Here is a 72,089-nt window from a genome sequence, read left to right on the forward strand (position 1 = left end):
TAAAGAAGCAGATTGGCTAAGGAATTTAGTCTATGAGATTCCTTTGTGGTCAAAGCCGATAACACCTATATCTATCCTTTGTGATAATGCAACCGTTTTGACTAAAGCTTACAACCATGTTTATAATGGCAAGTCTAGATACTTATGTGTTAGACATAGTATGATTAGAGAACTAATCACGAATGGTGTGATTTCGGTATAGTTTGTGAAATCGCAACAAAAATTGGCAGATCACTTGACTAAATGTCTAACAAGAGACTAAGTGCACAAGTGTGTTATAGGGATGGGATTAAAGTCTATTTAATTTTGTAATGATGAGACACCCAATTCCGTTCTAATATGACATTAGGCGTTGAATTCAATGAGGAAATCTCACACTTATAGCTTGGAACACATGAAGTATACATCCCATGTATGTGTTCAGTTCTGCAAGTTATCCACGTTGAAGTTTAACTTATTAATAATTCCTTTGATAACATATATATGCAGATACATGAAGTATAGGAATTACCTACATGATTGTGAAGTGTAGCCGCATTTCAATAGGTTGGGGACTTGGCCTTGATACAATCATGAGAGGATTAGGACACACGGCTTTATAATAGTGTCAAGTTGTATATCACTAGAAAGTTCAATAAACTAGCATGTATTTTACTCTCAGGTATTCAGTTGGGTTGAAGGGTTCAATTCTTAGAACACCCTGATTCTTGAGTATTTGAATTGTTTGATACTAAAATGGGAATTCAATCGTTTCGATATTTTCATTTATGTAATGGTTTGGTTTGTTTACATAATTTTATGTTAGTTCATGGGTTACACTAAAATGGGGGAGGATTGTTGGAGACACTAACATTTTATGTAAGTGGAACTAATATGTGAGTTAAGGGGCTTATCATTTGTACTATATATTATATGTTTGGAGAATCGGAGTGCATGCATATATAAGATCGAATAATAAGCCGGTATGACAGATAGGCAGGGGTCAAGGGGGTTGCGCCCCCATGTAGGGTCCTAGGGGCAGCACCCCTAGCAAGGTCGAGGGGTTACGCCCCCGTGGGGTTTGGGACAGCACCCCAAAAGGCCTTAAGAAATTTGAATTGGTTACATTCAAGGTTGCAAAAATCGCTCGACGTAGGCTAATCGGTGGACTGGGGTCAAGGGATTAATCGGCTAGGCGGGGATTAATCGGGGACCATTAATTATTAAAAAACTATTAAAAATTAATAAATATCACATTAATGCTAAGAATATATAAGTAAACAAGTTAACTAATAATAAATATGTAATACATAATTTATTTTTCTTTTCAATTTGTAACTTTCTTCTTTGAAGCATTTACTCAAACACTTGGCATGCTAGTTACAAGCTTGATTCTCAAGAATGTTACAAACACCATAAGAACCATATAATCCATATCGATCACACAGAACTATCCAATCTAAAAGACCTATCCAATCCAAAAGAACAACTTGTAAGCACCATCGGCATCAACAATCGATTTCAAATCGTAACAATCAGAAACCCATTTCAATTTCAATTCATAACCAAGATATTCGTAACCAATTTCAATTCGTAACCAAGATATCCCACAGTTTCTTCGTCGTCATCTGCCCAGGCTTCTTCACTTCGCCGATAACAAGTTGTGGGAAGTAGAGCATCAGAGTAGTCGTCATAGAGTATTGAAGTCGTCGTTGTCAATTGAGTAGTCGTCATCAACTGCCCGACACTGAAAGAGATGCCTTCTAAACTGACGAATTTCATCTCGACCGAATCTATTCCCAACAAACAAGTTTGAACACGAATATGTTCTCTGTAATTTCACATCTGTTTCTCAGAAATGAATCGTGATTGAAGAACTAACCTTCGTAGATTGAGAAGAACTATCCTCGTTAATGGTGGGTCGGCTCCGCTAGCTGAATCGTGATCGAAGCAACTGAATCGTGATGCCTTCCATCTTCGAGAAGAAGGGCGGGTCAGTGATGGAACTCAAATTCTCCTTCCGAAGAATGAGATGCAAAGTAGGGAAGAACGAGATGCAAAGGGAATCACAGATCGAGTGAGTTTGAATTGAAGGTGAATCGAAGACTTAGGAGACTTAGGTGTATTGGAGATGCAAACAGAATCACAGATGCAAACTGAACCATGTGTAAAGATGTATAAAACTGTTACAAGTTTGGCATCCCACATCGCTGGTGGGAAAATAAATGAGGGCACCCGTATCTTATAAAAAGGAGACTTAGGTTCCTTTAAAAAAATCAAACCTAATTACTCGGTGGGCTAGCTGGTTCTTTTGAGCCTGAGGTTAGCTTGACCGAATTGGCCCAATTTTGAGTCCGAGTTGGACCGATTTAGTCTGATTTGGACCGAGTTGGACCGGTTTTGACCGATATTGACCAAGGCCGATTATTTTACCCTCTAGCCCTTATTCGTAGGCGGTTGGAGGCCGCCAAGCGCCTAGGCGCCGATTAATCGGCCGCCTAGACCGATTTTTACAACCATGGTTACATTATAGAAAAAGCGAATTCTAATGGGTGATTATGGTAAAATTGATAAATCTTATCAGTTTTTGTAACCATTGATTATGCCATTAAATTTGTGATTCTCCTAACTAATATAGAAGACGGAAACCCTAATCTGTATAGCATAAATACGACTCCTTAATTGAGTCGTAATAGACCCTTTTCTCAGTTCTTCTTCTTCTATACGAATTCAGAACCCTCCGGCAATTTGGCTTGTGTTTCTGTGCCTAGATACACAAGTGTCCTTTTGGATTATCCTAGGATGGATTTCCTATAACCCAAGCATAGGGTGGAAATATCAGTTCGGAAAGTGAACTTACATGATCCAAGATATATCTGGTTCTCCACCATCACCCTACTCAAATATCATCTAACAACAATGAATCTTAAGTGTTTACAATCTAGTTTTATCAAAGCATTGGTAAGAATTACAAGTCTAAGTAGTTGAGTTGTTGGTTGTTCAAATGATTGGATCATCACACTTGCACCGTAAATTCTTATGTAAAGTATATTTTCAAATAATTTGAAACATCTTTGAATGTTATTTAATTCTATGAATCCATTTGGAAACAATGTGGATAATCTATTAAGTCGAATGAGGATCATTGCTTAACTTAGGGGGGGGGATGTTTGGAGTACAATAATTCAAACCTCTAAGCATTTCTTCAATTAAACCATTAAGATATGAATGGGTTAATATGAATAGAGTGATGAGTACAACTATCTATTTAGGTTGACATTGCACATTCAGACACTTCGGGTTAGAGTGAATAACTACTTCCATGATAAGGTGAGTAAATATAAAGAGTACATGTCCCTATTACTATATTGCTAAATATTTTGGTATAAAACTTTATAATAAGTATTTTTCTTTCTATGTGTCCATTATGGTATGTTTGTGCATTACGTGAAACCTAATTTGGAAATGTCTTCACTTGAAAATACAGTGTTGGATTGAAAACATATATAATCATCCTACTTGTGCATATCAATTAGGATGGGTTGGCTTAAGTGTTTTCTGGACACTTTTTGGGAATGATTCGTTTTTCAAATTTGTGACTATTATTTGTCTTCGTGACGATTATTCATCTTCGTGATGATTAAGCTAAAAGATTTAAGGATGGAATTTGCTAACCCATTCCATGGAATCATGTGTGATGGCCATATGTTACCTAAATGTTGATCTTCGTGATCCTGTTGTCTTCTGTTTTGGGTGTGATGCTACTACCCAATTTATGCCATTGGACCATCAGGATCCTAGAATGCAAGGGACTTTGTTTTAACGGTAGAGAACTTGGGTTGAAAATATAGAAGCATGTGCATTGCCATTGAATCGGTTTTGTATTTGAAGAAGTGTAAAATCAAGTATAAATCAAATCAGAGTTCAACGAATGTAGATTGAACACACGATGTAAATATGATCTGGTTTCAGCTCTATTATGCTTTCAAATGTTACAGAGAGAAAATAGACAAGTTCATACAAAGACTCTTATCTAACTCTAAGTAATGTCCCTATTTATAGGAAACATGAAAGCACACAAAAAATTACAAGGACTAAACATCTAAGCTTCGTTACAAAAATGCCTTGTAAAATAAACTTATGTCTTCGACATATTACAACAGGTCTTCGACCCTTACATTCTCCCCCTTTGTAATAATGTCGACCATCTTTAGTTCAAAAGAATCTGTATAGCATACAACATCACCCTTCGGATTTCAGAGTACCAATAAATAATCTTCTTTAACTCTTTCTTGTCTCCTTCGTTATTCTTCTTGCAGCTATTCATACGAACAATAAAGTTTGTATACTGGGACGTTGTGTATCTCTCCACTTCGCATGCTTGGAATAAGAATCTCTTGGCTTTTCCATTTTTATCCTTTCCTGCGAATACCAAACCGAATGGCTTCAAGCGAATCTCCCCATCAGCATACTTCTTTAATTCAGGTTGAGTCTTCGTTGGTTCCATGGGTACTTTCACTTCCAACCCCTTCGCAGTTGCTAACTCCACGTATGTTAGGGCCAAACACTCATAGTAGTTATCTATGAATATTTTGATGTGAGCAAGACCAAGACGAAAAACTTCTGGATCAGTCTCTCGAAGATAAGAAGCATTTTTATCTTTCAAAAGTAATGCAACTTGTATAAGATCATACAAGTTCATCAGTGGAAAATCTGCTACAGAAAAATCACATTCCTGACCATTCGCCCTTGCAACATAAAAACGAAGGTTCTGCATCATGTTCTCGAACAGAACATCCTTCTTAATACTGATCACCTGCTTTATCTTCACAAGTGACCAAATTTCCTCTAGAAGTTTCCCTAGAACAGCATGAAACCTAAGCTTCATGTATGTGTAATCATCATCATTATCAAATTTCTCAGCAATCTTGTACTGAGCCATGATGAACATCATTTCATTCACTGGGAAATCCAGTTGTTTCATATCAGAATTAACAACAGCATAACTTTTCTTTGGCTTCTTCTCAAAAGCATACATATGATTATATGAAACTTTTGCTTCAATTGTTTTGTAGTTGTAATGCTTCGCAGGATCACCCTTGTTCATCTCAGGTGGATCATTTGCACGAAGACTTAAAATGCTTTGAACTACTCTTAATTTCTCTAGCTCAGCTTCAGCTTCAGCCTTCTTCTCTTCTTTCGACTTTTCGATCAAAATTGTTTTCCCTTTGTCTTTGATCGAAGAACTATCAACAACTTCTTTGGGCTTCGAACTACTACCACCTTCCCCAATCATAATTCCTTTAGAAATTGGTATTGGAATTGGCTTTGTGGGAATTGGCATTGTTGTAACAACTGTTGAAGTAACAGGCCCAGCAGTTGACATAATTCGCTTTGATAATGGAATTGTTGTTTGAAAAATCTTCCCAACAGTTTTCCCAGCTTCATGCGAAACCTCACCAACTTTCGCATTACCAACTTTCTTTTCTCCCCCTTGCACCCTGTGACAACAGGTGGGGCATCTATTGGTAGAAGACTTGAAAACTTGGATAACGGAGCCAACTGTTTATACAACACAGTCTCGAATTGAGAAAACTTCTGAGATAAGAATTCTGGGGTTATGATCGAAGAGGAAACAAGTGTGGTAGATAAGTCTTTCAACTCCTTTAACAAAGAAGTAAGCTCCACAAAGCTTCGACTGTTATCCGTAGAAAGTTGAGTTACTTGAGGACTCAAGTTTTCATACAGCTTGACATACTTCGTGACAGCATCACAAATAATATCCACCTTTTGATTGAGAGATGCATAGTCTTGCTGAGCACTAGCAATCTCTTTGATCATATCTTCACGAAGTTTTTAAAGCTTGAGGTTGACATCTTTGCGTACTTGCTTCACATCTTTAACAAACAAGACATGTCGTTCTTTAGCCACCCTTCGTAAATATTGAACTTCACTCACAAAATTCGAAGATTGAGACTTCACTCATAATTCATTACATTTATCATTTTGATCCACCTTCTCCAAGATTTTAGATTCAAAATCTTGAATCATTCCAGAAACTTTACTAACCATCCTAGCTTCGAATGCTTTAAGCATAACATCAAGTTCCAAACTTGAAAGGGACTGACTTCCCCCCATGTCAGCTTGAGACTGAATAATCGAATTCATCTTCTTATTCAGAATCTTAAATTGCTTCATCGTCATTAACATATTGTCGGGGAAAGTTTCTTCTTCTTCATCAAATTCCATCTCTTCAAATGTTCCTCCAAAACCCCCTTCGTCAACATCAGTGTCCTCGGTAGAGTGAAGTGGATCGGTGGTTTGAGACGAGAACAAAGTAGTGATGGGTTGAGTGAGAATGGTTTCAAAAGCGGGTGAATTGGTAGTGTTCGAAACAGGAATAATGAATGGAGGTAAAGAAACACAAGTATCAGAAGATGCAGGAATACCTTGAGTGGAAACAACAATTTCTTTATTCAAATTTCCTTCACCCATAGTGACATGTACATCCGTATCAGATACGTGTGTATTGATGTCTAAAGTTCGAACCTCCTCACTAATTGACTCGGTCAACGAAACTTCGGGTGGTGTGACCTTAGTCTGCTCAGGAATAAATGTGGATTGAAGAATAGTAGCTTCAGGTGTTTCAGGAACTTTCTCCCCTTCGGATGACTCTGCTTGAAGAACCAACTTTCTTTTCTTTAACTTCTTCTTGGAAATATGTATAGCAACATCTTCAACTCTTTGTTTCTTTGAGGAAGGAGAAACAGGAGCTGGAACCTCACGAATAAGAATTCCTTGGTGATTCAGATATGGTTTACGAACCATAGTAGAAGAAGAATTAAACGAACCATCTGAATGCTTTCGTGAACCTCGAGACTTTTTCTTAATTCTTCGAAAAACACCTGATTTTGATGGGATTGTTTCCTTTGCTTGGTTATCATTAACAGGCTCAACTGGCTCAACCACAACAGTCGAAACTTATGCGTCTGGCTTCGTCTGTTTTGGTGGTGATTTCTTTTTCTTTGGCTCATGAACAAGTTTCTCAGGAGTAATTGTTGCATCCTTCTTTGATTTGTGTGACTTCTTCGAAGGACCAACTGTTTCTTTTGGCAACAACTTCCCAGACCCATCATCAAGATTGATTGTTTCTAAATACTCCATAAGAACCAAGTTTGTTGGATCAACACGCTGTAACATTGCATCTGGAATTCTTGCAATGTGTAAAGATTTCAGCATCATCAGTAACCTCCTTCGGAAATTGATACTTTATGAATTCAGCTGTCTCCTCATCAGTAGGCACCACAATTCCTTCTTTGGCATAGAAATATCAAAGAATTAAACTCCAATACCTTGCACACGAAATTCCTTGAACAACATTCGTTTTTTCTACACTCTTCTGAAATTCCTTCCACAGCTGTGTAGAATAATCCAAAGTGATATCATAGTACAAACCAACTACCATTGCATACACCTCCATTCGACCTTTATCCAAACCAACACTGCGACCAGTCAAGCGGGCGTAGAAAGATTCCGAAGAGAAAATTCCAAACAGTCGGAAGTCCAGACTTCTTGAAATCACTGATCTTGGTGAGTGGGGGTTGATAACCCATCTCATTAAACATGTGGATGATTTGTGCAGAAGAAAGATCAGTATAGATTGGAGAATTACGGATATCAAGAATCTGACAAAAATCTTCTTGGACAATCTGATCTTCTTGTCATTCACCAGTTGAAAAGTGATGATATCCATTGCTTTGCTGTAAGTAGCAGTGGATCCTGCTTGTGAAAGCCATGAAAGTGGAACTGCAAAGGAGTTGAACATGGCAGTTGAAAGAACAGAGTTTTTTAATGCAACTACCAACATCTTCAATTCATCTGGATAAAGAGAAACATCATCTTCCACTTGATAGTTGGTTCCTTGAATCTTCATTATCGGTTGAGAAGTAACATCTTCAGTGGTTTGTGATTGAACAACGACATCAACAGAATTGGCCATGATTAGGGTTTGTTGAAGCTTTGAAGAACAATCGGAAATTTTCAGAGAAAAGTTAGGAATTTTTCGATTGAAAGCGTAAACTGATATAACCCTTTGATTCCCCTTTTATATGTAACCCTTGTGTTTGAATTTGAAGCGGGACTGGCATTAAATGAGATCCGACGTGGCACCTTGAATCTCGCACCACTCTGCCGATAAAGTAGCCATGCGTCAAAAAGTAGCTGTCACATCACCTAGAAACCCGGACTGAATACAAAATGTCTTTTCAAACAGTCTGATCGTTTATCCCAATTCAATTGTAACCGTCACCAATCTTCGGAAGGAGGTAAGGCTCTTTCACTTTTGGGATAAAAAGCAAAGTCATGTGCCAGATGTTTGAAATCATCAGCCTGAGTTGGTATTACTCAGAACCTCAAGGATTTCGTGAGTGCAGTGTTCCAAAGATAAGATGAGAAACAAATTAACGAAAATTTGGACATGTGATGTCAAATAAAGAAATATTCGACACAAATGCAGATAAACCCCAGGCAAAGGTTACTTCATTAATTATCAAGAGAGATAATCAAATCCTTGTGTATGTTCCCGTGAATTACAATCGAATACTTATAGGGAAGTATCGAAGGGCTTCTTTTATAGGCTTCATGGGTAGTTTACAATTTCGTTACATATCAACCTAAACATAAGGTGAGTAATTGTAACCGAAATTACCTGTTTGACCAGTGTAGTCAGTGACAAGTATGCTTTGAATTATTTTGAAAGTGACTTCAAAAGTAAAGGAAACTCACACGGAAATCATATTCATGGAAAAAATTGATACTGAATCTTGTTGGGTAACAAACATCGTGGGCTTCGATAGTTTGATCAAGACTACTCATATGAAATGAATATGATTTCGAGTTTCGAAAAGTGGTACTGAAACAAATGTTTCGTCAAAACTGGAACATAGTTCCCCGTCAATTCCTTACGAAGATAGAATTTTGGGTTTCACGTTCATCACAGCCTCATGATGTCAGATCATTAACACAGAATTTTGACATGTCTAAATCTTGATGGGCTGAATCAAAGATCTCTTGGACATATGTCTTCGTGTGTGAAAGTGTAAGAAATTTGGTGATGAAAAAGATTGGTTCACGAAAACACTTGTACCTCTGTTATGATTGGACCAAACATACAACTCTTAACTCATTTGAGAAGAGTAAGGTAGCTCATTTGACTAATGTGAATATAAGCCTGACTTGGGAAGAAATTTTCGTATGAAAAATTTCATTAAGGCTTTCGTAAACACACATTGAGTCTATGGAGGCTTGGGTTGACATGCTGCAGCATGCTTCTAGGGACCGTCTAACTAATACAAAGTTGTCGAAATTGTACCTTCCCAAAGAAACATAAGCATGACCCTTGTATATCCTTCGTGAAATCTGTACATTCAAAAGATAAAGAACAAAAGAACAAAAATCTTTTTGATATTTTTGATTTTTCTAAAAGAAACAATTTAAAAAAATCTTTTTGCATTTTGTGATTTTTCGAAAATAAAATGACAAAACAGAAATAAAATCTTTTTGTAGTTTTTGATTTTTCGAAAATAAAATGACAAAACAGAAATAAAATCTTTTTGTCGTTTTTGATTTTTCGAAAATAAAACAAAGATACAAAAGAAATTTGGAAATCTAACGAAAAGTGTTACTCCAAACCAAAATGCTCAATGTAACGAAGACGAAGCATGTCGAAGCATGTCGAAGCGTTGACTATGAACAGTAACCTCTGAATGGTTAATACTATCAGCCTCTGAATGAATCATGATGACCTCTGAATCGTCATATTTATATAACACTTTGTTGTTATACATTCGAAATCATTCCTGGAACTGAACTTGCTTCAATCATTCCCAATCCTGTCAAAATTCGAACAAATGATTTTTCATCCAAAGCTTTTGTAAAAATATCAGCAAGCTAATCCGTTGTTTTTACAAAATGGACTTCTATATTGCCATCTTCCACATGATCTTTGATAAAATGATAATGAATAACTATATGTTTTGTTTTCGAATGTTGTACTGGATTATGACAAATGCGTATAGCACTTTGTGAATCACAATACAATAGAATCTTTTTCATATTAATGGCATAATCTCTCAATTGACTCTGGATCCAAATAATTTGTGAAGTACAAGCAGCAGCTGCAACATATTCAGCTTCAGCAGTAGAAATCGAAACACACGTCTGCTTCTTCGACTGCCAACTAACCAACTTTCCATCCAAAAATTGACAACCACCACTTGTGATTTTTCGATCCAAAGTACATCCTCCTAGATCTGCATCTGAAAATGCCTGAATGAAAAATCTTGTTTTCGAAGGATACCACAATCCTAACAAAATTGTTCCCTTGAGATAACGAAAGATATTCTTCACAGCAATTAAATGTGGTTCTCGTGGATTTGCTTGATACCTAGCACAATTACATACAGAAAACATAATATCAGGTCTACTTGCAGTAAGATAAAGCAATGAACCTATCATGCTCTTGTATAAGGTAAGATCAACCGCAGGCGTTTCTAACGAAGGGGATAGTCTTGTTCCAACTGCCATTGGTACTCTTGGCTTCGTGCTATTTGTCATTCCAAATTTTTCGAGCAAATTCCTTGTATACTTTTCCTGATTGATGAAAACGCCTTCTCTGCTTTGATGAATGTTTAAGCCAAGAAAATTATTGATTTTACCCATCATGCTCATTTCGAATTGGCTTTTCATTAAGTTTTCGAATTCACTAGACAAAGCAGGGTCAGTAGAGCCAAAAATAATATCGTCAACATAAATTTGAACAAGCATTAGATGATTCCCAACTTTCTTTCGAAATAATGTGGGGTCAACTGATGCTTGTTTAAATTTTGACAATTTTAAGAAATTGGTAAGAGTTGCATACCATGCTCTTGGTGCTTGTTTTAACCCATAAACCGTTTTATCTAAAATGTACACATGATCAGGATGCATTTCATTTACGAAACCTGGAGGTTGTTCAACGTAAACAGTTTCTTCAAGTTCACCATTGAGAAAAGCACATTTCACATCCATTTGATAGACATCGAAATCCTTATGAGCTGCATAAGCTAAAAATATTCGAACAGCCTCGAGTCTTGCGACAGGGGCAAAGGTTTCTTCATAATCAATCCCTTCTTGTTGTGAATATCCTTTTACAACTAGTCGTGCTTTATTTCGTACAATATTTCCATCCTTGTCGGTTTTGTTTTTGAAAATCCATTTTAACCCGACAATCGAAACATTTTCAGGTTTTGGAATTAATCTCCATACCTTGTTTCTATCGACTTCTGCCAGTTCAGATTGCATTGCAACAACCCAATTTGAGTGTTCCCTTGCAACCTTAACTGTTTTTGGTTCAATTTTCGAGATGAAAACATTGAACATGCAAAATTCTTGATGAGTATTTAATACCTCATTCTTTGCACGAATTTGAGCTCTTGTTAATACTCCATCTTGAGGATTCCCAATGACTTGATCTTTCGGATGAGTCCTTGTCCATTTCTCTAACGGTGGATATGCCGGATCAAATTCCAAAGGTGCATCTTCGTACATCTCTTCATTTTCAGATCCTACAACAGAAACATTATCATTTAGATCATGAAACTCATCATTTTGATTAATATTTATTGTATCAGTTTCTTCATGCTCCTCCTCAACACGATTATCATTTTGAAGCTCCCCCTCAACAACTTCATCCATTCTCCCATTCTCCCCCTCGAAAGAATGCTCCCCCTCAACCAGAGTATTCGAATCCAAGTGCTCTCCCTCCATTGGATTATTATGCATACTTTCGCCAACTCCTGGAGAATTCGTTGTTGAATTAACATCTACAATAGTTTGAGGAATTTCCAAGTCATCAGTATGCTTCGAAGATTTAGAGTGATGATTATCATTCGCATGAAATTTAGCATCCACTGCCCTGTCAGGAATAACAAAAATTAAATCATAATCAAAGTCAGATGAATTTGATTCATCAGTTTCATCAGATGATTCATTAATAATTGGTTTTTGTTCAAATTGCTTTTCAACTTGTTTGACATAATAATCATCAAAAGTAAGATTGAATGTCTCTTCGACTTTGCGTGTGCGCTTATTTAACACTCTGTATGCAACCGAATTGTGCGAATATCCCAAAAATATGCCTTCGTCAGCCTTAGCTTGAAATTTTGAAAGACTATCTTTAAGATTCATTATAAAGCACCTGCAACCAAAAACATGAAAGAATTTGACATTAGGTGTTCGGTTATTGATGATTTCATACGAAGTGATATTGAATCGATGATGAATGAAAGATCGATTTTGAGTGAAACATGCTGTTGAAACTGCTTCAGCCCATAGATATTGAGGAAGATTCGTATATGTCAACATAGTTCTTGCTGCTTCGCAAAGTGACCTATTTCGTCTTTCAACAACACCATTTTGCTGAGGTGTATAGGGCGAAGAGAAGTTATGCGAAATTCCTTTTTCCGTTAAGTACGAATCCAACACTTTGTTCTTAAACTCAGACCCATTATCACTTTTGATCTTGCGAACATTTTTCTTCAGACTTATCTCTATTTTCTTTATAAACTCGATCATTGTTTGAGCAACCTCAGATTTTAACCTGAGAAAATATACCCAAGTAAATCGTGAAAAATCATCAATAATAACCAGAATGTACCGTTTCTTGTTGAGAGTTTCAACCGTCGATGGTCCACAAAGGTCAATGTGAAGAAGTTCCAACGGTTCCACAATTTTCGAATCTATCACAATTGGATGTCCTTTCCTGTGCTGTTTCCCTTGTTCACAAGCTGCACACAAGGTATCATTGTCAAATGTGATAAAAGTCGATGCCATAGCCAGTTGATGTCTGAGGAAGCTTTCGAAAGTAAGCACACTGAGGGTTTGTCGATGATCGGTTTGATATCAAGAGTAAACATGTCACCATGTCGTTTAGACTTGAGCAAAACTTCATTAGTTTCAACATTCGAAATAATGTTGCCTTCTTCGTTAAACACCACTTGATTGCCAGTGCCCACAACAAGTTGTGAAACACTTATCAAGTTATGTTGAAGACCTTCTACATAAGCAACACGATTAACAGTGACTTTGCCATATCCTTTCACTTGGCACTTGTGATTGTTGCCGAACTTCACAACTCCTGCATTTTCCAAGCTTCGAAAATCTCTCAAATTTTCCTTTCGTCCAGTCATGTGATGTGAGCAACCACTATCGATATACCATTTCTCATCGTATTGCTCGTCACATAATACCTGCGATCAATGAAAGAATTTAGGTACCCAAGGCTGTTTGGGTCCTTGGAAATTAGTTTTGAAAATAGAACGAAATGAAGAACTTTTAACCCAATCACAAACTTTAGTTTTGAGACTATCAATTAAGTCCATATCACTAGGTAAAGGAACAGAAACATAAGTTTTTGTTAGGTTGGGATTGTCACTGACACATGCCTTCGTCTTTTTAGATTGTGTATGATCATGCTTTTCTTTCGAAACTGGTTTCCAAGTTTTTACCGAAACATTCGAATCTTTTGAAGATGAGCTTTCAGTTGACGAAATATTCACATAATGCTCATAAGCTTCTTGAATTTGTTGTTGAGAATATTTCCTTGATTGATATTTTCGTCCTTTTCCTTTAAGCCAATGATCGATGTTTTTGTCACTAGACAATCCTTTTGTGTACGAAACTTTTAAGGTTAGTTTCCCTGTAGGATTTGGAAAATTCGGTTTTTGTAGGAAGAAATCAACATTTGATTTAGGTCGAAATGCCATTGCATATCGACGTCCATCATTGTTTCCAACACTTATATTTTGAGAAAATCGATTTTGGAATTTTTGTTTTTGAGAATACCTTGTTTGTTGATTAGAAGAAAATCGTTGTGTTGATGGTTGATTTTGAACACTTTTTGAGGTATTTTTGTTATCTTTAGAAAATGATGAGTTTGGAACTTTCGAAGACTTTATTTTTGGATAAAATTCAGATTTAGTTTTATTTGTTTGAGCGGGATTTATCTTTTGATCTGAATGAATTGCTGAATGTGAAGACTTGTTCTTAACAGATTTAGTCTTTGTGTTTTCAGTTGTTTTCAATGTCAAACCATTTTGTTGCTTTTGAAACTCTATGGTTTGCCAAAAAATCTTCTTTCGAGCTTGTCTTTTTGAAATTGCATTTTCTTTTGAAAACTTGTCAATTTGTTCTTTAAATTCTTTGGAATTTAATTTGACACCAGTTTCATTTTCCACAACAACCTCTTTTGTAACTTGTTTAACAATCTTCGATTTTTCAACCCATTTGTGTTGTGGTTTTTGTCTTTGAAAAACATATGAATTCTTTGTTAGATTATTTTCGACAGTGCTTTGATTTGAAAAGAATCTTTCGTCTATTGTTTTCTTGTTGTCATCTTCGACCATTTTGTTGAATTCTGGTTTAATGTTCTCAACATTTCCAGTTGTAATAAACACTTGATTTGGAAATACAAATTATCAGTACACTTGAAATTTGGATACCCCACTTGATTTGTTTCCAAATAATGGGCTCCTTTTTCAGACAACACTTTATCGAAGTTTTCAGTGTTTCCAAACACTTGATCAACAACAAAACGCGGAATTTCAGTTTCTTTCAAATCTTTGTTTGATGAGACCTTTTTGTGCGAATCGTCTTCATCATTTTCATCATCACTGCTATCTGTTTGACTGTCTCGGATATCCACAAACTCGGGATCACAAACTTTCGAAGTTGAAGGTTTGTCAGTATCAATCTTAACCATCAAGTCCTTAAGTTTTTCTTTTCTTTTAGATTTTGATGCAACATTAATGACAGACAACTGAGAATAATCAACATCCTCAATATCACTAATTTCGCTAATATTGTCAGAGTTATCTTCAATATCGGCAAAATTAGATTGAGAATCAGATGTTGAATTCTCAGTCTTTTTCAAAATTTTGATTTGTTCTGATTTTGTCAAAGTATCATTCACAATGTTAACTAATTCACTTGAATCAAGATATTCGTCAATTTTGACAATTCCATAAGCATATCTATCATCAGGAATTTTGTCGAACTCAGCAATATTTTTCTCACAATCATACGAAATATTATCAACCTTCGCTCTCTCATATGCTAGAAAATGTAATAATTTCCTATGTTGTTCCTTGCTAATTTCACACGAATGATGCAATGCAGTTAACTTGCCATATAGACGTTTAGCAGAATTGCAGTAGATATTTCGTTGAGCTAATAAGAGTTTTACTTCACTAGACAACGAATCTCGATCACACATAATGTTTGTTATTTGCAATTCTAAACATTCTATCTTGACAACTTTCGAATCTAACTTCTTCTGAGTCTCTAACAATTGATTGCTTAATTTCTTAGCTTCATTGCTAGCAGAAACAACCAAATTATCAAAATAAGCAACAGTATCATCAAAAGCAACAATTTCAGAATCATATGCACTCAAAGGAATATTGAAAGATTGAAGAATATTACATACCTTAGTTGTCATTGGAGACTTATCAGCAGACTTTGACATAAAGCATCGGCCCGTTACCTCTTCGTCCGAATCTTCCTCCAGCTTCGCATACATGGCTCCATGCGTAGGATTACGCATTTCTTCATCATCGGAGCCCGAAGACCAAATTTGATATGTGCCATCATTCTCCTGTTCACCTTGAGCTACCAAAGACAAATTGTTCGCCTTCGTACGCACCTCTTCCAATCTCTCCACATAATACGCTTCATCCTTTACTCTATTCTTTTTCTCATCCTTCTTTCGAAGCATGCAATCATTTGCTAGATGATTTGCTCCATTGCAATAATGACAATCCATACCAGAATCTCCTTTCAGTTTCTTCTCTTTCTTCTCCTCAGCACCCTTCCCATCATTCTTCTCATACTTCTTCTTCTCTTCTCCTGCAGCCTTGTTCATGAAACTTCCTTTTCCTTCACTTTGTTTGACCTTTAGATTAAACGGTTTCTTGAAAAACTTTTTGACTCGGTTGTTTGAGTAAAAAGTTATTGCCTCATCATCCGAATTCATGATAAACCCCTCTTCATCATCAGAATCGCCTTTTTCGACTGCTTCCTTTTCAGACACTTTAGAGACAAGTGCTAATGGACCTCCCAGACTAAGCTTCGACTCTTCTACCATTTCATTCACTTCACTTTCGTGAGTTTTCAGTTGATTGTACAAATTATTCAAAGAAGATGTGTCGAAACTCTGTTGATTTTTCACCATCATGCTAACACTCCTCCATTCTTTACGAATTCTCATAACAAAGGTGAGATTGAATTCCATGGCAGATCTCATGATTCCATAACGATTGCATTTGTAAATCAGCTCGTTCAGCCTATCATAGTAACTTTCAATCGTTTCACCATCTTTTTGCTTGAAATCCTTCAATTCAATCAAACATTGCTTAACTGAATTGATTTTCGTCTTCTCGCTATCTTGAAACTTTTCTTTGAGATTATTCTAGATGTCTTTTGCAGTTGTACAACTTCTGACATAGTTATACACAACTGGAGGCAATGCACCACGTAACTCCCTTATGCATCGTTTTTCAAGTTTCTTAATTCGATCAGATTGATTTTCCACACTCGTAGTACCAGAAGACGATCCTATTGGTTGAAGATTCGTCAGAACAGTCACATTCCCTGAGATGCAAGACCAAAGCTCTTCATCGAGTCCATTCAAGTAATCTTGCATACGATCAGACCACTCATCATAGTATTCCGGAATGAGCATAGGAATCTTAGTTGAAGATCCTAACATATGAGAGTATGAAGTCATCGAATTGAGATTGAAGTTCGCCATTGATGTACAGAAGAAAATTTTTGAGAATTTTTTAGAAACCAAAGAGAATTTGAAAGCAATTTGCTGAATTGAACAGAAATATAAAATAGAATACTTGATTCAACAAATCAGTTGCAGAATCAAATCACAACTGAAGATCTAGAACGCTTTTTCACGTCAAAAGGTGCAGAACTTTTTGAACCAGAAATTTGATTCAAAAACCTTTTGAATCAGAGTGAAAATTAGATCTCAGATTATGAATCCTGCTCTGATACCAATTGAAGAAGTGTAAAATCAAGTATGAATCAAATCAGAGTTAAACGAATGTAGATTGAACACACGATGTAAATATGATCTGGTTTCAGCTCTATTATGCTTTCAAATGTTACATAGAGAAAATAGACAAGTTCATACAAAGACTCTTATCTAACTCTAAGTAATGTCCCTATTTATAGGAAACATGAAATCACACAAAAAATTACAAGGACTAAACATCTAAGCTTCATTACAAAAATGCCTTGTAAAATAAACTTATGTCTTCGACATATTACAACAGGTCTTCGACCCTTACAGTATTGATTATAACTAATGCTTCTTAACCGCTTATACCTTATACTTATAAACGGTTTTTGATTTCTTTGGAGTGTTATGACTTAGGGATTGGATTATTGACGTTATTCAATTCTATTCCAAAGTCTAACTCCACGTTTACTCACTAGGCTCCCCAAGCCTAACGTTAACATTTTGACACACACTCATGTTGAAAGATTTGTAAAGATTAGCTTGGATTTTTAGAAGGCCGCAGATCATGTAGTGGTTGTTCGTTGACTTTTGTCTTCATATAATTATATTGTACACCATCATTTTATAAATTTCAAACATGGATTGTTTAAATATAATTTGGGACCTAAATTCTGTAATATTTCCTATAAATGACTAAATGTTTGAAAAGAAATCTTTATAACTTTTAACCCATACGAGGAGTGTTCCAAAATAGATATGTTGGTGCAAGATAGTCACCATATTGTACAAGAAGTTCTCGTTATCAAATAAATTTATTGAAAACGAATGGCTTTTTGGTTGGATTTCCTTGGATTTTGTTTGAGTTTTTGAGAAAACATGGCATAATTACAAATATACCCCATGGTGAATTAAACGTAAACACTAGTCCCAACTCAGATAAAAAACGAGCCTCTTACATATAAAACAAGACTTCAACAAATACACTACATTTATTATTGTTACATATGTTTCCAGTTTTTCTTGGGGTAGAGAGAAGAACAAGGTTTCTAAAATCGATGAGGACTTGGATGTTCTTGAAGGATTGTGTGAACACTTTTTGAATGTGATATTTTGACCCTATGCCTAGGTTACACGAAATCCAGATTATGCGGATAATCCTTCAAGGAACGGTCTTGTATCAAGACACTTATATGAGGCCACGAGCAAAAGTTTATATAGAATTCAAAATTTTCTAATTACCAAAGATAAGTAACAATCATCATTAAAGACTAATTATGTCCCATAAATAAGGGATGACAGTTTCAAAGATGATTATGGAAAGTATACTCCGTAAGGGGGTGCAACCCCCTTGACCCTGCCATTTGACCGAACCGAGATCAAACTCGTTTTATACAAATGTGCACTTTGCACCTCTTAATTTGTAATAAAATCAAGAATTAAACTCCATTGGTAATCTGTAAATTTTGTTATGCTAAAATAACATGGTAACACTGTTGAGATACTTGGTATTAATTTCTTCAAACTTATAATTCATTGATTGTCTTCTGTATCCTTCAAATGTATTTATTATTTATTTAGGGTAGTTTGTGTTATTTTGTATTTCTTTTGTTGATTAGATATTTGCAGGAAGGGTTATTTCTGTAAGGTGGATAAATCTTCTGGACTGAGGAGTTATTATCAGAACTTGTCAATAAGAATGTTGCGCGGGTTGTACTTGTTTAATGGTCGGGTTGACCCGTAGTATAAGTGATTGCAATGACTGTGTGTAGGAGAGATAGCTTTCATTTTATGTTTTATATTCTCTCTCTCAAGATCGTCTTGTATTCATCTGTTCATACACAAGTTAGAGTTTTCTTCTTCTTCTTGGATTGTTCTAAGTCTGGTTGATAGATTTGTCTTTAGTCAAAGAGCTGAGAGTTATTGTAGTGAGGTTTCATATGTAAGTAAATGAAAACCAACTGATTCTTACTTGAATAAGAATTGTTGATGTTGTGATATCTTGTTTTGATTAATTTCTGTCTGCTTGAGATGGTATCAGAGCTCGGTTAAGTGTTTTTCCATTATCTGAGTTCTTTGTTTTTGTTTCCGTTTTTAGATTTTTTTAATTAGGGTTTCAGATTAGGGGTTGCGTCTTAGTCTGTCTCTTTCTTTGGTCGATCTATTATTAGATCGTGAAGGTGGTCGCCGATCTGTTGTCAGATCGTGGAGCAGTTTGCTGATCTATTGTTTCCAGATTGAGAAGTTTTTCCATCAACTCTGGTGTCATCTTGTCATTATCTTGAGAGTAAACGTTCAGATGATGTATACGATGGTTTAATCTGTGTTAAATCGGGTATATACGTTAGCCTGGCGGTCAACATCAAGATAGTGCAAACAGGATTTAATTAACAGGGTTGGTGTCTGGCATTTGAATGCCCTGTGGTGGTCAGTGGTAGATCTTTTGATCTATCGAAACGACTTTGCTGTTTGATGTGCGTTTTTTGTGGTTCACTGTAAGTTTTCGCACGCTTATCTTCTCTCCTTGTGGTGTTTCTAGATCTATCATCTATCTACTAATCTTGGTTGTTTTACGTCTGTATTTCCTCCTGCTCTGACCTTATATGGTTATGAATCTGGACTGACTTACAGAAACTTCTGTAAACTTCTGAGATTAGGGTTTTAGATTCGTGATTTTTTTTTGTGTCTGATTCTTTATAATCATGACTAGTGGAACACCTGAAGGATCCTCTTCTAGTAAACCTGATTCTGTTAATTTTGATGATCCTTTATATCTTCATCCTTCTGATTATACCGTTAGTATAGTCATTAGTTTTAAACTACTCGGAACTGAAAATTTCAGAGTTTGGAAAAGTTCTATGTCTAGAGCTTTGAAAGCTAGAAATAAGCAAGGTTTTATTGAAGGTACTGAGATTCAGGATAAAAAGGATCCTGTTAGGTCTCTTAAGTGGGACAGGGTAAATGTTATTGTTTGTTTTTGGATTCTTAACTCTTTGTCTGAGAATATCTATATTGGTCATGTATGTTCTGAGTTTGCTTTGGATGTGTGGAATGATTTATGTGACACTTATTACGAAGCTGATGGATCTGTTGTTTTTAATGTCCATCAACAAATAAATTCTCTTTCTCAGAATGGTTTATCTGTTTCTGATTATTATAACAAACTTGATGGTTTGTGGAAGGAATTTGATAGTTTAACTAAGTGTACTGAGTGTGTTTGTGATGCTGCTGTTCAGTCTAAAGTCATTCTAAACTTATGAAACTCATGCAATTTTTAAGTGGTCTAGATGAGTCATTTAGTCAGGTAAAAAGTCACATTTTGTTAATGGAACCTTTACCAGATGTTAAAATTGCTTTCTCTGTTGTGTCTAGAGAAGAGTCTAATCAAAGAAGTGGATCTTCTTCTATTTTGTCTAACAAGAACAGTTCTTCTTCAGCCTTTGCTGGGAAATTTAATGATAACCGAAAATTTAAAGGTAGAAATCAGAGTTTGGTTTGTAAAAATTGTGGTATAAAGGGTCACACAATTGAAAAATGTTATAAACTTATTGGATATCCCAAAGATGTCAAACCTAAATCTGATTTTAACAAAGCTTCTTTATCTGGAACTGCTTCCCATGTTAATTCACATACTAGTGAAACCTGTAATTCTTCAGTGACCTCTTCTGATAAGCTTGATCAACATTTTTTAACAAGTGAACAATTTTCTAAAGTCTTGGCTCTTCTTAATGAGAAGCAGTCTTCAAAAGATGTTACTGGAAATGCCAATATGGCAGGTATGGTTTGCAATAATGTTTCTTTTAATAAAAGATGGGTTGTTGATTCAGGAGCTAGTCAACATATGACTGCTTCTGAATCACAACTTTTTGATATGGTTGATGTTTCCAAGTTAAACCTGAAGGTGGATCATCCTAATGGATCCACTGCTAAGATTGATAAAATTGGAAACATGAATCTTTCAAATTCCATTATCTTAACTGATGTTTTTGTTGTTCCTGATTTTCATGTCAATCTTTTGTCTGTTCATAAGTTGTGTAAGGAAAACAAATGTAAAGTCACTTTTGATGAGAATTGTTGCTATATTCAGGATTCTCTATCCAAGAGGACTGTGGAGACTGGTAAAGAATTTGGAGGTCTTTACTATCTTGAAAATAAAAATAGTTCTCTAGGTAGGTCAAATTTTGTTTATAGTTCTAAATGTTTTGTTTCTAAACTTACTTGGCACAATAGGCTAGGTCATCCTGCTGATAAAGCTTTAAATGTGTTAAAGCCTATTCTTAATTTTGAAAATGATAATGTTATACCATGTGAAGTTTGCCATAAGGCTAAACAAACAAGAGAACCTTTTCCATTAAGTGAACATAAGACTGATAAACTTGGTGAACTTATTCATTTGGATGTTTGGGGTCCTTATAAAGTTCTTACTGTTGGTGGTTTTAGATTTTTCCTTACAATTGTTGATGATTTTACTAGAGCTACTTGGGTTTATCTTTTAAAATCTAAAAGTGATGTTTTATTTTGTTTTCGTGAGTATCATGCTTTAGTTGAGAATCAATTTAATGTTAAAATTAAAATAATTAGATCTGATAATGGGACTGAGTTTGTGAACTCTAATATGAAAGCTTTTCTTGAAGAAAAGGGTATTGTTCATCAAACTTCATGTGTTCATACTCCACAACAAAATGGTGTTGTGGAGAGAAAACATAGACATCTTCTAAATGTTTCTAGGTCACTTTTATTTCAATCTGGTTTACCTAGAAAATTTTGGGGAGATGTTGTTCTAACTGCTGTTTTTTTAATTAATAGGACTCCTTCATCTGTTTTAAATGGTAAAACTCCTTTTGAACTTGTTTATAAACGTGTTCCTGTTTTTGATAAAATTAGAGTGTTTGGATGTCTGTGTTTTTCAACTAAACTTGATATTAAAGATAAATTTGCTGAAAGATCTGAAAAGTGTGTTTTAATTGGATATTCTAATGTTAAAAAAGGATATAAATTGTTTTTTCTTGATAGTGGAATTTCTTTTTTCTCCAGGGATGTGAAGTTTTATGAATCTGTTTTTCCTTTTAAAATGACTTCAAAATCTGGTGCTTTTCCTGAGCCCTCTTTATTGAGTGATTTTATTCCATGGGATCCTTTTTCCAATGATGAGATATTGTTGTCTGATATTCTTGATGATAGTCAAGACACTAGGGATTTAGATGGTAATTCTCAGGAGGGTGATTTTAGTGTTGTTCAACCTGTGAGTGCAACTGATTCTAGTCTTGAAGGTAGTTTAAATAGAACTGCAACTCTTCCTGATCAGGAAAGTTCTCCAGGTTGTACAATACATAGTTCGCAACCTGATCTAGTTGTATCTGAATCATTAGACAATTCTGAGGAAAATGTTGTTTTAACTTCTTCTGATAATCAGTCTTTGAGGAGGTCTCATAGAGAGACTAAATTTCCAAAAAAGTTTAGTGATTTTATTATTGAAGGTAAGTATAAATATGGGATTGAAAAATCTGTTAACTATTCTTTTTTGAATTTTGAGAATAGGTGTTTTGTGGCTAATCTTAATAAGACTGTTGAACCTAAGTCATATTATGAAGCCTCATTAGACCCCAATTGGGTTAAAGCTATGAATGAGGAAATGGAAGCTTTATATAGAAATCAAACTTGGATTATCTGTGATTTACCTTCTGATAGAAAACCAATTGGTTGCAAATGGGTTTATAAAATTACATATAAATCAAATGGTGACGTTGAAAGGTATAAAGCTAGGTTGGTTGCTAAAGGTTATAATCAAAGAGAAGGTTTAGATTATGAGGAAACTTTCTCTCCTGTAGCTAAAATGGTTACTATTAGGACTGTTATTACTGTTGCTGTCAATTCTGGGTGGAAACTGTTTCAACTTGACATTAATAATGCTTTTTTATATGGTGAATTAAATGAAAATGTTTACATGACTTTGCATCTAGGATATCATGATAAAAATAATAATCAGGTCTGTAAATTGTTAAAGTCTTTATATGGACTTAAGCAGGCCCCCAGAAAATGGAATGAAAAATTATGTAGTGTTTTGTTTGAATTTGGTTTTATACAAAGTATAAATGATTTTTCACTGTTTGTGAAGTCTGATAAGCATTGTTTTCTTGCTCTTTTAGTTTATGTTGATGATATTATTCTTACAGGTAGTAGTGTTGATGAAATAAATAAAGTAAAGAATTTTTTAAAATCTAAGTTTTTGATTAAAGATTTGGGAAGGTTAAAATATTTTTTGGGTATTGAGGTTGTTGATATTAATAATGGTATTTGTTTGTGTCAAAGGAAATATTGTATTGAGTTAATTCATGAGTTTGGTATGTTAGGCTGTAAACTTGTTAATATTCCTTTGGATAATAATGTTGTTATTAAAGGAGATGGTTTGGATAAAAATGATAGTTTAATTCCTAATATTGTTTTGTTTCAAAAATTGGTTGGTAAGCTTATTTACTTAACCATTACCAGGCCAGATATTTCTTATTTTGTGCAAGTTTTGAGTCAATTCATGCCTTTTGTTGATGCAGACTGGGCAAAGTGTCTTGTTTCAAGAAAGTCTGTAACAGGTTATGCAGTGTTTTTTGGTGATAGTCTTATTTCATGGAAGAGTAAGAAACAGGAGACTGTTTCTCGTTCTTCAACTAGGAATGGCGACGGGGAGGATTCGGGGCGGGTCAGAGAATCCCATCCCCCAACCCGATATCTAAATTTATTCCCGACCCCGACCCGATACCCGACGGGTTTCTTATCGGGGCGCCCCGTCGGGTCTGAAACTTTCCCCGAACCCGACCCTAAACCCGAAAACCCGATATAGCCCCGAAAACCCGACCCAAAACCCGAAATCTATGCTTTTTTTTTTTGCAAAAAACTACAACTGAACAATGAGAAATTAAAACATTTCAAAAACTTACAATATCAAATAAGTTCTTAACATCATTGAACCAAATAGAAATTAATAATAGTCTAATATCATAACAAAAACAACCAACCATGGCAGCAAAGGTATAAAATATGAAAAACTAAATTCATCATGATAGTATACAACATATAAACATTAAAACTCTCAGAATCATCCAAATATCATCCCTGGAATTTCATTCAGCAACAAACTATGAGCACACATTAAAGCCTCCAATGTCTTTGCATGAAGTCGACTACTATGAGGATTGTTTTCACTCTTATACCCAGAAAATAAAAAAAAAAAACCATATTTATGCAATCAGATACACAGTAAGTCAATAACACATATAAATGGTTTTAGATTTTAAATCAAAAGCATATACATGGAACGCAACAAGTTTGAATTAGAATATCATATACATAGTCTTAAATCAGAAACATATAACAAACTAATTAGATTTGAGGTTCAAATCAAAGGGAGAGGTGGAATGCAACAGGTGTGGATCAGTAACAAGTTTGAATCAACAAATAAGTTTGAACCAACAGATAAATAGATACATAGATGCAATAAACTAACCAACAGAATATCAGATACAGGCTTGACTTAGAATCAGTAATTATATGTCCATCTGAATCAAGAATCAGTAACCATATGTGTATTTGAACAAGAATATCATATACAACAAACTAATCAGCAGAAGAGGTTCAAATCAGGATTCTCAACAGCAAGGGTAGATGCAAACAAAATTTTAGGCTCAAATCAACAAGCTAATCAAACTTGAGGCTCAAATCAACGAGATTGCGAACATGTGTTATTCGAACATAATTTGCGAAAAAAAAAACTTAATCTTACCTAAATCCGGAGTGAGTCGTCACTGCCTTGCTATGTCGGTGTGGAGAAATCGGGTCTATCGTCGATGAGATCGCTGACAAGGGTGAAATTGGAGTCCTTGTAGCTCAAATCGGAAGCTAAAATAGGTGGATTTCGAACAAAGTTTGCAAGAAAAAAGGGTTAATGTTACCTGATATCGGAGTTCGTCGTCGACTCGTCAACCTGCTTTCGGAGTCCATCGTTGACTCGTCACTTCCTTGTTGCGTCGGAATAGAGGATGGATGTCTTGTGGTGTATCGCTGCTTTGCTACCACTGCTTGCTACTTGCTACTTCTACGAAATAAGAGTAATTTCGATTTTTGGGTGTGTCGGCTGGAGTAGAAGAACAAAGAGAAGTCTAAGGAGGATACTGGAGTGGAAACGTAATTTTAGGGTTAAGTCTTCAAGGGGCAGCAATGTAATTTCACATATATATATATATATATATATATATATATATATATATATATATATATATATATATATATTCGGGACGGGGCGGGGCGGGGCGGGTCGGGGTGCGTATATCCCACCCGAAACCCGATAAGAGAGACCCGACCCGACCCGAAATCTTCGGGAATCGGGTTTCCCCGTCGGGTTCGGGTTTTTTTTGCCATATCGAGCCCTTAGTATTGTGTCTTGTGAAATTATTTGGATTTTGAAAATTCTCTTTGATCTTGATATTAAAAATAAAACTCCTGTTCCAATCTTTTGTGATAATGAATCAGCTATAAAGCTTGTTCTTAATCCAGTATTTCATGAAAAAACTAAGCATTTTGATGTTGATTTTCATTTTATTAGAGATCGTGTTTCAAAAGGAATTGTTGAGGTTTTTAAAATTGGTTCTGAAAATAATTTGGCTGATATTTTTACTAAGGGTTTAAGTGTTTCACAACATGAGTGGATTTGTCAAAGATTGGGTCTAGTTGATCCTTTCCAAGGAGTTTGTTAGTGCTTTCTTTGAATTTTAAGTTTGAGGTTCAAATGTATTTATTATTTATTTAGGGTAGTTTATGTTATTTTGTATTTCTTGTGTTGATTAGATATTTGCAGGAAGGGTTATTTCTGTAAGGTGGATAAATCTTCTGGACTGAGGAGTTATTATCAGAACTTGTCAATAAGAATGTTGCGCGGGTTGTACTTGTTTAATGGTCGGGTTGACCCGTAGTATAAGTGATTGCAATGACTGTGTGTAGGAGAGATAGCTTTCATTTTACGTTTTATATTCTCTCTCTCAAGATCGTCTTGTATTCATCTGTTCATACACAAGTTAGGGTTTTCTTCTTCTTCTTGGATTGTTCTAAGTCTGGTTGATAGATTTGTCTTTAGTCAGAGAGCTGAGAGTTATTGTAGTGAGGTTTCATATGTAAGTAAATGAAAACCAACTGATTCTTACTTGAATAAGAATCGTTGATGTTGTGATATCTTGTTTTGATTAATTTATGTCTGCTTGAGAAACACTAAAACTACCAACAATTTTGGGTTGTTCCAAATCGTTACCCTTTACGACCCCTCGATTCTTGTGGACCTTGAACGATTACCATATACATGCTCTAGTTTGGGCTAATCAAGGTGATTGTGTACATCTTCATATGAGAGATTAACGGGTTGTATTATTGATAAAAAATGAAATGGGGGTTACAAATCACTTACAATTGACATTTTAACAAAACATCATTTATAAATGAGTGTGGTGGATGTCATAATGAATTGTTTAAGAAAATATGCCCTTACTAATCTTTTTATTTTGTGAACATGACCTCAAAGAGCTATTTTAAAATATGATTTGCTCCATTATACATAAATAATAGATTTTAGCAGTATTCAAACATATTGAAAACATTTACTAAAAAGTCCGGTGAAAAAATAAAATATCATACATGATTAAGTCATTTTCAACAACATATATTTTTCAATATTTTTATCATCCACTTTTTATCATTATAACTATAAATTTAATTTCCAATTTTTTAATACATTTTCGTGTTATAATATGGTTCAAAATAATGGAAATGTTTCATATGAACATTTCAATTTAATAGAACAATTATTATTTCATAGTTAATAACAATGCATTAGTTATTTTTAACAATTTATATTTTTCATATTTAAACACCTTTCGTCTTAAAATGATTTTTCATTTTTAAAACGCCTTTCATATCATTTCACCTTTAATCACCTTTTGTATTTTTCATCTTTAAACCATTGCTTGATAAAGGAATGCAATGCATGATACGGACTTAACTGTCTAACCAATGTTATCTCAGCATATATCATCTTTCATCATCAATCTTAACATGGTGATTAAATACGGCATGTTTGTATGCTAGCACAAAGCACATAAAGAAAACATAGGCACTATAACATGTCAAACTATGTAACATGTGAACAACAAAACACATGTACGACACAAGGGATATCTACGCCCAATTCTTGTGAAGACATTCTAGAATGTCAAAACATCATCTTTCTTTTCTTTAGTTTGGATGTCCATATATTGAATAAATGCAATATATCTGCCTCCTACAGACAGGATGTCCCGAGTAGCCCAATGAGTGTCTTGGGCATTCTACATAGTGTCATGTGTGTTATAGTATGATCGTGGAGGTCCTAATGGAGATCATGGTAATTTGTTAGCATTGACGCCAGCACCAACAAACCATATGTGATCGTCATGTGTGGATTAAAATAACTTCATGTGTTGTAGGATGGGAATAGTCAAAAGATTGACACAATCAATGGGAATTTCATTAGGAGGGATTTGGATGTCGGTATGCTTCACAATGACAGTAATCATGTCACCATAATAGATTTTCGTCTGGCGACATGCTTGTAGTGACCTGAAGTCTGGTTTGAAATGGCCCTCTCTTGTCATCAACCAAAGGAACTACAACTCATTGGTAGTGACATTTCTTATAAAGGTATTTTGGTCATACTGGTTACCTTTTGAATAATATATCATTAAATGGTGATTGAGATCATTTGGGTCATATTGGTAACTTTGTCAAACATTAGATAATTTTTTAGGGAATATTTATGTAATTTTTCAAAAATAGGGACCATTAGATAATTTTGTAGGGGCCATTTATTTAATTTTTTTCTCAAACATAGGGATCATTAGATAGTTTTCTCAAACATAAGGATGATTAGATAATTTTCTCAAACATATCTCTATTAGACATTTCTATAAATGTTCCTGCAATTATGTTATTTCCTAAAATAAAAACTACATGGAGCAAACAAGTAATTTAAAAGAATAATAGAATGCATTTTAGATAAGTTAGAACTTTTTTTTAGAACCAACACAAGCACCCACTATCATATTCCTCAATCTTTGGCGAAAGGCACCTCCAGATAGTTCTAGACTATAAGGGTTGGATAACTTAAACTTACTAACCGTTTTACTTTTATTTAAAGTTTTTACATTCTACAGGGTTAAACTTGTAGCTGTATGTATGATTATAAAATAATTTTTACAAATACAAATTTGGCATAAGAAAATGTTGCAGTTTGCATATGTGATTTAATCGCTTGAATGAGATTGTCTTGGTGTTGAAATGTTGAGTGCCTCCAAAACCTTTTGAATCTCCATGCTCATGGCACTGTCTACACTCCCTGATGACAATTTCTTATGCGATTTCTGCAAATGAAGCTTCAGTGAGCTGCTGCTTAACCCCGCGTTCTTCCCACATATCGGACACACCTTCATTGATGGCTTCTTCTGTTGCCATTCCATTGAAACCTTCCCATGCACCTTCCTCTCCACCTCCACAAGTACACGGGCAAATCCGTCATTTGGCTGTGCTCTCCTGTGAACCCTTCTTAGCTTGTTCCATGCCCTCGACAAAGTCAGCTTCCTTCACAACAACATAATTTTCAATGCACTTATATGACCATTTTACCCTTGTGTTTATTTATAACTGACTCTTTCACTTACTTCCTCATCATTAAGTATGCAAGAACAACTGTGGCACTCCTGCTTCTCCCTTCAAAGCAATGAACCAGAACCTTCCCGCCTTTTTCTTCCACAGCTTCAATAAATTGATGAGCTTCTTCAAAGATCTGACTGATGTCCGCTTCTTCTTCATCACCTATCTGTTCATGTTCATCAATCATCATCACAACCCCTTTAAACAACAAAAAAAAAAGGAAAGGAAAGATTAATTAATCACTTACAGAAAAGTTTTGATACTCAAACAAATCTGCCCGTTGAGATTCAGCCTGCCCGATTTCATTAGAACACAAACACAATATATGTGTAATCCCTAAATGTTGCAGTGTATAAACAGATCTTGCAGCTAATGCCCCTCCAATGAATAGGCTATTTGTGATCAGTGAAGGTTTTTCTGTGTTTCCAGCATCAGATATTAACGATATCCTCTCAAGAATATGCTCAAGCCTGAGCTGTAAGTTGCACAAACAAACACAAAGTTAATAATAATAATTCAGGTGCTTCTTGTTAATATGGAAATGCTACTGATATTTTTACCTTCAATTCATAAGCATCAACAACAGAATTACTCTCACTGCCCTCGAAAAACCCTGAAGTGAAGTTATTCTCTTGGCAGAGCTTTACTGCTTCATTTTTAAGTAATTCGTTCCATTGTTCTAGTTCTTTGTTTAGTTCAGCATCCACCTGAGGAAGATCAATATTTTTTTAAATCTAGAAAACTTATCCAGTTAAGAAAGAGTAAAACAAACCTTAGCATATTTATGAAAATCGCGTAGCTTTGAGGTAATACGCATGCTACGAAGAGGTTCAGATGCACTCCCTTTATTACTAGACTTTCCATGTGAAATTGGAGAAATGGAGTCAAAATTCTCTTTGCAACCCGAAGATGATGCCCCCTTTGAAGAAGCTGTTTTCTGCATTTCTGTATCATTACAACCCTCCTGTGTATCACCCTGTCCTTTACCTTGTGGTGAAACACAGTGTGATGGAGATTCAAGAATCATCAAATCCTCTTTATCAAAATCACCACCCGAAGATTTATCAATAATATTCATGAAACTCCTTAAAAGACTATCCAACTTCTGGTGAAGTGTGAGAAGAAATATATGAAAACTCTGTAAGTTCATGAGAGCTGCACGAAACCCACTTCTGAATTCATGAACAACCGAAATCATGTCTTTGAAGGGCGAATTGTCCGGAGTTTCAATACCTTCTTGAGGGACTCCTAGTTTCCCACTTGTTATTTCATATAAAAGATGTGATGCGTATTCAGGGCTGTTGATCAAAAGTTCAACAAGTTTCGGGTAGTTTTCTTGATCACCTGCACGTTTTCCGGCAGGTGGCCGGCGAGGGACGCCGGAATCAATGGCTACAATGTCAAAATCACCGATTATTGGATCGATTGTAATTTGTCTTTTTAGGGTTTTTTCAGAAGAGATTGGAGATCCTATAGTATCAGAAAGATCAGAGCTTTTTGATGATGATAACTCGGACCCATCCACACTCATTCTGCTATCCACTGAGGTTGACCTTCTTTCTTTCTGTAATGCCCGAATTACCCTTGGTCTGTATCTTTTGATAGCAGAATCAAAGGCTTCTTCTAACGCATCCCTATTTGCAGTTGCCATTTTGTCTGCTAAAAGTAAATTTGCAGAATTGCCCCTCCAACGAAGGTAACGACATGGAAGTCTGTCTTCATTTCTGATAACAAGATCCAACATTAATATTCTCCCAAGGGCAGCTGCTGTCTTTTCTGCAGCTTCTTGGGTTTTAAATGCACTTGAGCTTTCCAATAGAGGACATCCATGCACATAACTGTAAAATGTGTAAAAGGGTAAATCGTTATGTCTTCTCAGGTTTATTTACAAGAATTTTTAAGGGCATGTTGCTAGAAATAGCAACTTACTTTACTCCTTTTAACAATATAGACAATGTACTTTACTTTATACTACGGGTAAAAAGTAAAGTACATTTGACCATATTGATATATAGGGGAAAGTACGTTGCTATTCTCTGCAATTTTCCCAATTTACAATTATAAAGTGAGTGAAGTGTAGTACTTCATGAGATAAAGGCATCGGCTGAGTTCAAGAGCTTCTAGAAGTTCCGAGCATGTGACTTCACCAACTTCATCTCCATCAGAAACTGCTGCTTCTTTTGCTTTTTCTGCAGCTTCTTTGATCTTTAACCACTCAGTACTACAATTGTGAATGACTCTAGCCTGAAAACGTTCAAATGTTGTAAGAAGTTGATTGAAAAAATTATGAAAATGATGAATCCGAGAGAAAGAGAGTAAGAAAGTGTAATAACTTGTGGAGTTCTGACACCTAGCCATCTTGCAAATTCATAGCCAAGGCGTTCTGATTGTGTAGCCATTCTAGAAGAAGCTATTTTTATTACAGCTGCTGCTTCCTTGGGGAGAAACTCACGACTTTCATTGTTGTTGAATAGTGCAAAGAATACAACTCCACCAGAATTCACTGTCACCTATATTCAATACAAACACAAACACAAACCCTAATTTGTAAGTTTTCAAGAAAGAAGATGAAAGGGGAAAATTAAACTCCTGAATTCACATACCTCTAATGCTTTACTCATTTCATCCTCTGAATGCTCATTGCTACTACTATGTTCAGTGTGATGAAGTGAAGAAAGCATGTCCCAAGAGAAGGAGCTTGGATCAATGTTCAACATAGCAGCCTTACCAAGTCTTTCCCACAAACTGATTTCTGCAACTTGCTCAAAAAGAGGAGAATTTTTTGATTCCAAGCTTAAATCTCCTGCACTGAACAGTAATGACCACAATTACAGATTAAGCTATCAAAGATTCCAATTATCCCAATCTGTATGATTGGTTCATTTTGAATTACAAATGATAAATTATCAATTAATCAAAGAAATTTTATAAAATGGAAGATCACCTCAAGAGCATATTATCAAGTCTTTGAGGGCGATGAGGACGATGAGGGAAGCCAGAGGACTTATACTTGCCACTACGCTTCCGTACTAACTCCAACCATTGAGTAAATCGAAAAGCAGGGCCTGCTGCAATATCACCTAACATGTACAATACCTGCAACAACCAAGAGCATTCATCTCTATAACTAATCAACATAATATTCCCTCCATTCAGACCCCTTTGCATAATTCATGAAGATTGGAGATACACATGAATGAGTTGCAGCCTTGAGGGAATTGATTCATGACTCGTTTTAGAAAAACAATAATGATAGTCTCAGAAAGTGGACTACAACAGTGAAATGGAGATAAAAATAAATGAAAGGAAGCAGGGGAACGAACACGAGAGGTGACGGTTAGGGGCAGAGGGGCATCAGTGTCGTCAGATCCGAGATCATACTCCTTATACTTTTCTTCTTCTTCTTTCTGCATATTCATGCATATACATACATAAATTAGACGATAAATTAAGGACACGGAGCAATGTAGAACCCTAGATCCGACGTAATAACGTACAGGTGTGTATTTGAATTGAAAATGAAAAGGTAATTCGGAAAAACTTTGGAAATGATGAAGAGAAGTTGGTTACCTGAAGAGAGAGAGCGTAAAGGTCATCTTTGGTTTCATTGGCCGCCATCATTTGAATTGGATAAAGCTGTTTGCGACCTTTTTATGTTTTTTTTTTCTATTGTTTCCCGCTTTTTCGGGATCTACGGAAAGAGATACAGGAAGGCCGGAGACGGTTGCAATCGGTTTTTAACCGTCCAACACACGGCGATGGAGGGTGGCAATAATGCAATATATACTCTCCTTCAGGGTTGATAACAGAAAACGCCCCAATGTTTGGTAAATTGTCGTAAAGTCCCCCCAACCATCTCTTTTGAACAGATTGGCTACGTGAAACTATCAACTAACGAGGCTTTTGACTTTTGAGATCCATCTAAAAAACTTCAAAAATTATAAGGTCGTCGTGAATACGAGGCACGAGGCCTGTTTGTGGCGAGGTGGCATGGCTACCACGACTATGCACATTATCCCCATCTCCACGACCGTGACGTTTTATGATGCATGACATGACACAAGACGCAACGGACGACTGAATGAGAAGTTAATCTCTCTCTCTCTCTCTTTGTTGGGAGTACACTCGCACAGTGATGGTTTGTAGTGGTGTTGTTTGCTGACTCGGAAGCTTTCCATTCTTCTTGGTCGTGGGTAGTATACCGAAAGGCTTAAGACATATTTTGGATGTGAAAAAACTTTATTGGGCTACAAAATAGATCGACTCATGTATAAGACATTTTTTATGGGGAAATCTCTAATAAAGTCCTAATATTTTAGGTCAATTTACGGTTTAGTCCCAAATTAAATTTTGTTTACAAAAAATGACAGAATACCGGCTAAAATGTAACACCAGTCAAATTTAGGTCAAAAATAAATTGTTCAATAATCTTAATTGGGATGAACAAAGTGGTAGAGATTGTAACAAGGTTTCCAAAAATATAAAGAACACTGAAATCCGAGTTATAACGAAGAAGTTATGACCAATCGAAAATCCGCGACAAAACCGGCAAAACACTGTTCCAGTGTAAAAAGTGAATTATCGATAAAAGGCTTTTTAGCCATAACAATCTAAATGAAAGTTGTAGATTATGTTAAACCGAGAACTTTCATAAAAAGAACGTTAAAATCTGACTTCGTATGAGGAAGTTATGATTTTTCTAAGTTTCAGTATAGCAGTATACAGCTAAAAACTCGAAATAAGGATCGAGTGATTTTTAGCCGACACAACTTAAACGAGAATCGAAGGTCTCATCAAAAGTAGTACAACGGTAAAAAGACAAACGAAAACGGACGTCGAATAAAGAAGTTATAAATTTTTAACGGATTTTCCTGTCCAGGTCTGTTAAAAATAATAATATTAAAAATAAAGTCAAAATTAGCCAACGAAGTCTAAACAAAAGTCGTAGAGTATAATTTTACCTACGCGTGCATATAAAGAACGTCGAAAACGGAGCTCGTATGCGAAAGTTATGAATTTCGCAAGTTTTGGGCACAAAAATCGAAAAATGTTGGAAACCGAGAAATTTCGCATGGTCACCATTCGGCCACGTCACCTCGCATGCGAGGCTTCCCCGTGTCCGACACGCGTCGCCTTCTGATTCGACCGAAGCCGCGGTCCAATGGTCATCCGACATCCTTCGCATGAACAGTAACCGCCACACCCGGATCCGACACGCGCCTCGCCTCCCTGTCTCGCATCCAAACTTCGGCATCGTGGCCTTCGCTGCTGATGCCGCGTGTCTGGTGACTCACCTCTTCGGCCGAACCCTCGCACCTATATAAAGGGTGCGAGACTCTCCGGTTCCTTCACCATTTTTACCCCCAAATTTCACCATTTTTCACATATTTCACCCCTTTAAACTTTCTTACACCCCCCCCCCCCAAAGCCCCGGTATCATATCTAAAACCCGAAGCAAGCCCTAAAGCCCCGGAATTCTCGAGAAGCTAACCTCTTTCCAGTCGAAGTGCTGCCTGCGTAAAGCCCGGTTTTTAATCAAAAACTCGCGGTTTCTTCGAGAAAGATCATTTATAGAAACGAAATGCTGCCCAAATCACCACTTATCAAGTGAGTTCATACCCCTATAATATACCTTTTTAAATGGTTTTTAAATGCTTTATAAGGGGGGGAATACAAGTTGAACACAATCATATTGTGTCAATAATTCATGTGATATTAATCACATAAAGGTTCTTCTTATGCTTTTAAATATGGACTTTAAAATAAAGGATTACCAATTGTTTCCAGAATAAATTGAATTCATATAAATTCTTCTAGAATAACGTTAAACTCTTTTAAATGTTTTTATAACTCTTTAAACTTATAATTGCCAAAATCATGTTTATATATGTATAAATATATAAATAAGATTTGAAGGGCTTAGGACTAATGAATTATCTTATTTCCTTTTCCTTGTTTGGATGTGGAATTAAGGTGGTGTTAATTGTCCGAAGGTCGTTTCTTTCTTATATATATATATATATATATATATATATATATATATATATATATATATATATATATATATATTATACATATATGAATATAAAATGTTAGTTCATTCGGTATCATTACCTTTATATCATGCTGAACAAAGGTGTTCATCCATGAGAAATCATGATAATCAGATAGAACATATAAATTATAATAGGTATAATTTATGTGTCAATTCTCAATATCAATCATCTTAAACTTATATATGGAAAAGTTTCATCATTACTGTTAAAAGGCTTTTTCCACTATATTACTTGTAATCTCGTTGACTCAATAAATTTGTGAGACACTTCATGGTGTACTTATCTAAGTATGACCCTAAGTCCTGACTTATTAACCAGAATCTCCTGGAGGGAGAGCGTGAATTTGTGTATAGATCTATACGGGACTGACAATCCCGCACCTTAGCTGTTCGCTACAGTTTGGCCGGCAGGCCTGGGGTGACAAATGTCATATCGTTTCCGACGCCTGAAGAACGTCGCATCAGTCATATTAGTATGGTTAATAGAACTCACATGGAGAAAACAACGATTAATCTACGTAGTAATATACTTCTTTTAAAATAGTAAGAAAAGATAATTACATCCTATCTATTTTACTGAACAAATATACATTTTGTTAGTTTTACTTATGGTAAAAACTACGTATCATGAAATCAAGTATGGCAAATATACTTGTACTTTTGGTTTTGGAATGTTTAAAACCACAAATCAGTATTATGGAAAATATAATATTTTCCAGGATTAATATCAATGTTTTACTGTAGAACGGATATAACTAAGAATACTTTTACAAATGGAACGGTTTATGGGATTAAACTACTTTTACAGATGGAACGGTTTATGGGATTAAACTACTTTTACAAATGGAACGGTTTTATGGAGATTTAAAACTACTATTCAGAAACGGTTTTATGGGGATTTAAAACTACTTATCAGATGGAACTTAGTCATTCACTCTCTTTAAACTAGTATAACATAAAGGACCTTTAGTGGCTAATTCTATAATTCCTTAGTTTATACATCAGAGTTATATATAAGTAATATCCGACTGACAGTGAAATGTGTGGCTTCCGCCTTACCTCTTGTTCCTTGTTTGGTTGTGGGCTTAGGGCAGATTCACCCATTTAACTGTCCATTCGATATTAGGTTAAATATAACTAGTATAAACTAAGTAATTGTAGAGGGAACTATTGAGGTTATCATTTTATCACATCAAGAAATATAGGATTTTCTGGAGGAACCAGCGAACTTTTCCAAAGAACTTAGAGTATACTTTATAGAACTAAAATACTTATGAACTCACCAGCTAAAATGTTGATCTACTCTTTCAAAATAACTTGTATTCTCAGGAATCCAATAGACAGGTACACTCCCGAAGCTTTTGAGAAGACTACCTAGTACCATACTGCAACTCTTGTCTTCTACTGTATCTACTTTGATGTTCGAATGTGTAATGTTTAAACACTTATGTAAAACTTATACTTATTAATGCAATGGTTGTTTGTACTTTGATTACTATATTGCATGTGTTGTGATACTTACATGAAGCCCTCCGCCCCCGAACGTTTCCGCCGTTCTGGTTTGGGGGTGTGACATAAAACTTCGCAATAACCCTATGTGGCCGGTTTCGCAGATTTAGCCGGTATTCCGGTTTTTTTCGTTAATTCGTCAAAATATTGGTACTTTTTCGCTAATTCAGCTAAAACGAATTCAACTTTCCTCTGCTGTCGATGCAGGTTTGAATCAAGATCTAGTTGAAGATAATAAACGTACCAATGGTGATATAGGGCTAAGGATGTATCGCCAACGAAAAATAGCAGAAGATGGTAGTGATCCGGCGATCGTCAGGAGCATTGACCGCAAGTGCTGGCATTGGAGTTGGGAGTTGATTATTAGTAGTGATAGTCGATCAACAGAATGCGTGAGAGGCGGTGGTGAGATTTTGGGAGAGACGTTATTAAGAGAATTATATTTATTAACACTTTAATTTTAGGAATGTAAGTTTTACTTATACCAAATTTAGCTCATGTATGTAGGATTCTATGGAGAACGGTATATAGTATTAGTTTGCACCGTTTTATTCTTAACCATTTATAAAATAATCCTATGTAGTAAATCATAAAAAAAGCTTCATACCGGGAATCTCCTTGAGGTTAGCTGTAGAAAAACTAACATTAAAACCATTTGTGTGCAAGAGAAAGAAGAATACCCATATCTAATATGTGTGTAAAAGAGTGAGATAGAGACGGTGGTGCGGTGCTGAAACTCAGAATCCAAAAAGAAAAACCACCTGAGAAGACACTATGATGAGCCATGGTAAAATATTTGAAATTATAAAAGATGGAGAAAAACAACTTTACCACCTGGAGAATAAAAATGTTGAATGATGAGTTCTATTGAAATTATTGCACTTCCTAAGAGAAATATGTAAGGCATAAACCACTCCATTGAGATAGGGTTCTTGATACAGGGTATCTCTGCAAATAAAAAGTTCAAACATCGAACTAAAAGTCTAGGAATAGAAATGGAAGGGAAGAAAGGACTACAAAACCAGGACAACCAATTTTGATCCATTTGCAGCAAATCATCTCCATTAACTCAAAGAGTCGATTCTTTTCTCGTAATGCTTAATTTCCCACAACCATCTGAATCAAACATCAAAAATCAATAAATCTCAAAGTTTCTCTGCGATTTTGAAGGTTCAAATAATCAGAGATTTGAAGATTAAAAAAAAAGAACCATATCCAATTCAAAACCAGTTATTTTTAACTAAAATAGTTGATTGGAATATTCAAATAATCAGGATTAGGTTTAGATACAACAAAAGACAGTAATATCACTTACTGTTGCAATCACACCAAGAAATGGGAATCAATTAAGGCATTGCTTAAAAATAAAATCGATGGTGGTGGTGGCTGTTCAGTATCAGTGCAGATGGTGGTGTATATGTGTGTGTGTGTGCATAGACAGAGCGAGAGGGTATGTAGAGGAGTAGCACAGGAAGCCATCCTTTCCATCTTGCATCGCATATGGAATTGAGGGAGGAGATATCGAACCCAGAAGGTCGGAGAGTCGATAGCTTGGTTGTGACAAACACAGATTCAGAAAAGGCAAATAGAGTGAAAGAGAAAGCAGTCAAAGCATTAGAAAAATGGGTGATATATGTTTAATGGAAAAAACGATGTGAAATTAGGAACAAACATATATTACAATTCTTAATTTCGAAATCTGCTAAGTTTTCTTTGGACCACACATATAATCCAAACAAACCCATGGCAAATAAATACCTGATTATCATATTTTACAATAATATACGTTCTTACCATCAACAAACAAACAGGTATCCCAGAGAACCCCCTCCACCTGCAACCTATATCAAATCATGGAAACAAAATCAAAAGAGAATTTTTTTTTTTGAGATGGAGATGGAAAACGATTGAAACTTGGTGTTCAAATGAAGCAGATCTTGTTCTAGCTCCTATACACCTTCAATTTCGTTAATTTTTTTTTTGTCAGAACCTTGATCAATCGTACCTCATGCTTTAAAAGTTGTATGTTTTCTAACCTGGGTAGTCATTTTTCTGCTTCTTCTTCTTCCCACATATACCCTTTAGTGATATACTTTTGTCTGTTCAGGCATTAGCACCATCAAAATCTCCCTGGCAAGCATGGTGGAATTGTTCAATCTGTTCGAGCCATCAGCTAACCCTCTCAGATCTCCTAGGTTATCCGTCGGTGTTAGTGCTCCCACTCGCTTTGAAAAACTTAAAACCCAAAAACCCAGTTCAACAAACATTTCCATATTTAAAGGTTTGGAGTTGATTTTGTAAAATTTAGTACCTTTATGGAGCCAACGATAATGAGAAGCTTTTGGGGGAAATCGGATTTTCGAGGTCATCAAGCAACAATCTTGATAGAAGAGATTTCCCCATTCCACATACGTCTCTCTAAAATTCAGCCACCAGAATCACCTTTCGTCAATCGCCATCGATGCTACCATAATCTTCGATCATCGCCATGATTTACAATTTCCACCACCGCCATCACGACCCAACTCAACCACCGTCGTTAGAAACCTTGCATCTAGCCTTCCCTGACCGGTCACCACTCACCCTCTCACAGTCTCACTTTCAATCTACACAATCTACAAAAATAAACCAGCTAGAGTCTGAATTTGAGTTTCAAAATGAGGAACAAAGAGAAACATAAAAGAACGAAGTTGTTCTGGGTTAGAATAGGGTTCTTTTGGAGAGGAAGTTTAGAAAGAGAAACATGGGCGGATTGTGATGACCACAGCGACAAGTGGTGCGTGTGTGTAGACAGGGAAACATACCTTGAGTAACGACGATGGTAGTGGTTTAGATCTAGGATTTTGAAGGCGTTGTGGTGTTTAGCACCGACATCCGTGTTACGAAGATTTGGTGGTCTGGTGACGGTAGTCTGGTGTTGTGATGATGGTGCAATGGTGGCAAAGTGGTGTTGGTGCGATGCTGTACATTAAGGTCGTCTATGGTTTTTTAAGGAGGAGAGACGAGATTGTACATAGAAAGATTGAAAATGGAGCTGTGGTTGTGAGATAAGAAGCGTGTCTTGAGGAAGGAAGCACAGTGAAGAACCTGTTTCAACGATTTGATCTTGAGAACAGTGAAATAACATTTGGTGTTATGTTTTATAATAAGGGAACGGTTGCCAGAATCGAGGGATATCAGCCCAGATATCAGGATTCAACATTGACTCCGTTGGGGATTAAAATGGCTTCGTCAAAGGAGATAAGATCTAGAGACCTATTCAACACATTCCTCATTTGGTGATTAGAGCTCTCTCACGATTCAACTTCTTATCAGATATGCATTGTTTATTGTACATTCAGCTTAAAGTTTTGGACGTCTTAAAGTTATTTATAGAAATAATAAGGTTTGTATAATAATATAGTAATATATATATATATATATATATATATATATATATATATATATATATATATATATATATATATATATATATGCTACGAACCATTAATATACTGCTTGTAAAACTACAAAAATAAGACAAAAAAATTGTTATCTGACACAAGACCTATTCTCGCAAATACTTAAAACAATATTCGTGTCGACTAATTTATCAATCTAGAATGTTATAAAAAACAATCGGCAGGATCTCAGCAGTCGAATGAGGATAATGGATTAATCGGGGACCTAAATGATTAATAAAACTCTTCAAAAGCTTAATATATCCTCAAAAAATAAGTATTTGAACATTTAAAATTTTGAAAGTTTATAAATATGAAATATTTTGTATAACATTTGAAAATTTAAAATTTTGAAATTTTGTAAATTTTGTTGTTATATTTGAAAATTTGAATTTTTTTAATTTTTCCTGCCTAGACGCGCTGAGGACCACCAAGCCCGAGTTTGACCGATATTGACCAATTCCCGCCAAGCACCCTAAGGGTGGCAACTCTCGACCCAACCCGAAAATAGATGGGTTTGGGTTGAGATTTTTGACCCACCAACCCATATATATATATATATATATATATATATATATATATATATATATATATATATATATATATATATATAGTTAGTTAGATAGTTAGTTACTTAGGGGTCGTTTGATAGTTGGTAACTGAATTAGAGCTGACCGGGTTAGAAGTTCTGACAGAGTTAGCTTCTGACTGAAACTTATTATTTGATTTTGCACATGACTGACTATGCAAAATGGCTATATTACCCTCAAACAACATTTTTTTTAATAATTTCTCTATGATTTTCATTTAATTTACTGCGCAAGATTGATGTTACAATTGTTCATGAGAAATTATCATTTCATATATTTATGTAGATGATGTTACAATTGCTAATGCACAACATACAATTAGTACCTTGATGCATGATTTATCCTTAAGTCTTCATGACCACAACACATTATCAATGTTTCTCATGAATACAAAATACTTGGCATGTGTTCCAATAATAAAGCAATTCGGTTCTCATGATTTCAAAGACCATTTGGCTAATTAGTTAATGCACAACAGGTCCTTAAAGATGGAAGTAGGACTCACGAGTTGGACTCTTGTAACCAAAATGATTCCAGCATATGCACCAGTCTCCATGACCTGAAATAATGAAGCAAATAACATAAATTTCATATAAATATCTCAAGGAAATGGATATGAAACTAAAACCTAGTTTTTGACTTCTAAGAAGTGAAGCTTGAGACTTTTAGATTTCAGATTTGATTTGTAATCTTTTCAACAGAACAACTGTTAATATGGCTTCACTTATTTGATTACATGATCATATCCATGAAAATTTCAAATCTGAAACAAAGCATATGAACCTTGAAGTTATAAAAAAAACCCCCTTTAACTGCTAAAAAGTCGAATCCAATTAGAAATTACCTCGGTCTTTGGATGAAGCAAGAAAAACATACATTGATAGAAGAAATTTGAAATTACCTCAATCAGTGTTTTAAAAACCGGGTCGAACCGGGAACTGGAGGTGAGGACGGTTCGATTTGGACAGGTTTTATATCGATTTCCTGACCGGATTGAACCGGCCGGTTTTGGTAAAAAACCGGTTCAACCGGCTGAATTGAACCGGAATGAACCATACAGTCTTGGATTTTTGTGTTTGTTTTGGGCTTCTTTGTTTGATTTTGGCTTCTATAATGATTTTTTTATATGTTGCATTCTATTTACGTTTGTAATACTAAAAATATAACAAGTTTTGTAATCAATGTATGTAGGATAATTAAAAACATATAAAAATATAGAACTGGTTTGATCATCCGGTTGAACCAGAAAACATCACCCGACCGGTTCAATTAAAAAACTGATTTTTAAAACATTGACATCAATCATCCTTTCTCTCGGTCTCACCTTCGTTTTTCTTCACCATTTGATGGTGATGGATCATTGTAACTCACTAACCAATTTTTAAGTGGAGAAGAAGAATGGAGAATGGTTTTGAGATGGTTGATTTTGGATTCCGTGTGTTTAATTTCATTTTGCTTCTCATCAATCGTCACTCAAGTGCTCGTTGTTCATCTCTGATGGAACCAATGTTGGATTGCATCTCCATAATTTTGTTATCCAGCTTTGTTTTCTAAGTTCGAAGGGAGTTAAATCAATTGAAGATTGCTTAACACTCACTTTCAAAAACGATTTCATTGCTCGATTTAATTTCAAAATCGATTTCATGAATCGATTAAAGAAGAAAAGAACTGGTGGTGGTGGAAGAAGTTGGACGTGGATTAAAGGAGAAGGAGAAAGAAGAAGTCACGTCGTTTAGGGGCAAGGAAAAGGAGAAAGGCAAATACGTGAAACTTGTGGAAAGGACCAAGTCAGCTAGTTTTTCTTTGAGGACCGAATCACTGAATCAGATGTGCAAAGAACCTTAATCAAACAAGTGGACCCAGCTGACCCGGACCGAGTCAGGCCACAATCAAACACCACCTTAGTTAGTTAGGTAGTTATTAATGAAATATGATTTCCTTCCGTATTCGTATGTGGCTAATCTCTATTTGTGGTGCCCTAATCAAAAAAGAAAAGAAAAAATACATGTTGTCATTTTTAGATACTCAGGAGTCACGAACGAATAACCCATCAACTTTATATGAATGTTTTCATTTTTCAATTTTATTTGGATGTTAATGACTTTATGAATTTATATTGAAAACCTCTTTTCTGATATTAATTACTATAATCACGTTATGACTTTGTGTTGAAAAAACCTCATTTTTTTAAAATGTGTTGCTTATTTATTAAATGAGTTATATGGGTTGGGTTCGACCCACTAACTTGTACCCACAAACCCATATACAAACGGATTATATAGATTGGGTTGGGTTGAAGTTTCCAACCCACCAACCCATGATCCGCCAATCCATATATTATATAGGTTGGATTGAGTTTATGTTTTTTTACCTGCCAACCCGAACCTAACCCAATTGTCAGACCTAACTACCTAAACACCCCTAATCAAAATCGGTTGTAAACCGCTAAACGATTAATCCCCGATTAATAAACAGTTTGATTTTTGTAACACGCATATATAGAATACTAATAAGACCCAGCTTTTATTTTCCAATTCAAGAAAACATTACCATTCACTCTATTGCCAAATGTCTATTAGAAGAAAGCAATATTATAGCCTAGCTCTAATATTCTACCTAGACCACTTTGTTCAACTTTTTTGTTTTGCCATAAAACAAATAGTAGCAATAAGGATGAAATTAACAAAAAGAATTTAAATCCATAATTCTAACCTCACAAAATCTCCCACCTTTAATTGGTCCTGTAATATATACAAGCCTTGAAATGTAAACCTAACTCAGAAAACAAACATGACCAAAAAGGAAACCGGCCATAAGTCTATTCATAACCAACTTTTCGGGAAGAAAAAAAAAGATGTTATAAAAAGACACTTCTACAATGCAATCGGCTCCGGTAAGATCTCCTCCGTCGGAGCACCATCGGTGCCGCCAAGAACCGTCACATTACCATCCAAATCAACATCAACAATGACGGAATCGCCCTCCTTAATCTCACGTGCAAGCATCTTTTCCGCCATACTATCCTCCAAAAGTCTCATTATCGCCCTTCTTAGCGGCCTCGCCCCATAGCTAGGGTTATACCCTTCCTCCACCACCCTATCTCTAAACTTCTCAGTCACCTGAAGTTCTATTTCCTTACCCTTTAACCTCTCAAACACTTCCTTCAACATTATATCCGCAATCTCCTTCACTTCCAATTTCGTCAACTGTCTAAAAACTATCATTTCATCCAATCTATTCAAAAACTCGGGCCTAAAATACTGTTTCAATTCTTCCGTAACCAAACTCTTAATCCGATTATAACTACTATCTTTCTCATCATAATCAAGATCAAACCCGATCCTCCGTCCACCTTTTTCAATCACATTACTTCCAACATTCGAAGTCATGATCAAAAGCGTGTTCTTGAAGTCAACCGTTCGCCCTTTACTATCGGTCAACCTTCCATCTTCAAGAATTTGAAGCATCATATTGAAAACATCCGGATGCGCCTTTTCGATTTCATCAAAAAGGACCACAGTGTACGGGCGGCGGCGGACCGCTTCGGTCAGCTGCCCGCCTTCCGTGTAACCGACATACCCGGGCGGTGAGCCGATGAGCTTTGAGACCGTGTGTCGTTCCATGAACTCACTCATATCGAGCCGAATCATGGCTTCTTCTGAGCCGAAATAGTATGTGGCTAGGGATTTTGCGAGTTCGGATTTCCCGACACCCGTGGGCCCCGAGAAGATGAAGCTGGCGATTGGGCGGTTGGGGTTTTTGAGACCCACGCGGGCCCGTCGGATGGCTCGGCTTATGGCTTTCACGGCTTCATCTTGACCGATGATGCGGTTGTGGAGGGTGTCTTCCATTTTTAGGAGGCGGTTGGATTCGTCACTTGAGACTTTTTCCACTGGGATGCCGGTCCACGTGGATACGATGTGCTGGATGTCCGCTTCTGTTACTGTGGGCCCCGCTTCGCCAGCTTCGCTCTCGGCTTTGTTCATTTCTTTGTTTTTGTCGATTAGAGCCGATATTTGTGTTTTTAGATCCATTTCTCTATCTCTTAGCTCCCCTGCCTGTGAAACATTGGAGAAAATTTATAACAAAAATTATATATATGAAAAAAAAAAAAAAAAAAAAAAAAATTACCTTTTCAAAGTCTTGACCACGAACAGCTTCGTTTTTCTCCTTTGTAATTTGTCTAACCTCTTTCTCAAGCTCTCTGGCTTCCTCAGGTAGCTACATAAACCCCACCCGGTTAACTCGGTGAAATCAATAACAGAAAATTGAAACAAATACATGTAGTACCTGTGCATGGCGAAGTCGCACGCGAGATCCAGCTTCATCGATCAAATCAATTGCTTTATCAGGAAGAAACCGATCACTACAAAACATATAAGAAATTAAAAATAATTATCAATTAAAACCAATCACATGTCATCTTTCCTATGATGTTTTTTTACCTTATGTACTGGTGTGCCAACTCAGCAGCAGCAACTACAGCCTCGTCTGTATAACGAAGCTTGTGATGAATTTCATATCTTTCTCTTAATCCTTTCAGAATCTGAATTGTTTCCTCAACGGAAGGTTCCGGAACCTTAACTGGTTGGAAACGTCTTTCCAATGCTGGATCTTTTTCAATATGTTTTCGGTATTCATCCAGTGTTGTAGCCCCAATACACTGACACAAAGATAAAACTACACTAAATTCTTGTATTCCAATAAATAACCCGATCATAATTTATAGCAAAAAAGTTTAAAATATCATTGTTTACCTGTAATTCACCTCTTGCAAGAGCTGGTTTCAATATGTTAGCAGCATCAATGGCTCCTTCTGCTGCTCCTGCCCCAATTAGAGTGTGAACCTCATCAATGAACAGAATTATGTCATCACTTTGTTTTATTTCTTCCATTAATTTCTTCAATCTTTCTTCAAATTCCCCTCGGTATTTTGTGCCAGCAACAAGAAGACCCATATCTAGGGTTATTACCTGAATATAATTGAAAAGAAAGAAATTGGGTCATATGTAAGCCTTAAAGCTGTTTTCATGAATTTTATGAAGTCAGACTCACCTTCTTCCCCTCAATGGTTTCAGGGACATCACCATTTGCAATTCTTTGGGCAAGACCTTCTGCAATGGCTGTCTTTCCTACACCAGGTTCTCCAATGAGGCATGGATTATTCTTTGTTCTACGCCCTAAAATCTGTGTCACTCTTTCAATTTGTGATTGTCTTCCAACAACAGGATCCAACTTACCCTATAAAAACAACAAAACATATCCCCTTTCTATAAAACCAATATCTAAAAAAAGTAAAAAATCCACATGGACTACCTCCTCTGCTAACTTTGTCAAGTTTGTCCCATATTCCTCAAGTGTTGGCATCTTGCTCCCTGAAGCTCCTCCACCTCCAACTCCAGCACCCACAGCTTCTGCACTCTCCCCAATCATTCGAATCACCTACTCATTATTACAAATACTTAGCAACTTAAAAAAAATAATAAAATATTAAAATAGTGTTACCTGAGTGCGAATGTTAGTGGGGTCAGCTCCTAAATTCTCAAGAACACGAGCTGCAACACCTTCTCCCTCACGTAGCAAACCAAGTAGCAAGTGCTCTGATCCAATATAGTTGTGACCTATAACATTGTACGTATATTATTAGCTACCAAATGACTTCATTTTTATAATAAAATTGCATAGCTTGAAACAAAATAAAGTATACCAAGATTGCGAGCTTCCTCCAATGAAAGTTCCAAAACACGTTTAGCTCGAGGGGTAAATGGAATCTCAACAGCAACAAATCCACTACCCCTACCAATAATTTTCTCAACTTCCATTCTTGAATCCTTCAAATTGATTCCCAATGACTTCAAAACCTTAGCAGCAATGCCAGTTCCTTCACCGATTAGGCCTAGTAATATTTGCTCTGTGCCAACAAAATTGTGGCCTAGACGACGTGCTTCCTCTTGTGCAAGCATAATTACTTTTATAGCCTTCTCTGTGAAGCGCTCAAACATGGCTTTTGGTACAATTCGGGAGGTTTTTTGTTTTCGTACAGAGGTTGCTATAGCTACCTTTGAATGGAAATCTTGGGGGGGTTTCATTATGTTATCTAAAGCATTTGATCCTCTTAATCCTGAAAAGGTTCTCATTCTCATGGGAGGTGCGTAAGAACATGCCATCATTTTAACTGTTCTTTTCTCTTTTGTGGTTCCATTTATTCTTTCACGAACAAGGAAGGAGGCTGCATGAATTAAAGCCCCGGACATATCTGCAGCCAACAAGAATAAATTGGTTATAAGGTCATTCAGAAATGGTCTCAAAGATTCCTAATTTGGAAGAATAGAAAATGAACATAAGAATATACGTGGAAAACTCCAAAACCGGGGAAAAATCATAAGACTCCAAAGACAAAAATTCACTATTTAATACATTTTTACAATCACGTACACTAATTATTGTATGATAGATGGAATATTAAAAGATAAAGTTGAACATGTACATGTAATTACAACGTATTTGGCTTATGACATTCAGAAAGAAAATCACCGATATATAATACAACTATAGAATTATCTTACTAACTTCAAATATATGCTATCAGGATCTGAGTTGTAAACAGTGTATTCAATGGATCAAACTCATCCTATAACTTGCTAACAGATTGGGCGACTCTGTCTTTGATTACAGGATTGCAGAAGCTTAAAAATGTAAAACTTTTAATGATGAACATTAGTCAGAATTATCTACATATTCGGATTCATCTACAGGTATGAATAAGAAAGTACTTTCTTTTTCTAAAGGAAGTCACTTACTCTGAAAAAAAAAACAAAAAAAAAGTTCTATAAAAATTTACGTTTGAAAGCTCGGAATTATACTGTGACACAAACAATGCAAATGTGAACGAATTACGAGGTGCTGTTAGGTCAAACAACTCTATTTCGAGATATTCAAAAGAAGAGCCCAAATTAACAGAAAAATTAAGAAAATCTGGTGTTAGATACCTTACCGAAGTAGCAGGAACAAGAGACTCTAGGGTTTGCTGTGAAGAAATAATGGGGGGTGGGAGGAGGGTTTGTTAAGGGATTATACAGGTGATATAGCCGCCAGTGTATCGGATGATGCTGTGCACCGTCATGTAACAAATGGGGGGAATGGGATCTGCGGAGGTTTTTATTTTATATTTTCTAACCCTAACTTTGTAATCTCCAAAAGTTTTGTCGTATTTATTCACGTTTTTAAAAATGATATCAAATGAATAATAAATCATCAATAAAAAATATAAAATATATTTTTTAATTTTAAACCAAAAAAACTATATATTATAAGTTAATAAGCAAATTAGATAAATAACATTTTGGTGATTAAAAACTTATTCAATTTTTTAAGACAAAATTACACTCAATCAGTTCATGTTGTTTTTCAAAACATACGTATTCAAGATGACTATTAGAGTCTTATGTGTTTTGTCTCTGTGACTTGATTTTTTTTTCTGTCCGGTCCTTTTGTCATTAAAAGCATATTTTTATCATTTATATTTTATTTTTACTTTTTTTAAAAAAAAATCATTTATATATATAGGTATATATAGGGTGAGATCGGTTGAGAACTCATAATTTTCCGAGAACCCGAGAACTAAAAGTGGAGCGTTAGATCAAAATTAGTTCATTAAGGGCATGATCGTCTTCTTACCAATCTCATTTAATGTAATTTTTTGTGTTATTAGAAATATTAATATTAATGTCTAAAAATTTACATTATAAATTAGATTTTCGGACTTTTTTAAAAAAAGTATTTTTTGATTTTTTTTTAAAGTGCAGATTTTTTAATTTTTACGAAAAACATGAATTTTTTAAAAAAAATTGGAAAAAATATATATATTTTAAAAAAAAAACTGCAACTTTTTAAAAGCATTTAAAAATCAATAAAAATTTTAAAAAAGGGAATATTTAAAAAATACTATAATTTTTTAACCAAAAAAATCAACATTTTAGGTACATATATGAATATTTTTACAAATACATATATGTATATTTCATATATTATAATATTTGTAAGGAAATCATAAGAAAACTCATTTTATTTACTAATTTCTAAACACAATAGAATAAGTATTTATTCGATACAAAATAAATTATAAAAAATAAAAAAAATGCTATAAAATTCTAAAGCGTGTTCATGTCTTCGTGTCAATATTTCCATATTTTCTTCAATTTATGATTTTTACCTCTTCAATATTCACCACAATTTCTTTCAAATCTACAAGAAAATTAAAAAAAAAATTGATTGATGCAAAAACACTTACAAAAATACATATGTGATTAACATATGAATCACAGGCGATTCACATATGAATTACAAGTGATGCATATGTGAATTACATGTGAATCACATGTAATTCACATATGAATTACATGCGATTTACATGTGAATCACATGTGAATTACATGCGATTTACATGTGAATCACATGTAATTCATATGTGAATTACATGCGATTTACATGTGAAGCACATGTAATTCATATGTGATTTACATGTGAATCGGATGTAATTCATATGTGAATTACATGTGAATTACATATAATTCATATATGTGAATCGCATGATTGAAACTAGGTAATTTTGTGAATTTATATTGAAATTAGGGAAAAGCTTACTTTACAAGCATGATTTGCTGTATCCAGTTTTTAGGTTCATGATTTGCAATGTTCATGCTCAAATTCATTCCATCTTGTGGTAATACACCCATTCCAGGTGAATCTTCTGCCATTGCCATTGTAACCACATCAGAAAAAAAACACTTGTTATTTTGAGTTATTCATATTCAATCTAAAAGAGTTAGTACTTTAACAAATCTAAGTTCTTCACAATATCTCATAGAATTCACAAGCAGATCAGTCAATCATAGAAACTAATTGACTAGATCATACCAAATGGAATGGATAGAGAGTATAACCATAGACACTTAAAATTAACATATTACATACCACAACACAGTCAAGTCAAGCTCCTTCATTTGTCCATAAAGCCAATGAAGAAAACAACTTTTATCATATTTGTACTTAAAGGCGATCACTTTTTAGCAGCAATGATGAATGGCTTTGCATCAAGCTCACCCATTCTTTTTATACCAATATGGGCACGACCAGAAGCAGATATTTCATTCATACCCTATTTCACAAAATATCAATGATAAAAAAGTGAATTACATAATTATAAGTTAATAAATATATGATTATAGATGCAGAAAATTGTTGGAAGGAAAGAACTTGGAACCTGTTCCAATGGCGATCAAAGGTATTGTCCAATTCAGGACATTATGGATTATCATCATCAGGGACCCAAGGTGCCAACTCTCTTTCCAAGTCAACATGTTGGGATTGAGAAATGGAGGAATCTATCATAATGGCATGCACTTCCTCATGCTGAAGCTCATTCATCAGCCCATCTCTAGTTATAGATACACTCTGCCCAATAAAAACACTTCATCAGTACATATAATATAACCAAACCTACAGCAACAATCCAACACCTACCAATTAATATGATCTACCAATGGATACAAACAGAACAACAGAAGTAAGATGAAGGATTTACAAGAAAAAATAGAAAGTAGACATTATTATAGACCTTAGCAACAATTTGTAAGCCTCCGATAACAAGTCGGTATCAACAAATCAGTAACCTCTTTCAAATTCAAACTATGATTCCAAACAGATCGAAAAGAAAACTACAGCAAATTCAAAACCCTAACGCTCCTAATTTCGAGATCGTTAAACAATAAGATAAGCAAATGAAAAATAAGATCGATTAAAACATAATTGTAGCTAAATTACTGATCAAACATCACATACCAGACGATGAAAGTTAGATCAATTGTCAATTTAGATCTCAAAGAGGAAAGGATACGTCAAGAAAGAACTTGAGTGACGAGGAGGCATTGTCCGGAGGTGATGCGACGATGGGAATAAGGAAAGAGAGAAATCAGTTGCTGAAATCGATGGTAGATCGGTGGCAAAAACCGACCAGGAAAAGATTATTGAAATCAATTGCATTAACAATAAGAAACAAATTGTAGAAATCGACTGCTAGGATGAAGCCCGATAACCAGAGGAAACTGATGGGAGTTGTGATCGTCAAGGAGATTCATATTGCAGATCAACTATCGACGATCGGAGCATTTGTTACAAATCCGGCGATCTAGAGATTAGAGAGTGTTAGTCGGATGCGGGATGAAGGGGAAAGAGAGGCAAGATGAATGGGAGAGAGAGAGAGAGAGAGAGAGAGAGGAGTGTAGGGATTGACGTGATAAAATGTTGACTTGAGATATCCATGAAATGCCCTTGATTAATTTTAGTTAGATGCCCCCGTGCCTTTTTTTACCCAAGTATTTACAAAACTACCACAATGCATTCTAACCTTTTATTATTTTGATCTAACGCTCAACTTTTGGTTCTCGGGTTCTCGGGAAACTATAGGTTCTCAAATGATCATTCCTCTCTCTCTCTCTCTCTCTCTCTATATATATATATATATATATATATATATATATATATATATATGGGAGGGTTCATGCGAAAATGCAAATAATTTGCGAAAACGCGAAAACAAGAAAAAACTATGAGATTGTGCCACCTCAACCTTATATTTTGGACAATAATCCATCCAAACTTTGAACTACATGATGATAATCGATTATACATGATAAATTATTTCATATTAGCAAAATATGATTTTTGACATTTTTATTATGAAAACATGAATTTAAAAGTGGTCAAGAACGTGAAAAAAAAAATAGTTGATAAAATCGTCTTTAAATCTATAGTATCATAACACAATCAAATGTAAACTTATTATCTTTAATTTATTGCTAATAAATTTAATTTATATAGTACTTGTGTTTGATTTTTATAAGATAAAATATGTTTTCGCGTTTTCGCAGGATATTTATGTTTTCGCATGAACCTACTTATATATATATATATATATATATATATATATATATATATATATATATATATGGTTGATATATTGTGAGAACTAAAAAAAACGTGAACTTGCAAACTAACCATCAGAAGTTGAAAACTACTCGTCAGCAGTCATATGGATTGCGGGCGCATGTGAACCAACATTCATATAGACTGTGGACTCATGCATCAGTAGTCATATGGATTGCGGACACATATATGCATGCATGCATCAGCAATCATATTGACTGCGGACACATATATGCATGCATGCATCCGCAGTGCATATATGTATATTTTTCAAAAAAAATCGTCAAATCATTTTTTAGCCTAGATATGACTTAGAAGCTACATTTCGTTGATATTTGTGGTTTTGATTTTGAAAAATGATGTTTGGATTGGTAGTTCTCAAGTTCGCACGTTTTTCTTGGTTCTCAAAAGAACTTGCATATATATATATATATATATATATATATATATATATATATATATATATATATATATAAAGAAAAAAAAGATAAATAAATAAAGGGCCTATCTCTCTCACTAGGCATGAACTAGATCTTAATCTAGGTTATGTAATTTCATCTTTTTTAATTATAAATATCTTTTTGCTACTAGTTGACACTTATTAAGACAACAATCCATCAAAAAACTAGCATGCAAAAAACGCATGAAGAAAAGGGTTTCAACATTATTACAATTATTAAGGCAACAAACCATCAAGAAACTAACATGCAAAAAACACATGAAGAAAGGGGTTTCAACATTATTAACCAATGTTTATTAACCAATTTTTAATATCTTATTTAATTATAATCATTTACTCTTTTTGAGCATATCTTTTTATTGACTCTTACTTACTGTCATTTACTTCATCACCTCAAAGAAAAAGGTTTCAACATTAATCCAAAAAGGTTTGTTAAATAAAAGCTAAGACAATCTTGAAAAACATGTTTATTATATGTGATCTTAAGCTTGTTCTAAACTTCAGAAACTGTGGTTTTCGACAAAGTTGTTATCAGTGTGGAATATGATGGGTTTTATAGATTACAATAACCATGTGTTTGTGGAATTTCACTTAACATTTAAGGGCACATGTAACCTAAAGGATCTATGTTTTTAATACTTTGAATGTAACATACCATGAACAACAAAATAAATAGAACCTTAATGACTTCCTAGTATAATCAAATTAATAATAATTAAGGTTACATACCTTTTGATTTGTTGTAGTAAACAAATCACTTCAAACTCCTTATACCTCGGAAAGCAAGCACTAGAAATCTCGTGTCTCTAATGGTTCACACCCAAAACACTAGAAACCCTAAAATGAAGAGGAGAGAGAGAATATAATAATAATTTTCATTCATATGCTTCTTAGAAGGAGCCATACAAACATTCTAGCCCAATGTGTCTTTATATAGTTACTAGATATCCCTAAGAAACCCTAGATAATGATAACCCATAAATAGGTAATTATCCAGTTTCCTAATTATCCATTTGGAGCATTCTAGATTACCCTAATATGGTATTAAAATCTTCCAAGCATGGAGGTTTCTAGAATCTCTCTCTTGCTCTACTATTAAACAATTACAAAGTAACCCTTGTATAATTAATTAATTCCAGTTGATCCCAAATTAATTCTAACCGATTATTAATTAATTGTAATTGATTTCAAACCAATTATTTAACAATGTATCGCATGTTAATTTATTAATAATAAATTAACAAGTAAATTATCTATTTGCAATTAATATATTAATCACATAATATACTAACAAATCATTTATCTCTCATTCTCCTAATATCATTTATAGCTATTTCTGGTTATTATGCTAACCCAAGGACTTTGGTAGTTATTCAAGAGTATACTAATTTAGTTATTGGCTTAGACACCTAATCCAACAGTCTCCCACTTAGATAAGTCTAAAACTAAATTACATGTATAACTTCTAAATAAAACAGCAAAGGGTGCTTTCCAAAGCAACTGTCGAACTCTGATCCGATAAGATATCTGTCCTTAGATAAGTGATCAAATATTCCTTCATTTTACAATATATCGTATGGATACGAGACATGGATTGAAATCAATCTTATTTTCCAAAATTATGTTTCCCGGTTTCCTGATTTATGACGACTGAATTCAGACTACTAATTGAACACATCAGTTTAGTCCGGGCTCGGCCAAGCACTTCAGATGTCGACATCAAATCATCGAGGGCCCCAAAGATATCGTTTTTCCCGTTATGGAAAAAGGAACGAATAAATTTTGACTCATATGCTTGTATGTTTTACTCACCAAATCATGCATGACACTACGTTTTATAACATCACATTACTGATGTGTTTATGTAGCACCAATGCACAACCGACTTGTAAATTACGACTCATATATCTCCATTTTAAGAATATAAGATATTATTGTATCAGAATTACTCGTGATAAAATCCATAAAGAAACTCTCTGAGCGTGGGTTTATTCAATACTCAAAATCTCCATTTTCTAAGTACTCATGAATATTGTAGCAACACATGTTTCTATGTCTAATCTCCTTAGACAATCTACAATCCAATTCATGACAGTCTTCATTCACTACTTACTTCTTAAAGTATGAGCGACTGTGGAGTTTCGAATAATCAAATCATTCAGGAAGTAAAACATGCAAAGTAAAACATAATAATAAACTAATTAACTATGTCACAACCCTATTAAATATAAATAATCTCTATTATTTAATCACCATGATAATTATGACTTTATTCATTATATAATGTTTCGAGTAATCAACTAACCACTTGAATTAAATAACATCAGTTATGCCATGTTATGAACATGCATACTATGCCTCCCTATGGTCTTTCCTTTGTGAACAGATCAACTGGACACGGTTTCAATGATGCTCATTTCACAATTCCAAATTCTTATCACTATCTAAAATGTATTGGAATTCCAGCTTCACATGCATTGACCTTCTGTGATGCCGAGGCTTCTAGGTCGCAGAGTCTGAGCCAACGATATTACATAATGTTTCCATTGGAACTTTGTTACTAGAAACAATTCCATTGTAATAAACTTTCAAATTCAAGGTACACTCCTTGAACACTTTTCTTGCATTAAAGTTTCCAACTCACATATAGATTTAATAATCAACTCTTATTATGGAAACATTTCCATATTCCCATACGACCATCAATTTTGACCAAGAAACATCTCAATCTAAAACATGTCACTATGGTCCTCCCAAACAATACCATACTTCTGAATGTATACAAGCAACCAATCTTCAATAGACCTCAAAATGTTCTTGATAGTTGTTTAACAACTCTAGTCACACAAAAATTCTAATCCGTTTTCCTCTCAATGCTCAAGGCATTTGGAAAAATCAAAATAAGTGAATATTATAGCATATGTAATCGATCATATATCTGAAGCATATGGGGCTTGATTCATTATGTCTCACATAAGGATTTCATATCTATTCAATCTCTTGTTATAATATTATCATATATCATATGTTGAAATATTTCAACATGATATTAATATACGTCTATGACTAAGTTCTATTAAACTATACGATCTAAACCTTTAAATTTGAAACGAAGTATGACTGCCCTCTCCCTTAAGTCTACTATAGCGAAACAATTCCCAAAATTTGCAATTTGTAAATTGAAAACTTTGTTCCCTACAAACAGTATTGTCAATATGTAATACCAGCATAACAATTATGCTTCTACAAGCTTTGACATGTACCCAGAAATCAACTGGACTTCTAGAAATCAATATTCTTGACTTTCTTACTGAAGTACAGATTTATGTTACGCGATTCTTCGATAAGTCTCCAACTAGACTTCTTAAGTTTATACACCTTTATAGGATAGCACATATGTGAGTTTAATCCCTTTCAGAATTTGTAGATATATGTCATGAAAGTTCAAATAATTCCTTGCCATTCCTCACAATTCAAAAAATGAAGAGGGACGTCGTAATCATATTATGAATTTGAGAATGCAATTAACACATCCAACATCCATATTGATCTTTATCAGGTCATATAATCTATCAGCGAAAGTATTTCCTCGTAATCTTTATCATGAATTAGAGTGAATCTTTACCACATAGATTTCAAGGTGCATACGTTCCCATCCATGTGAATCTATCATTTTTAACCTATAATCATAAGATAAGGTTTAGGACCAAACCAAATTCAAATTTAGCTTTCCTATATGGACTGAACTTCACAATTCTAAATTTCTTGCCCTCTGGTAGCTCAAAGGTCTACCAATGCTTCCATGTTGTTAGCAGCTCACCTATATTGCTCAATTTACTTTCACTGACCAACGTGCTTTTTGCTTTTGCAGTTAAATGAAAAACATAGAAGTCATAAGCATTGTCAACTCAACTAGAAGTGCAAAGAAATAAGAATGTGTCAACCAAACACGATAGGTTATCAATGTCAGGTCGCATGTTAGGGATAACTAAAAGGTTTATTGTCGGTTGACTCTTGAAAATCTCAAGATCACTACGACTCCCACTGACTTCTTGACATATGAGTGGTTTTTCTGCAGGGGATTAATTTAGGCTGAGAAAGGATTTGTTCATCATCAGGATTGGAGAGCCCTGCTAGGGTTGGGTTTGGTTGCCTTTGGGAAGGCTGTTGTATGCTCGGGGTTTTGGGTATGTTGCTTAGATTGTTTGGCGTGCCTGTGAAGGTAAGGAATGATTTCGAGGACGAAATCTAATTTATGTAACATCCATAAAAAATCAAGCCAATTTAAAACTTTTTCAACCATTCAAAACCATTAAGTTATTACAAAGTGTTTTCAAAATAGTTTAGACATCAGAGTATCCCAGAAATCAAGATCATAAAAATGTGAGGAGGTGCACGATCACGCGTTCGCCTCCCCGCGATCATCTGAAGTACCTGAAACAAAATCCAAAATTGTAAGCCCGAAGCTTAGTGAGTTCCCCCAAAATACTTGCACAACAAGTAACACATATAATAACAACATACTATGGGCCCAATCAACCATCAGGTTGGAATGCCCCAGGCCCTCAACCATCGGGTTGGAATGCCAACATACTATGGGTCCAGTCATCCTCGGGATGGTATACCCCCGGCCCACAACCATCGGGTTGGAATGCCCACATACTACGAGTCCAATCATCCTCGGGATGGAATACTCACGACCCACAACCATAGGGTTGGAATACCTAGGTCCATTGGCTCTTGCACAAAGCAGATAATCCTCAACCACCAATCACACATGTGCACATATATCAGATAATCACATAACAGTCTATTTACAGACAAACCGATCTAACATATCATAACAACATAATAACATCCTATCTACCAGGATACCGATCTAACAGATCATAATGGCATAATATCATCCTATCTACCAGGATATTGATCTGACAGATCATAACAGGATAATAACATCCTATCTACCAGGATACTGATCTAACAGATCATACAATACTCGAGCATATAACATATCAGGATAACAATCCAAAAAGGGTCAGCCTTGGTGCCTTAGACCCTTGAGTATAGTGAGGAAAACTCACCTTACAAGTAGCTCGGGATGATAATGTCAACTCTCCAATACAGCTCCACACTCAATCACTTACATCCACCAGTAATCCACTTCCATAAATTTCCAATTTACTAAAATACCCCCAGAAGTCAAACTGGTCAACCCTTGGTCAAAGTCTGTGACAACCCGTTATTTTTGATATTGTAAAAGTCAACCAAAGTCAAACTTGGGTCATCTAAAGTCAAACTTATTGTTTTGATCTATCTTATTAAGTAGAGTTATCTTATTAAGTTTAGATTTAAAAATCTCTATGTGTTTAAACCTTTTACTAGAAGTGTTACAAAAATTGGATGTAAATTGCTTAAATTCGAGAAGTCTCGCTAGGACCGAAAACCCTCGCAAGGCTTAAAGACTTCGGACCGTAAACGCCTCGCATCCGGAAATCATTTTCAGCCGAGAAATCACTTCGGACCGCAAACATCTGAAGCCGCAAACCCTCAGTTCGCAACCACAAACCTCGGTCTTATCCTCTCGGTACGCAAACCAACGAACATGTCCCATCAAACTCTTCTACCTTGCTATAAATAGCTTGGACCGAAAACATAGCCTCACTTCTTCCCCTTCCAACCGAAAACACACACTTTGCTCTCAAAAACATCAACCAAAAACCCACAATTCTCTTTCAACTATCATCCGAAAAGCCTTGTATCTCCTTCGGATCTTGCTTAGAACATCAAGTGTTCTTCATTTCTTCAAGCAATCATCCCCCATTTTGGTGATCTTCAGCCGAAAACACTTGAATCTCCTTGGTTTCACCAAGAACACCACGATCTTCATGTGGCCGAAAACCCAAGGCTGACCGAAAACGCCTTGCAGCCTCACGAAATCACTTCTATCACTCTTATTTGTAAGTGAAACTTACAAATTAGGCTATTTCCTTAACATAATTGCTATATATTCACTAATTGTATACATATATATTACATGAAATGCTTTTAGGACTCGTTTTTGTCACGAGATCTAACTTGTGGAAGCACATCCTATATCGAACCTTCAATCGAATCACTCAGATAAGGTGAGTTCATACCCCTATAATTTACCTTCTTCGATGTTTTTAGGGGGAGAATACAATAAAAACACAATGCAATTGTGTTAACACTTACATGTGAAAACAAACAAACCAAAGAATTCTTATGCTTATAAATATTGTTAAAACCATTTTCAAACTCTTTTTAAACTATTTTTAGATTTATGTTTATATCAAAATCATATTCATTTGTATATTTATGTATAATTAGGCTTTAACAGACTTAGGACTATTGCTATTACCTTAACTCATGTTCCTTGTTTGGTTGTGGGCTTAGGGTGGGATCACCAGTCCGACTGCCGGTTAAATCATAATTATACATACAAAATATATGCATGAGTATTAAAACTCATTTCAAGAACATACTTAACTTATTTGTATATGCTAAACAAATGGGTATTTTCTCCAAATCATTTACAGTTCAAACAAACATACTAGTAAACTATAATAGGTATAGTTTAGAGAACCAATTCATATTATTTTCTAGATCAGAGAAACACTACATGAATCAATACATGCATACTATTACTTTTCATTGCAAAGTACACTACTCGTTTACAAGAACAATAAACATATACATATTATACATAAATAAGTTAACTAGAATGTGAAATACTACTTCATGGTACTTAGCAAAATCCTTGCTAAGTCATGTTTTATAACCAGAGTCTCCTGAAGGGAGAGCGTGAGTTTGTGTATAGATCTATACGGGACTGACAATCTCGCACCTTGGCTGTTAGCTACAGTTGGGACCGGCAGGTCTACGGGTGACAAATGTCATACTTTTTTTTTCGACGCCTGAAGAACGTCGTGTTTTATACTAGTCAATTAAGTATGGTTATAACCTCATTCACATTAAGCATGAACTAAACAATTCGGTTTATAAGACAAACATTTCTTCAGTAGTTTTATTTTAAACAAAACTACTAAAAGATATTACTTTCCACTACATACATACAATGATGTTCACACATGAATAAGGCATACTATTTTTCTAACAAAGATAGTTTACAAATATGGAAAACATACATTTATATATACTATAAACAAGTACAAACATACATTATACACTATTTCAAGAGAACAAAACATACAAACAGTTGGGTCTTGGGTAAAATACTACTTTTCATTTTAAGTAGAAAATATAGGATTTTCTGGGAAGTATACTAACATTTTCATGAAACAAATACAAACATTTGACACTAAATACTTATGAACTCACCAACTTAAATGTTGACACTCTCTTTCAAAATAACTTGTATTCTCAGGGAACCAGTAGACAGGTACACTAGCACAGGTTTTGAGAAGACGGAGGATGTTCAAGACTCGTCTTTTATTTTTGCTATACATTTTTGGTGTCATACAACTATACAAAGAACACACATGTATTAACTATTTTATTAATGCAATGGATGTTGTTGCTTTTTTTTTACTATTGTGCATTGTTATGATACTGTACATGACGTCCTCCGCCCCCAAATGTTTCTGCCATCTCGGTATGGGGTATGACAAAGTCAAAGACAATGGTCAAGGTCAACAGTCCATGTTGACCCAACTCATCGAGTGTAGCCCACTAACTCGTGGAGTTCTTCCAAAACTCGAGAAATCGTTAAAACCCTAGTTGACTCGCCGAGTTTCCAGACAACTCGTCGAGTCCATGTGGTGTCCAAAATGTCGGGAAAAACCCTAACTAACTTGTCGAGTCATCTCATTGACTCGCCGAGTCCATGTAGAAACCAAAAACGGCCAATCTTCATCTGACTCGTCGAGTTTACCATGCAACTCGTCGAGTCCCTTCAGTCCATTTCTCATTCAGACGTTTTTAAGCCATCCCAAAGCTCCAAATTGTAGATCTAGCTTCCTAAGGCATAGTTACCATGTAAAGTTGCAAACTTTACGTACATGCAAGGTCTTAAAGGCCAAAACCAAGCTAAAGAGGAAGTTTTAGGTAAGGAGAGGGCCATGACTTGCTAAAGGCTAGAACTTTATGACTATAAGGGGCTAGAGGAGTCTACATCTGAAGTTACAACTTCAGATCATGCCCAAAAACCATAAACAACTCCACAACAAACTAGAAATGGCCCTAAACCTTTGCCTGAAGAAATCTAGCTAGAGAGAAGTCAAGGTAACGACTTGTTACCTTCAAGATGATACTAAGATGAAGTAGAAATCAGATCCACAAGCTTCTCCTTGCTCCAAGCTCCTTAGACTTCAATCTCTCTTCACAAAATCCACCTTCCAAGCTTCTTAACACACAAAAATGGAGAGTAGGCGCGATTAGGGTTTTCTGAGCTCAAGGGGGACGGTAAGGGAGGCAGAGGGAGGCTAATGACCCTTTAAATAGGGTGTAAAACCCTGGAAATTAGGGTTTCATTTTCCAGCTCCTACTCGTCGAGTTGGGGTCCTCCAACTCGTCGAGTAGACCTCCTAAATCACGCGGCCTGATCCGCTTCTACACGACAAGTTGGGGCAACCAACTCGTCGAGTAGGTCTAAGAATGTGAATATATAAACTTTAATTTTTATACCTGGGAGGCGGGGTGTTACAATTCAAGTGGGGGAGAGTTGTAACACTTGATTCTTTGGACTTTTCAGTTTAGACCCTTGGGGGTGTAAGGTTTTGCGGATTTGGTCCCTAGGGGGCAGAATTGTTAACTTTGAGGAAGTTGGAGTACGTTGGGCGTACTCATGCAAGTTGATTGTGGAGCTCATCCACGTACGCTGAGCGTACGTGGAGTATGCTTAGCATACATGTGCAGATTAGGAACCCTAATTTTAGGGCTTGTACCCTATATAAATCATAAGATAGCCTATTTTAGCCTTGTTTAATCAGCCTCCATACCCTTGAAAACCCTAATTCATCCATTAGCCTTTGTGTGGTGCTTTTGAGCTCTTTGTGAAGCTTTTGTGGGGGATTTTATGCATCTTGAGAGGAAAGAAGAAGCTTGAATACTCATTCTTTGGAGGAGGGCCTTGAGATCCAGCTTTAACACCATCATTTCGTGGCTTTTGAGGTATAAAGTTCAAAGCTTGTCATCTCATTTCATAGATCTACTCCTTGACTTGTTTTTGGTCATTTTGGTCCATTTGGTTGGTGATTGTGAGTTAATGTCATTTTTAGAGCTTATCCTTATAAATCTGGATACATTAAGGGGTTGTTGAGCATAAAGATGTAAACTTTATGGTGGTTTTGGTATTATGCATGTCTTAAGTCATTTATTAATCTCTTTTGAGCTCTAAAACCCCATTAAGCCATGCATGCACGTAAAGTTGGCAACTTTACGTGATAAACCACCTTAAGGAAGTCAGATTTGGGTTTGGGTTGAAGTCTTAATCAATTAAGAGCTAAAAATAGGAAGTGGGTCAAGATGGTGGAGTACGTTGGGCGTACAAGCATATACGCTAGCGTACAAGCTGAGTACGCCCCGCATACTCAGCAAATTGAGCTTCGGTGGTTTTGGGCTCTCGGTTTTGGTCCATATTGGTCTTTGGTTGTCTTGGGCCTTGTTGGGCCATCTGAATTCTATTATTGGGTTGTTGAGATTTTGTTGGACTTTCTTGGGCGAAGGCCCATGAAAGGGATTGGGACCAATTTGGAAAATTGGGTCATATTTGGGCTTTAGGCTTTTGAAAAATTGGTTTGGGCCTTAGCCTTAGGCCAAGTTCGGAAAAGGGTAAAAAGGTATTTTACCCTAATTTGGACTCTTAGTGTGAGTCAGGATCTAACTATTGATTCGATGTTATTTTGTGATTAATAACGCGGGGATTTTAGCGGATCTGCAGTCATAGATTTATCTGTGGGTTTCAATTGTCTGAGGTGAGTCTCTTCACTATACTATGGGTCGAAGGCACCAATGTCGGCCCATTGGCTTGTATATAGTTGGAAGACCAAGGGGTGGCACTTGGCATTGTATGTAAGACCCGGAGGTGGCTCCTGGCAAATTTGTATACAAGACTAGTGTTCGGACCCTGGTAGTTAAGTAGATTGTTAGTTGTAGATTGTATGCTTGTTGTCTTTGTGATGCTTGCATAGAAGACCAGGAGGTGGCTCTTGGCACTTGTCTGTAAGACCCAGTGTATTGGCCCCCGACTTGGCAAGGAAAGACCATGATATGGCTCATGGCATAATGGCAAGACTATGGCTGGCACATAACATTCTCTATTGTATGTATGGTATGCGGTATTTTGGGGAACTCACTAAGCTTTGTGCTTACAGTTTATTGCTTATGGTTTCAGGTACTTCTGGTTCGAAAGGGAAGGGTCCGGCTTGATCGCATCGCATACACCCATGTTTTTCCGCAACTTTGTGATTTTGGGATTGTACTCTGATAACCGTTTTATTACAAAATACTTCTAAACGTTTGAGTAAAAGATAAAATGGGTGTTTTGATTATATTAAAAGTGAAATTTTTACATTAAAATTTTGGGGTGTTACATCAAGCTTAGAAAGTGAAATCCATAAAGTATTCAAATAACTGTTTAAAAAAAAACCCATAAAAATCAAAGTATCAATAACATCTCTCAAACATAAATCAATAAGATGACATGTACGATCATGCCTTCACTTTCCCCTAATCCTTTGAAGCACCTAAAACATTTAAATCCACAACTGTAAGCCAATGGTTAGTGATTTCCCCCAAAATACCTCACACAACAATACACATACAATAAATGCATACGTGAGCCTTCAGTCTGCTTAGACCGCCTCGCAAGGCCTACAGGATGTCTGGACCGCTCTACCTGGCCTACAATCTAACTGGACTGCCTCCCAAGGCCTACAATAGTTGGACTACTCCCTTGGGCCTACCATATGACTGGTCCGTCTCACAAGGCCTACAGTACACCTGGACCAAATGGGTAACTTGCCCTACAACATAAAGCAAGATTGCCTCAACCCAACTACAATATTTTGACATATGCAAACAGATAAACAATAATAACCAAAGCACATGTAATCATAACAGATCAACTAATTTAACAAATCACTACATCATACCAACATCCTACATACAAGGATACATACTTCAATACAAAGTATAATGAGAAAACTCACCTCGTAGCCTAGCAGATAACAATAAAACTCACACAATCCAAGAATCAGTACTACGAGTCATATATACAACAATCAGGGACCAATTCTCAATCCAAAACCCAAAACCCTCAAGTTGACCAAAAGTCAACTTTACCAAAAAGTCAAAGGTCAACGTTCAAAGTCAACGGTCAAAAGTCCATCAATCGGTCATCATGTCGTGGCCAAGCATTAATTGGATTCTGTAAGGCAACAATTACAAGATCAAATCACAGATACTTAACTCATTAATCCATAATTAAAGTTAGAAATTTCAAATGTTAAGCGATTGTATGTTAGAAAAGAATTAGAGGCATTGACCTTTAGAAGTTAGAAATTTCAAAACCAAATTATAATGTTGTTCCAACTTAAAATTTCTATCATTTGGCAATTATAACCGCTTGAGTTTCAAAATACAGTTAAAAAGGTACATATACGATCTTTGATGTTCGAAATTACAAAATTGGCAATGGAATTAAGCAAGAAGATTAATCAAACAAGAAATTAAATTAAAATGAAGTTAAACATTTTTGCACGTAACTTGTTGCATCGTAATTGTCCAAAAACTAAAATTTATCTCACAAGGTGTAATTCTTGTTTCCGGAAATCAGATCCTAAAAACCTACAAAATTGTAAGAAAAATCAAAGGAACCCTAAAAAGAACAAAATAGTAGTAGCGAATGATGTTGAAACTGGGAAAGGAATTATTAAATTAGCCATATTTATCCCACCTACCAAAACTATGAATCACCAAACAACACTCTCCCCTAACTTAATCCAAATTCTTATTGGAAACTGTAACACCAAGTCCTGGTATGTCTCTATTGTTTAAGGTTGTTATTAATGTATGAATTTTCGGTGGCCATAGCGTGGCACATGGATCCCCACGACGTGGCCATGGCCTTTGGACACACGGATTTTAAATGACCACCACGACGTGGCAGCCTATGGCCATGGTGTGACAACTATTTAATGATAACCCCTAATATTTGGAGTTTGCGCCCCTATTTAAGGGAATGTGATGCCTAGTGTTGCTCGCCCTTAGCCTCCATCACACTCTCTCAGCCTCCAAGCAAACCATAACCTCCATTTTTTCTCTCTAAGAGTTTTATGTTGATTTTTGGGGATTAGAAGAAGAAGAAAGTGACATTAAGACTTGGATTCAGCAAGCAACTCTTCTCATCATCTCGTGGTGCACCTTTTGGACTCTTGTAAGTCCTCAAGTTCCAATATTTTTGGTTTATTGTGCATAGATCTAGGGTTTTATGCCTTATTCTTCATGTTGGGAGTGTCGGGATTCCATAAAGTTGCCAACTTTATGGATCCCTAGAGTCCCTTTGTGGTTAGTTTTGTTAGATCTCGAGTTTTATAGAGTTTTAACTCGTGCATGAGACATTATCCCTTTTTAATTTGTTTTGACCAAACTTGAGTTCAAGACATGCATGTTTATAAATGTGACATCCCCAAATTCTTGGTCATTTTTAAAAATTTTATTTATGGTTACTTAAAAATCAGAGTATCCATTTTAAAGAAATATGTTGCGGAATTTGTTCCCAGAAAACATGATTAATATATTATCAAGATATTTCCGTAGAAATGTATTTTGTTTATATTAAAACTTTGGGATGTCATTGTCAATGCAGAAACATAAGCATAAACAGACCTTACATTCATTTACACTAATGATTTACATCTCCTTTAATCTCTCAGTGTAATGTATCTTCAAACCGACACCTATGATATAAATAAACTGAGTGAGTCGGGTTGGGAAACATGGTGAGTATATAGGGTTTTCAACCCACAATAATATAGTTAATTTGTTTCTTCACATAATTCATGTCAATCAATTAACCCGATTACCCATCCCCATTTTCTTCATTTAATCTTTCCTAAAGATTTATCCTAAGGGACATCTCCTACACCGTATTTACCTCTCATCTCCTTACATCACATTTCCATATATGTTTGTTCCTAAGGATCATCGCCTACATCACATAGACAATACTGATTCGGGGATTACTCCCCCAATACATGTCCAGTAAGGGTTAGGGTATCATTACATGAATAAGTAGTTACAACATCGCCTGAAATCATAATTCAAAGTAAGGGTTGGAGTATCATCGTATGAATACGTAGTTACAACATCGCCTGAACTTGTAATTCATCCCCTACAGGTTATGAGTCTGCTGGTGTTTCCACATGACTGTCTAGAATAGTCTGTGGTCGCTATCTATACTCTGGTAGATGACTACATCGCTACATCGCAACATCGCAAGTCAAGATTATGGCATCTCCTCACATCTCACATCACCTAGTTATCATCACCTTTCTATCATCACCTTTCTCTCATCACCCGTCACTACCCAATATATATTTATAAGTATAAAAATACATATACAGTTTAAATAACGTAAACATGTATAGATCGTTCATCTAGCATAGATATCAGAAACACAAATAATATGCACACATAGCATGTAATTTATATCAAATACTTCATATCTATGTGTAAGATGAAAGTAACTATGCACTCACTTGTTAAAGTGATGACTCGAAATTCAGACAGCACTTCGCTTCTAACAATCGTCTTTTTCTTCGACGAAACCTAACATTATTATTGCTAACTTTTAGTCTAATATTTATTGCGACTAATTAACTCAAGGTTTATGAGTGATATTGTTTTATAAGTGTTAAACAATACTTTTCGACTACTATGTACAGACAGGGGCCAGACATGAAACACCGGAGGGCAGGACCATTTTGGCATTTAAGTTGTTCTGAAATCCAATAACCCTATACGGCCCTTCAAACCAGATTCCCCGTACCACGAGCAGTTAAAAGATATTATAATAACACTTTGTATATTTTATAATACTTACATATATTGTTTATAATTTCATAATAACGACAATGAACTTAAACATAAGCTATACTTAAAGAAGGGTAAGCATAACTCACTTACAATAGAGTTTAGCGAAGAACCGATCTCTATGTGGGCAAAATTTATGAGCGGAAAGCTATTCTTCTCAGAACCTTCTGGCGCTTCGGGACTCGCCTCTAGCACTTGGGAAGTACTAGGGAAGGTGTGAAGAAATGAGGGTGCTCTTGCATCTATTTATAGCTGAACTCCTCGGACTACGTTGGGCGTAGCTTCGGAGTAAGCAGCGGGTAATCGGTACAATGCACGTACGAGGGGCTATGCTACGTGTACGAGGGCCATATGTCAACTCCGCATGCGAGGCCGTGGGGAGAAAGCAACGGTCCAGATTCAGCCACGTGTCACTTCTCGCATCAGCCTATACACAACTTCCAAATTCTGTAACTTTCGCATACGAGCTCCGTTTTCGACGTTCTTTATATCCACACGTAGGTGGAAACATAATATACAACTTTTGTTCAGACTCCGTTGGCTAATTTTGAATTTATTTTTAAAGTTATATTTTAACAGACTTAGACAGTTAAAATTCATTAAAAATTCTTAACTTTGTCATCCGACGTTCGTTTTCGTCTGTGTTTATATCGTTGAGTTCTTATTAATGAGATGTTCAATTCTCATTTAGATTGTGTCGGCTAAAAATCGATCGATCTAGAAGTCGAATTCCGGGCTGCATACTACTATGTCAAATCTTTGGAATATCATAACTTCCTCATACAAATTCAAATTTGGATGTTCTTTTTATGCACTCTCTCGGTTTAATGTATACCACGACTTTCATTTAGATCGCTAAGTCTAAAAAGTATTTTATCGCAAACTCACTTTTTACGATACACAGTGTCGTGCCGGTTTTGTCGCAAACCTTCGACGGGTCATAACTTCTTCGTTATAACTCGGATTTCAGCGTTCTTTATATGTACGAAACCTTTGTGACATTTACTATAAGTTGGTTAAGATTATTTATTCTAAATAATCTTTTATCAAAAAGTCGTTTTTGACGCTTACTGTCTTTAAATTGACTAGCCCTAATCTACGAGCGTTATAATTATCTCCTCCTTAGGATGATTACGACCCGGAATCATCAACGAAACAGGGCTTGTATAATGAATCCATACGTTATCTTTTGATCCTAGGTAATAACCGTAACTCTTATGTCTTTTCTAACGAGTTTCTAACTCTTGGACTTCTTGACTGTTGGCGGTGCTCAATCTTGCTCCCTCTCTTTATCCTATGTTGGACTTTCAATTGTAACCTTCGAGTTACAAAATCAATCCTTATTGAAGACTTCTTCTTCTTCTTCTTCTTCTTCTTCTTCTTAACAGACTTACGACAAGTTCTTTCCTTCGATTACTATAATAGATCGATGGGTCATGTTCTAATGACCTCTCATCGTATGATGCAACGCTTAGACTCAGGTCTTTTAGAGCCAAATTCCAGAATGGAAGTTTCCTTCCTTCATGTTCTAATGTGATATAATTACATTCTAGCATGTAGCATTTCTAGCTACAAGCTCTTACTTTAACAACGATCTCGATATTTCTATTGGTTGCTTCGATTATCTCTCACTTCAATCGTCTGGCTTAAGTCAGATGCTACATCGATCTTGGTTCTATGAACCATGTAACATACTCATCTTAGTCGGACTCGATTTGATATGACCACTAGGGTCGGAATAAAAATCATCTTCTTAGTCATTACCGAAACGATGGTAACGACGTATATAAATAAAACGAAATCAATTACTAGCGCCTTGGTAACCTTGTGACTTTACGTGACCCAAGTGTGAGTCTTGTGATTCCGGTAGTATAGGCCTATACTACCGTTCACACCAACTCATACTCGTCCCAAGTCTTGTCTCGCAGTTCTCTAAGGCACCATACAAGTATTTCACATAGTCATTTAACACATCGGATAACATAACTAAGGTTTATATTATTTCTTGAAACGATTACATAGATGTTCAAGTTCACCCTACACTAGGCATCTTATAATAAGCTACACCACTTGATACTATCTGTATGGCTACTTCATATCCCGATCTTTGGATATATAGATCCTCACTCCTGATCCCTTGCATTGTCACCTGATTCATCAAGGATCATCTGGAATGCTCTTGCCTTTGGCTTCGGCGGTGCATTTGGCCTTGCTGCTTCATTTTTCTTCGGGCAATCTTTTGACATGTGCCCCTTGTCTCCGCATCCGTAGCATACCTTATCATTAAGCGTACAATCCCTGGAATAGTGACCGATCCTCCCACACTTGTAACAAGTCACTTCTTTGTCGCATCTCCCATAATGCTTCTTCTTGCACTTTTCACACCACTTGGCTCCATACTTTTGGTCATCCAGATTAGACTTCGAGAATTTTCATTTATTATCGGATCTTGAGGATCCCTCAAGCTTCCTATTTTCTCATGTCTTATCTTTTTCTAGACCCTTTTCTCTTATCTGGGTCTCTACATTCTTAGCTGCCCAGATGGCGGCTTTCAAGGTGGTTGCTTATTTAACCATTGGACCAAAGTCTGCTGGTAATCCATTGGAAAACTTGTTGACCTTGGACAGTTCATTTGGAACTAGGTAAGTAACAAGCTTCATCTTCTTCGTAAAACTTGCAGCATACTCGGTGATGCTAATTCTTCCCTTATTTAGATTTTGAAACTCGTTGTTGATCTCCAGTAGATCCTGCTCAGAGCATTACTGTATTTTCAGTTGCACCAAAAAGTCTTCCCAAGACATCTTAATAGCTTCTCCTTTGGGCATGGTATCAGCTAGTAGCTTCCACCAACTTAATACCCCAGTCTTCAACAGTGTTATCGTGAGGGCGGTCTTCTATTTGTTGCTGCAGTCGCAAATTTCAAACTGTTGGGTTTTGAGCATTCTAACACTCTTATGGTGTACATGCAACCCTATATACCTTGGATCTATGTTTTCTTTATTATACATGCAAATATCAATTTTTCCAATGTATCATCCTAACTAGCATATTAACGAGTATATACAATATAAAATATAGTTGAATGGCATACCTTTTCTTGTAGCCTGATTCCTTGTGCCTTTAAAGAGCTTAGTTCCCCAAGTGTTTCACCTCAAATGGTTCACACAACACCACCAACAATTGGAATAACTTAAGAGAAGATCATATTGCACCTTATGAAATCGGCTAGCCCTCCTTGCCAAGACTCTAGGTCACATTTCATGAACTACGAGGCTTCTTATATAGTGTGCACATTAGGGTTACACCATGTAACTCATGACTTTACACATTCTTCATGATCCATGGGTTTTAACCTACATGGAGTATCCATGGGTCACCACATGGGTTTAGCCCAACATGAAGAACTATGGATCATAAGCCCACTTTATAAGAATGAATGATTTACCAAATCAATCCCCATTTATTTAATTAGTCTCTTTTGATCACCAAAATTAATTCCAAACTAATTCTTGATCAATACTAATTAAATAACATGATTTCATATTAATATATTAGAACTTATAATATATTAATAAATCATAAATATCCTCTTCTCACAAAAGTCTATCCAAATTGTTCTGATGCCATGCAACCCAAATGGACCATGCTACTCTCGGTTCAAGTACATACCAATAATAGTTATGGGCTTAGACACCTAATCCAACAGTCTCTCACTTGGATAAGTCTAATAACTATTATTGCAAGCATGACTCCAACCCGACTAGCAATCGTAGCTCTCAAAAGCCGCTGTCGAACTCTGATCTAGTCAATGACATGTCCATTAGATAAGGGATCATATATTCCTCCATTCTAGATATCATATGGACTGAGACATGGATTATAATCATTCTCTTTGTCCATCTGTTGTTTCCCGATTTCCGATTTATGACGACCGACTATTTGAACAAATCAAATCAGTCAGGCTTGGCCAAGCACTTAGGGTGTCATCACTAAATCATCGAGGGGCCCACAAATATCGCTTTTATCCACATGGGGTAAAAGGAATGGATAAACTTCGACCCAAATTGTAACATCCCAATTTTCAAGGCTAAAAATTTCATTTTTAATTAAGTAACATGTAAAATCATTTGTCAAAACATTGCTAATATTACATTAATTCATAAAACCATTACGTCGTGTCTCAAAAACGTATCATCGAATAATAATAAAATCAGAGTACAATCCCATAGATCTCAAAATGTGGAATCCCGATGTGCGTGTGATGTGTCGCTACCGTGCCGGCTCCTTCCCCTTTGCTGAAGAGGTACCTGAAACAAAACTGAAAACTGTAAGCACGAAGCTTAGTGAGTTCCCTCATCATACCACACACCATACAATAACATACCGTCAGGCAATTCTGGGGTGCCTGACTACCCAGGTCAAGCCATTCTGGGGTGCTTGACTTACCCAGGTCAAGCCATTCTGGGGTGCTTGACTTACCCAGGCCAAGCCATTATGGGGTGCTTGACTTAACCGTCGGTCTATTTCGCCCGACTACCGGGGAATATTTCACCCCTACCACTACCACATAATAGTATAACACACATATACTGCCAGACGATTCTAGGGTGCCTGACTACCCAGGTCAAGCAATTCTGGGGTCCTTGACTTACCCGTCGGTCTATGTCGCCCGACTACGGGGGACTATTTCACCCCTACTACTACTATCACATATAATATATCATGCTAGCACATAAACGTATCAGGCAGTAGCAAACCTAGATGAATATCATAAAGACAACCATCTAACAGACAAATCCTACTGGTAGGCCGGCATTTGGCCGTAGACCCACCGCTACTGGAAGGTAACTCACCTCGATGTCGAAAAGCGTCTGAACTGAACTTGCTGTCTGAAATCAACCCCTCTCGGATCCTACACAAAACAATCTTCCTTAATCACCACTTCCTGGTCAACTTAGGTCAAAGTCAAAGTCAAGGTCAACACCTTGGTCAAAGTCAACGTCCAGTTGACTCGACTTGCCGAGTTGGTCCACCAACTCGTCGAGTCCTTATCCTTCCAAAATGATACAACCCCCGACTCTACTCGTCGAGTCTAGCAAGAACTCAACAGGTCCTTCTTCAACCATAATATCGAGACCATCTTCAATCGACTCGTCGAGTTCCCTTTGAACTCGTCGAGTTCATCTCCCTCATACGAACATTTTCAGTCTATGACTCGCCGAGTTGTATGAACAACTCGTCGAGTCCATCTTCATGAGTTGGGAGATTGCCTTGGACTCGCCGAGTCTGTTCATACAGTCGTCGAGTCCTATGATTTCCAGGTCCACGACAAACCCCTAGCAGGCTGAGTGTTCCTTCCACTCAATCTAAACCATTTCCAGAAATCGTTTTTGGGGAAAAAGCGTCCCGACTCGCCGAGTCACCTAAGTGACTCGTCGAGTCCCTCTTTGTCCAACACTATACAGTCGATTATAATGGTTCTTAACGCATCAAAACCATAGATCTGGCCTCCTAGGGTCCATTTTATATGTAAATCTACGAACTTGAGGTCCATGCATGGGGTTTTTGGCTTAAAAGGCTATAAAATGGGGTTTATAAGATGCATGGGCTTCCCATGGCCATAAAGTTGGCACCTTTATGCCATGGGAACCCTCAATGGTTCTAGATCTGAAGCTAACACTACAAAACATGAGCCAAACCCAAAGGTGGCTTAGAAATGTCCTAAAAATGGCAAGATCCAAGTCTTAAAGGAGATCTATTAAATGATAAGCCAAGGTTCAAGCTTTTTACCTTGAATGAACTAGAAATGAAGTAAAATCTCTGGATCCACTTGCTTCTTCAAGAACTCCCAAGCTTCCACTTCTTCCTTCAACTTCAAACACACACACATACACACAAAAGGCACCAAAAGGCTCAAGAACACACAATAAGGGATAGGGTTTCGAGTTAGGGTATTCTGGAAGTGAGAGGGACGATGGAGGCTAGTTTGGGACGAGTTAAGTCGTTTAAATAGGGTGTAAACCCTAAATGTTAGGGTTTTGTCCAGACAGCTCCTACTCGTCGAGTCGGTCTTCCGACTCGTCGAGTAGGTCACTTAAACCCCCGATCAACAGTCGAGTCTACTCAACGAGTTGGGACCCCAACTCGCCGAGTCCCAGAGTAAATTGCAATATTTCTTGAATTTAAATACGTACCAGGAATCGGGTGCTACAAA

The 72,089-nt window shown here is 35.9% G+C and overlaps 2 protein-coding genes and 1 long non-coding RNA gene across 3 annotated transcripts; 1 reads left to right on the plus strand and 2 right to left on the minus strand.

The window, feature by feature from the left end:
- The first annotated feature begins 27,167 nt into the window (after window positions 1-27,167).
- Window positions 27,168-36,318, plus strand: LOC145168634 (uncharacterized). Its single transcript, XR_013741977.1, has 2 exons — window positions 27,168-27,757; window positions 36,150-36,318. It is a non-coding gene; the product is annotated as an uncharacterized LOC145168634 (long non-coding RNA).
- LOC145107768 (dual specificity protein phosphatase family protein) lies at window positions 28,220-32,529 on the minus strand. Its single transcript, XM_079044717.1, has 11 exons — window positions 32,336-32,529; window positions 32,089-32,172; window positions 31,710-31,861; window positions 31,369-31,573; window positions 31,099-31,275; window positions 30,849-31,009; window positions 29,538-30,603; window positions 29,326-29,472; window positions 29,013-29,240; window positions 28,774-28,931; window positions 28,220-28,693 (listed from the first exon to the last, which is right to left on the minus strand). Exons 1-11 carry the CDS (start codon window positions 32,384-32,386, stop codon window positions 28,360-28,362), a joined length of 2,763 nt encoding a protein of 920 aa, XP_078900843.1. The 5' UTR covers window positions 32,387-32,529; the 3' UTR covers window positions 28,220-28,359.
- Window positions 36,319-43,018: 6,700 nt separating the features above from the next.
- Window positions 43,019-47,526, minus strand: LOC145107769 (ATP-dependent Clp protease ATP-binding subunit ClpA homolog CD4A, chloroplastic-like). The gene is made up of 10 exons (XM_079044718.1): window positions 47,354-47,526; window positions 46,067-46,615; window positions 45,865-45,980; window positions 45,676-45,801; window positions 45,415-45,600; window positions 45,117-45,332; window positions 44,805-45,022; window positions 44,650-44,725; window positions 44,491-44,580; window positions 43,019-44,417 (listed from the first exon to the last, which is right to left on the minus strand). The coding sequence occupies exons 2-10, from the start codon at window positions 46,611-46,613 to the stop codon at window positions 43,233-43,235; spliced, it is 2,760 nt and encodes a 919-aa protein (XP_078900844.1). The 5' UTR covers window positions 46,614-46,615; window positions 47,354-47,526; the 3' UTR covers window positions 43,019-43,232.
- Window positions 47,527-72,089: the final 24,563 nt, after the last annotated feature.

Source organism: Lactuca virosa, chromosome 4 (assembly GCF_052849685.1).
Source record: "Lactuca virosa cultivar CGN04683 chromosome 4, Lactuca_virosa_CGN04683_v6, whole genome shotgun sequence".
Classification (NCBI taxonomy): domain Eukaryota; kingdom Viridiplantae; phylum Streptophyta; class Magnoliopsida; order Asterales; family Asteraceae; genus Lactuca; species Lactuca virosa.

Bases quoted from the DNA above. Each gene is read 5' to 3' on its own strand.
- LOC145107768 (XM_079044717.1), bottom strand. From the start codon at position 32,386: ATGATGGCGGCCAATGAAACCAAAGATGACCTTTACGCTCTCTCTCTT. The intron at 30,604-30,848 runs GTACTACACTTC...CACATTTTACAG, and splicing joins CGATGCCTTTATCTCATGAA to TTATGTGCATGGATGTCCTC. The intron at 28,932-29,012 runs GTAAGTGATTAA...GAACATGAACAG, and splicing joins TTGAGTATCAAAACTTTTCT to ATAGGTGATGAAGAAGAAGC.
- LOC145107769 (XM_079044718.1), bottom strand. From the start codon at position 46,613: ATGTCCGGGGCTTTAATTCATGCAGCCTCCTTCCTTGTTCGTGAAAGA. The intron at 45,601-45,675 runs GTAGTCCATGTG...TTGTTTTTATAG, and splicing joins TGACAAAGTTAGCAGAGGAG to GGTAAGTTGGATCCTGTTGT. The intron at 45,333-45,414 runs GTGAGTCTGACT...AATTATATTCAG, and splicing joins AAACCATTGAGGGGAAGAAG to GTAATAACCCTAGATATGGG.